Here is a 60,340-nt window from a genome sequence, read left to right on the forward strand (position 1 = left end):
ACCGGATCCTGACACGACTTAGGGGCGCCTGGCATGTAGGGCGCGACTAATGGAATATTAACTACACGCATCAGAAATGTTTCTTTAGTGACAGTTTGATAGTTAATTACGTTGCTCTTCGGCCACACCTCTTCCAATAAATGGCAATGTTTGACAATGTCAAGACTCCTACTTATGTGTTCATAATCAGTCCTATGTATGCTCAATAGCAGGATATATTTGTGGTTCCCTAATAGTTCACAGTGCCTCCATATACATATACATATGTTTTTATATAGTAAGCAATGCATCCATGAATACCTCTACGCGTTAATACGTATACTTCCCAATGCACACTATGTACTCTCCCGAATGCTTCAATACGTAGTCTCTCCAGTGTTTCAATACGTATTCTCTCCAATGCTTCAATACGTATTCTCCCAAAGCTTCAATACGTATCCTCCCAAAGCTTCAATACGTATTCTTCCCAATGGATCAATACGTACACTCCCGAATGTTTCAATACGTAGTCCCCCTAGTGTTTCAATGCGTATTCTCTCCAATGTTTCAGTTCGTATTCTCTCCAATCCTTCAATACGTACTCTTCCGAATGGTCCAATACGTAGTCTCCCCAGTGTTTCAAAGCGTATTCTCTCCAATGCTTCAATACATATTCTCCCCATCTGTATCTATACTTTCTGTAAGGCCAGAAAGCTTTGATAGTCTTCTCACTGTATCAGTGATCTTTACGGTGTTCTTGCAGTACAACATCGTTAATCACTGAGTTAACTCAGAAAAACACTCCATACGTCAAGAAATATCATAAACCTATCTTGTCATGTCGTCAACGACGTTGAGGGTAAGGTTTGTTTGGCCCTCCCGGGTAACCACCCCCTTGGGGACCACCCTGCCCTGGATATCCACCTCCTTGAGGACCACCCTGGCCTGGATATCCACCCCTTTGAGGACCACCCTGCTGCTGTTGCCCTGGGTACCCACCACCCCTGGGTTGTTGCCCTTGGTTTCGACCTTGACCTTGACCGTCCATTGATTCTCTTCCCTGTTTAGCAACGGCGGACCCAAGGATGAATGTGTCCACAGAGAACAATCCGGCTCCAAGGAAACAGAAAAACTGGAAAAAATATGAATATGTATGATTTTCATTACTGGGGCATGAATAGACAACAATGTCATATATCAAGGATAACACGGATCAAATATTGTTAACAAGCAGGCATTGATTCATGTGCAGTGGGAGCATAAGATCATTCTTACCGTTAGTGCAACGATGGAGCTTGCAAGACTAGCTGACAACGTTGACAGGATGGCTGCCACGAACATTAAGATAGCCACAACTAGATGACAGGAAAACTCCTACAAATACAGAGGTCAGTAGGCTGTAATAACCAAAAAAACATATACCCAATTTTTTGGAAGGTATTCATTCAATGCCGCATATTGTTGTATGAATACCGCGTATAGATGTTCTACAGATATACACGGTAGATTCGCATGGGACACGATGACACACAATCAACCAGGTCACCCATTGTGACCACCCGATCCTCAATTTGTTTGTTTGTTGTTAAACGCCGCAGCAATATTCCAACTATATGACGGCGGTATGTAAACAATCGAGTCTGGACCAGATAGTCTAGTGATTGATATCATAAGCATCGATCCACGCAATTTGGATACGATAACAAGCATCAACCAAGTCAGCGACCCTGACCACCGATCCCGTTAGTCGCCTTTTACGGCAAGCATAGTCACCTTTTACGGCAAACATCGGTTGCTGAAGACCTATTCTAACCCGGATCTTCATGGGTCCGACCTTCAATTTAGTGGGTTCTTCAAACAAACTTTTGACAAGAGCTGCTACTATTCTGGAATCCACGGTGAGGAAAACTTACAAGACAGATGAGGGTGTGATCATATGAAATTCGTTATTTCTTCAAGGTATCATTATAACACGACACCCACAGCTATTCAACATTATAAATCGGTTCTTTTGGTATTGAAAATAACATTTGTTCATCTTATCAATAGGGCCTCATGGCACCCATCTTCCCGAGGCAAGGAGTTAACTGCCTTTGAAAGTCCAGTTTCCACCCTTGCCGAACTAGGCTGGAATTCCTGGGCTCGATAGTTGCGCCACCAGTGGTTATTACGAGTTATGTCCCTTTGAAGCCTCTCCTATTGACCAATTAGATTCCACCTCTCGTATCACTTGCATTTGTTTCAAACAAAACGGCGGCGCCCAGTCAGGACGATCTTATCGATAATCAAGATCTATATTGTGATAAAACGGGTCTTACATCGCGAAGTGCATCAAATCAAGTGAGCACCTTGATTAGAAACATGAAAAGACTTGGAAACTATCTGTTGACAACGAGTTGGCGGTGCACATGCTTTGCAAATCCTGCAATCGACCGAAATCTGCATGACAGTTTACAAACCGGATTTCGATTTCGGTGCGCGATTTTGATTGAACTATGCATAGACTCGTTAGTCCAGCCAAAATGTAACTCCATAATTCCTGCCTTGTTCGGCAAGGGTGGAAACTGGACTTTGATAGTCAGTTAACTCCCTTTCCTCGGAAAGATGCATGGCACCCGAAAGGATATTTGATTTTAAATGAACATCAATCCATAACAGTTTTAAAATGAGGCTTTGAGATAATGTCTATTCATTGTTTTGACGAGACTTAGTCGTGGCAAGACTAACTTTCATTGGGTGCAGATCACAACAAGGTATTTTGAAAATACAGTGTTTACTTACGAACCAAAGGCATCCGAGATGTGCAGATTCTTCCCAATGAAACAATCTGAAGATGAATGAGCCTATAGCTAGCACCATTCCACTCACACCCACGAACAAGATGAAGACATCAAACGACCAAACGTCTGGGTCAGCTTGGCTAACTCCACTGATAATGGCGCTTGTGATCTGGAAACAACATATACAAACATATTTTAAGAAGCTTGAGAGAATATTTCAATGTTGCAACGACGTATTTTATAATGTTTGTGAAAAACGAATGTTTTGTCTGCGACAGTCTTAGAGTTTGAGGCTGATTCCCGGCCCTAAAAACCTAGTGAGTGAGTGAGTATGGTTTTACGCCGCTTTTAGCAATATTCCAGCAATATCACGGCGGGGGACACCAGAAATGGGCTTCACACATTGTACCCATGTCGGGAATCGAACCCGGGCCTTAAGCGTGACGAGCGAACGCTTTAACCACTGGGCTACCCGACCGCCCCTCCTAAAAACCTAGCCCGTGGAGATGTCGGATCAGGGTAGGTCCCCGGCACCCCATGCTTGACATAACATCCGACGGAAAGAGAATCTAGTGGTCACAAATGTGTGGCCATGTGGTATGGTGTCATCAATAACTCCTCATGTTATCGCCTGTCGGTGTGACCCGATGCATCTGACAGACCACCGTTGAATATAACACTTGGATTTAATGCATACCGAGGTAGTATTTGATATATAATTATATGATATGTATTTAAGAGAGCAACAATGACGGTTGAGTCGCTAGTACTGCACCATGACTGTGGAATATATATAATTTTAGGTATTTTCTTTTACTAAAAGCCTAGGCAAGTCTAGATCAAACTAACCAAGTCTAGTTTGCTTGATTCCACATGAAAACAGCAGAAGAGGAACGGTTCCTTGGAAGAAGTGTTTTAAATATTATATAAAAGACATGTTTTCGTTGACTAAGTATTAGTCTATGGAGTAGCCTAGTGGTTAAAGCGTTCGCTCACCAAGCCAAAGACCTTGGTTCGATTCCCTATATGGGTACAATGTGTGAAGCTCATTTCTGGCGTCCCCAGGCGTGATCTGGCTGGAATATTTTTAAGGCGGCGGAGAACCTCACTCACTCAGACTAAGGTGCGAAAGAATCTATCATGGCTGAACACTTACAAACTCGGCAAGCTTGAGGACTCCGAGTATCGTGCAAATGTATGTTGGATCGCATTTTCTTGGTCCTCCTTCCTTGTCTCTGCTGATGTTGAACCGGACGGTGCGACCACCCCCTTGCTGATACCCTCCTCCTTGAGTATAGCCTTGCCCGGCCGCACCCCTCTGGTAACCTCCCTGGGAACCCCTCTGATACGGGTTGGGTCGGGTCGGGTCAGGCGAGGCATAGTTCCCGCTACCATTGTATGCCTGACGCTGTTGCTTCCTCGTAGGTTCATGGAAACCACTTTCATCTGACTCCTGCTCCTTCACCGAACCCCTCATGGAAGGACTGGTCAGAGTCGATCCGTGCGTTGGAACCATACTATTTGACAACGACCTCGGGGAGAGAAGGTTCCTGTCTAGTTCCCGTGACCTTGATCTGTAATTAGGATCTAACACCGAACCTTGTCTAGGCAGAACACTCTGACCTGGGCTAGGTGGAGTTTCCGTGTAGTATCCCCAATGTGGCACAAACTCTCCTTGCTTGGGTTCTTTTGCACCCAAGTCAGACCCTTTGAAGTTCTCTACACTATCCACAGAACTGGCTGGTACTCCTGCCACGCTTGGAGGGTCTGACAATCGTCTAGCATAAACCCGAGTTGGTTTGAACTCTCTACGCGGTTTGTACTCCCTCTGCTGCTGCTGATACTCACTACGAAAAGTAGGGTCGTCCACAAAGTCCCACTCCGTAGCAACCGTCCCAGTTCTAGCATTACTATACCGAGGGTGCACAGTAGGTTCTCTTCTGGAAGGTTCTCCAAGGTATTTCCTAGTCCCCCTTTTCGTTTCAACGTAATCCAACCCTGTGTCGGGGTCAAATCCGATATGCTTGACATCATAACTCCGAGACCTCCTGACCTCTGACTCGGGTCCACTTGGTCCTCTGTTGTCCAGCCAATTAGCCGGCGGGACATCTGACCCTCTGCCCGTGGCCCTGCTCCACCTGTCGTCGTCCAGATGCCTGCGACGTGTCTCCTGCAAACGGCGAACTGCAGGGATGCTTTGAGTCGAATACGGACCTGTTTGATTTCGTCTCTCTCGTCTTGATCTGTAAGGAGTTACGCGGTAATCTTCTCGTAAGCTCATTGTTCTAGCGTCTTCTGATATGACACTGGGCTCTCGTTTATCTTGTTCTGGTGTCTGGAGGAGCGTCTCGGGTAGGGAAGCATCTGATCCTAGATCCCCCGCTTTACTCCAGGGAGACTTGGGGCTGGAGATGAGCCCACCACGCACCACAGCCATTAGTTACACGAGTCTTACTGTCAACACAAAAGCTTCTCATCTTCTGATTATTTTAGCTTCTATGTTTTTTTCATAGATTATATTTTTCACTTCATACGGTTACCTACGCTTGAATTGTTTCTCATGGTGTGACATTACACATGTTACATCTTTGTTCTTCAGTCCTGTTCAGAAGTCTGGGTGACAAACGGTGAAGTGTATTTCTCACCCTTGAGGAGTTGAACTGAAGAATGGAATCAAATGAAAACATCAAAGGTCACATGAAAATAATGACATGAAGTGGTTAAATCATAAAATCATAGACAATTACAATTACGAATCAATAACTTACAACGATGACACCAGGCGTTCCCGAAACGGGTGTAATGGTCTACCGGAAGTACCCGTAGCGAGGTCGACCTTGAACCGCGTCATTAGGTCAGTTGTCACCCCCAGTACCGAGTATGAAGCAGCGGCGACGGGCTAGATTTGTGGCGCAAGACTCATTTCACTCACTTATTCACTTATAATAAAAATAATCATTAACTGCTAATAACATACATAACTATTCATTCGGGACACACAGAAATATGCTTTTGAAATGTCATGCATTCCGAAGTTTCATTTTTCTATTGAACGTTAATCAACGTTCATTAAGACATATTTATTTTATCTTGCTATACGACAAATAAATGATGTTATGTATACAGGATTGTGTTATCGATGCAATAAATCAATCCGATAAATATTCAAATGAGGCAACGTAGTAAGAACTACTTTCAAGCTCCATATATCAATGGGATGCATTTTTTCTCAATGAACTATTCACTGACGTTCCCAATATGCTGAGATAGGGGTTTCCCATTGTGTCACCGAAACATGGCGACAAACATGGCTGTAGGTCATTTTTCGCAATATGATATATTGGGCGGTTCACTAAAAAACTGTGTTCATACGCGGTTTCTAAAGCTACTTGATTGAGTGAAATTACGTCTTAAACATCCATTAGTTTAAGATTACACGATAGAGAGATTATTACACTTTTGTAATTTTTTGTACCGAAATATCAAATATATTGTAATAGAAATACAAATATGTATTTATAATATTTGATATTACGATACGGGAATACACAAAGCTAATTATCTCTACCTTTCAAAATACTTAAGGTCTGAATAACGTATTATAACAATTCATATTCAATTAGTTATTACATAAATGTAATATTATCCCAGCAATACTATTTTTAACCGAATGTTGTTTTGTCAAGAAAAGTAGACTTGAAATGTCAAGAGTGAAAACAAGACTTTGATACAGGCTAGTCACGCTTGCCTAAGGGAGATAACCCGGGTAATCTTAACAATATGAGTGAGTTAGTTGAGTTTTATGCTTCGTTCACCATATTACAGCAACATAAAGGCGGGAATACACCAGAAATGGGCTTCAAACGTTGTACCCATGCGGAGAATCGAACCCGGAGCTTTGGCAACCACTTTCCCACCAGACATCGCCTTGAGTTATCATTGCAAACGTAACAGGTGCAGACCTGGACTCCGTGCACGTCATATCCGGTTAGTTACGGGGGTATGCATGAATACATATGCAAGGGTCATTCTACAGCATCCGTGCTTCCTGCGATACCTGATAATGATGTGAGTCAGTGGTATGGCTTTACTTCGTTTCTAGCAATATTCCTGCAATATCGCGGGGGTTGATGTGGTGATGCTGTGGTGACATGAGGTTTAACGTTGTTACGTTGAATGTCAAGTGTTTACTAACACTGATAATTTGTGGAGGACACTGATAATTTCAAACGATGTAGCTAGAGAAAGATTTGAGTACATCTTGAACTGATTATTTTGTACAAACTATTTGTCGAAGTACTCCTTGGGTACCGGGTCGGAATTATCCCAAGTAACCTATATTATCGTTCGAGGCGTCTAAAGTCGACCAGTGACTTGGTGGAACGAGTGTCAACGTGCCCTGACGGCGACGGATGTTGCCCATAATATCACTGCTTTGTCACGTCAAGACAATAGTATTTACAGGACGCAGTGATGTACTAGGACAATTGCTGACTGCGGCGTTAAACAACATTCATATAGTCACATACTAATTTACTTACTGGTGCGCTACAAGGCATTATAGAGTATGTGTGCCGAGTGAATCAACGTTGGAATTATTCACTGGATGCGAGATGAGTGAAAGTTATACTACATAGAACCCATAACTATTTAATAGTAAAGGAAGGGAGGTGGGTTAGCCTATAGATTAATGCTCTCGTCCGTCACGCCGAAGGCCCGGGATCGATTCCCCACAAGGGTAGAGTGTGTGAAGCCCATTTCTGATGTCCCCATTGCTGGATATATCGCTAAAAGCGGCGTAAAACAATTCTCACTCATACAAAAGATAAAGATGACCAACAAAACATGAACACTGATTGATATGGGTTAAACGCAGCTTTTAGCAATATTCCATAAAGAACCCTGGTGCTCGGGGGAGACCACAGTAAAGCGTTCACTACCAGCGCTCACCCCCAGCCCCCGATAAGTCAAGACATTGCATTATGTAACTGATGCATGTATATGTATGTCATATCTTTAGTGTAACCACCGAATGTCCAATTCAAGTGCTGCCTGTCTCACAAGGTGTACGGAAAGAGAAGTCTATTATGACGCATTGAAGTCACTGTTACTTTAGACCTGCCAGCTTTTGGAAATCTGTCGATGGCTTCCTTTATGGATTCTGGTTGATGTCAATATACTACCAAGATCAACTTCCCCTTTGAGACCCAACAACCAATTACATGAACATTTTCAACGAAAACTCGCCTTTTACAAATGCGCGCAGTAAAATTACTAACATTTAACATGTACGTTGTATCAGGTTGCAAAAACATTTTGTCGGAGTATATGACGACATTCACTACAGTATGCCTGTAATCCTCTGTCAGAAAAGGAAATATGTTGTTAATGTACATTGTTAAACTCGTCTAGACTTTGGGAAATATGAGTAGAGTGTTCACGGTGTTGGATTCGTTTAACTTTCCGTACCAGGGTCAAACGTTGAATGTATCATTAAGCCCCTACCGGTATCTTCAGTCACTGGCTTTGATGGCACAACCGTACACACAACAGAACAAATGCATAATATACAAGACGCGTGCCGGTGTATAAATGAGTGAGTGAGTTGGGTTTACGCCGTTTTCAGGATAAATCCTGCTATTTAACGCAACTCAACAATGGCGCGACGAGAGACCACTTACCCCTTGTGATGAAGATCATTAACATCAGTATCATTAACCACTAAAGTGTATTTATTTATTTTGTGTAAGTGATAAATGAAACTCTAAAGTTTCCATCTAAATTCGTTCATATGGTTAACGCAGTTAATTGATTAATATGACGTCTAATTAGGCCACAATAGGGTTTGGGGATCTACCAATAAATACCAACGACCATTAATAAACATGAATATATAATGTGTAGGACATACCAGCGTTCGTTCCAAAGGACAAATCAAACACACATTACAAGAGTAATCCTACTAAATTCACAGTTTAGAGAAAACCGATTCATCCCCAAATATTAATTCAATATTTCACTTTTGAAATAATTTCTACAACCGCTACAAACAAACACAAATTAAAGCGTAAACTCACCTACCCAAGTCCCATGCTTCTCCGCCATATTGATATCTTACAGCGGATCCTCTATTCAAAGTCAAGCGTTTTATGACAACGGATAAATCTGTCTGCTATAGAAAGTAGTGGTATTCATGGTTAAGGTGTAATTGAGTTCGATATCCAACAATGATCGGATCTGTTGACAACGTAGAGACGTCGTTGTACCTGGTTTCTACAGATCGAGAGTGAAAGGACAGTTTAGCTATTGCCTTGGCGTGCAGTGTTAGGCCAGTTCCCCGGTCTTGATATCTAGCCCGCGTTCAAGGATTAGTCATGCTTACGAGGAGCAATCCTTTGAAGTGTATGCGTTCAATATTTACTCAATAAATTTAATAATCACGTATGTTTCACGAGTAAAGCAATAATTGTTATCACTATAATAAAGGCTATCCAGAACATATATAGGTTTTACACCCCGTGTGAAGTTGTGTGCATGATGTTTAACGCCGCACTCAGCAATATTCCAGCTATATGACGGCGGTCTGTAAATAATCGAGTCTGGACCAGGCAATCCAATGATTGACATTATGAGCATCGACTCACCCAAATGGGATACGATGACATGCAACAACCAAGTCAGCTAGCCTGACCACCCGATCCCGTTAGTCTCCTCTTACGACAAGCATAGTCGCCTTTTACGGCAAGCATGGGTTCTTCACGGATAATCCGTGTAAAGAGTGAGTGAGTATGGTTTTACGCTGCTTTTAGCAATATTCCAGCAATATCACGGTGGGGGACACCAGAAATGGGCTTCACAAATTGTACCCATGTCGGGAATCGAACCCGGGTGTTCGGCGTGACGAGCGAACGCTTTAACCACTAGGCTACCCGACAGCCCCCTCCGTGTTAAGAGATAGGGGACTCAACGACACTTTACAACTTATGAACTGCCGGGCAAGACTGAGTGTACACCCATGTGTAATGGTGCATAGAAATGATACAAACAAGAAAGGGCTATCGATGTACAATAAAATACGGTTATAACGAACTCAAAGGGACCACTAATTTAAGTTCGTAATAACCGTAGTTCGTTATAAGCATGTAACAACATATGTACAACAAATGGCCGGGACTACAAAATGAGTTCGTTATATCGGTCAGTTCGTTATAAGCGTGTTCGTTATAAACGTAGTTTACTGTATTTGATATGGGTATCATGGTTGTTTCGACCTGATGTTGGCAGTGTTTCCACGTCTGTTTTCAGAAATCCAAATTTCACGTGTATACTTTCTTTTGCCCGACATTTTCGTTATAAAATACATGTCGAGTTTATTGAGGTCGAGTTAACGAAGTTTTTCAAACTGTAGAAACTGATTTCTTAGAAACTTTATCTTAAATGCATGAGTGAGTGACTGAGTTGGGTTCAACGCCGCTTTTAACAATATTCCAGTTATATCACGGCGTGTCACGTTAATGTGGGAGGAAAGCCCGAAGTGATGCAGGTCTCAGACGTTTACCACTTTGGTATAGTGCTGACAAACCTAGAAACATAATCGGGGCGAACCGGGATTCGAAGCCACAATCATAGGTTTCTGGCGTGCCCAAGGGACGCAACTCTGCATAGCGAATCCCGGCGCCTTAGACAGCTGGGCCAGCCGTGGCCCTTGAATGCATGAGGTGAAGTGAAATAAGGTTCGATATTCAATATCATTCCACTGATGCCGGACTAATGCCGGTTTCATAGTGCTAACCCATTGAGATACCACGCCGCAGTTTAAAATGGGCACCCACTCAGACACAGTACACTGACTCTGACACAGGTACTTTTTTTTAACCTTCAATGCCAAGCTTTGTCCTTCTATTTTTACAGACCATGACCTTCATCTTCAAGATTATCTAAAGAGCCATCGAGTGACGAATCCTGGGCCATAGCACCGAGAGGATACAACCGAGAATATACAGTTACATCGATATATCGAGTTTAGAGATTTCGAGTTTTACAAACTTAAAAACTTCCTGTTCTTTACATGAGAATGGTCGTCGTTATATAACTGAAAAGGGTTTAATGTCGCCTTCAAGATTGGTGCACTCATCGTCCGTCAACCATCATTGTGACACCTGGTTTACACAATTATTATCCGCCATTCCAGAGGTAAGTCACGTGTTTGTTATTCGTATATCCCTCAAGCATTATTTACACCATTCTCAATAAAATCAGATTTACCTCTAAACAAAAGATCTGATTTAAATGAGATTGTTCTTACACTCACGGACTCACTCACTCACTCACTCACTCGAGGACTCACTCACGGACTCACTCACGGACTCACGGACTCACTCACGGTCTCACGGACTCACTCACTCACGGACTCACTCACTCACTCGAGGACTCACTCACGGACTCACGGACTCACTGACTCACTCACTCACGGACTCACGGACTCACTCACTCACGGACTCACTCAATCACGGACTCACGGACTCACTCACGGAATCACTCACGGACTCACTCACTCACTCACTTCCAATAGGGTATACTGCAAAAGATCTGATTTAAATGAGATTGTTCTTACACTCACGGACTCACTCACTCACTCACTCGAGGACTCACTCACTCACTCACTCACGGACTCACGGACTCACTCACGGTCTCACGGACTCACTCACTCACGGACTCACTCACTCACTCGAGGACTCACTCACGGACTCACGGACTCACTCACGGACTCACTCACTCACGGACTCACGGAGAGGTACGTGACAGCAACACCAATATTAATTTATATAAAAAGTTTATTTTAAAATGTAAAACAGATCATTTATGGCACTGGTGTGGTGTTTAAAATTAAACAAGACGAAATGTTGACAATATGCCATGCGACTTCGTGGCGTTGCAAGTATCACATTTGTTCTAAGGAATGTTGAAACAGTAGCTATCTTGTTACACACGTAGACAGGTAAGACATCTCATGACCATCGGAAGCCTTTGATGAGCAGGTTAAGATTAACTTTGCATGGACATTGTTTCAGCCATGAAGTGCAGCTAATGGGTGAGTGAGTGAGTTGGGTTTAACGCCGCTTTTAACATATTCCAGTTATATCACGGCGTGTCAGCTTAATGTAGGAGGAAAGCCCGAAGTGATGCAGGTCTCAGACGTTTACCACTTCGGTGAAACCCACGACAAACCAAGAAACATAATCGGGGTGAACCGGGATTCGAACCCACAATCATAGGTTTCTGGCGTGTCCAGGGAACGCAACTCTGCACAGCGAATCGCGACGCCTTAGACGACTGCGCCACCCGTGCCCCCTGCAGCTAATGGAATGGCCTTGCGCCAAGTCTGTATAGAAGGAAGAACCCCTGTGAATCCGGCTGTCTGGCGTGTCTTGGTAATCTAAACCGAAATTATATCCAAGGACGCAATATATGTCCGATACAATTTACATCGAACTGTTAAATATTAATCAAAGGATACTTTTGTGCTGTTATGCAGGTCTACCCACAGGGCATACGACCGTTTTGCTTTCGGAAACTGATTCTAAGCCATGTCCTGTGTCTTTTGGCATAGCTCATTCTAATCAGAGAGGTAATCAATATATCACACTCTGCAACCATTATAATATAGACTTGTTTCCGTCTTTCTATGCGCTGCAACATCATTATGATTTGTGACTAATTCTTATAGTGAATTATGTGAATCAGCGGATGGCTAGCAATGTCATGTTCTGGATATGACCATGTAATGTTCTCTGATGTTTAACCCCTAGTGTGCGTTGTTTAACCACAACGACAAGAACGCCGTAGCGATGAACAGGAACCGCGGGAGATGACGTGACGCTGTCGATGGGGATGGAAAAGGGGCAACCTCTGTTTCGCCTGAAAAATAAAAATCAGTTAACGACACCACAGAGATGATAAAATAGTTAAAACCTCCCGATCTCCAGAAACTAACACGTTATCAAAACGTATTACAGACGGACATGAATTATTCTCATAAGAAATGTACTTCAGAAATGTACCGTTATTGAATTAAAGTCAAGCTGTACCAATGTTGAAAAGCTGAATAGCATGTAAATGTCACATACATGTTATGTACTTAGCATTTAAATAACAGATGCTTTTGATACTGTAAGAGTAAATGTTAAGGAAGTGCCGCGATCCGGTCGCAGCAGTTGAACGCGACCCGATCGTGGCCAGATCATGACCAGAAGATCCTTTGATCGCGCTCGGATCTAGGTACATATTTCGTCGTCCTTGACGTGTTTGTTTGTTTATTTGTTTGTTAATTAGATTGTTTACTTACTGCAGAGTCCGTCTATACAATACTTGAATCCCTCGGGACAGTTGGAGCAAGCGGAGCCTCCTCTCTTGTAGGGTTGACGTCCAACAATGTTTCCTCTGTAGGGAACACGGAGAGATGGGTTACAGAACTTGCGTTAAAAGAATATCTTGCAACACTTTATCAACACTTGTTTCGAGTAAGTGTGTTAACGAGTATGTCTTTACGCCAGTAATATACCAGCAATGTCACTGCAGGACCTCAAAGTACGGTTTCAGACATTGTACCCATGTGTGGATTCGAACCACTGTCTTGGGTGTGACGAGCTAGCGACTTAACCACTAGGCTATCCTAGCATCCTTGAGCTGTCAAGCCCGCGACCACCTCACTTGTATTGTAATTTCATTTAATTATGACTAACATCTTACGTGTGGGTTTCATGTGCAGGGTCCCATATCGCTTAACGCGCTCTGTTAAGTTGTAAGGCCTTGTTTAACATACATAACAATTGAAATTACTGAATGTGTCGGGGCTACCAACACATTTTCTCATGTCTAGCTTCAACTGCATGACCAACATGGAAAGGGTTATTTATAGGACGCTTCTTTCACCACACACTTACCCAGGCCCGTAGTTGCAGACAACGATATACCCGCCTCCATATTGATCCCAGTCCAGACCTCGTGGGCTAGAGCAATGCCTGATGCCGCATCCCACTGCATAGGACTTCGCCCAAACCACCTGGGAACAACAATTACTTTCACTATCACCTGGATGAAAAGGATAAAATGTAAACAAAGTGAGAGACGGACATGCTTGTTTCTTTGTTTCTCGTAAGAGCCTTGCAATCAAATGGTTTCATGTCATTCCACAACGATATTAACCCGCAACACACTTTATACAAAATTTAACAAGAGAAAGTGATTAATTTTATTTATTTTTTATATTAACAGGTCAGTTACCTACACTAGTAACTGTGCCCTGCCCAGAGTCCAGTGACCTCTGCTATTAACTGTGCCCTGCCCAGTGTCCAGTGACCTCTACTATTAACTTTGTACTGACTCAGTGTCCAGTGACCTCTACTATTAACTTTGTACTGACCCAGTGTCCAGTGACCTCTACTATTAACTTTGTTATGTTCAGTGTTCCATGACTATACTATTAACTTTGTAATGTTCTGTGTTCAGTTATCGATACTATTAACTGTTAACTTACTTGGGCTGCGTAAATGTACATTCATTTCATAAATACATGGGGCGGTCGGGTAGCCTAGTGGTTAAAGTGTTCGCTCGTCACGCCGCAGACCCGGGTTCGATTCCCGACATGGGTACAATGTGTGAAGCCCATTTCTGGTGTCCCCCACCGTGATATTGCTGGAATATTGCTAAAAGCGGCGTTAAAGCATACTCACTCACTCATAAATACATAAACCGCCGGGCACTTGAATATCGGATCAGACCAAATATTTACAAACGTTAAAGAAATGTTACTAGGCCGAAACACTGAACCTTTCGTTAAGGTCCAAAATACAACTATGATACCCGTATCAAATATACCACCATCGAATACCCAGTTATCTGTTCACCAACACTCTGAAACACGGATCCTATTGATTGTAAACAGATCATGTTAATTGCAAAAAGACCCTATTAATTGTAAATAGACCCTATCATTTGTAAACAGACCCTATCAATTGTAAACATATCCTATCAATTGTAAACAGACCCTATTAATTGTAAACAGACCCTGTTAATTGTAAACAGACCCTATCAATTGTAAACATATCCTATTAATTGTAAACAGACCCTATCAATTGTAAACATATCCTATTAATTGTAAACAGACCCTATTAATTGTAAACAGACCCAATCAATTGTAAACAGACCCAATCAATTGTAAACAGACCCTATCAATTGCAATAAGCCTCACATCGTGGTATTGGAACGAACTGGTTCATCGGAGATTTCTTCATGGTTCATTTATCCGGCCTACGTTAGATACAGACATTTTTTGACAGAAAGCGAACAGTGCGTATTATCGAGGTTAATTGTGTACCTGAGTGTAGTGACCACAGACTTTTGAGCAATAACCGCTGGAAAACGTGTAATATTTGGCCTCGTCCGCCCAGTTCCCTATTGCCTTCTCAGCCGAAGGTAGATCTGTAACCATAGCAACGTGGTTGTCATTAATAATTGTATAATTGAGTTGGGTTCAATTAATGCCGTCTTTAAGTTAGGTCACGGCATCAGCTTAATGTGTGAAGAAATCCTGAAGGAGCACAGATCTCAGACGATTACCACTTTGGTGAAACCCACGGGCACAGGTTGAGTGCTGACAAACCATGGCTGATAATCAGGGCGAATCTGAGATGATGATGATGATGATGATGATGACGACGACGATATGGCGCTGTACTCCATGCATAAGCGTGCTCTTAGCGCCTAGACATTATTACACCGGTCAGTGGATCAGTGTGGACTCAACAATCATTCTCAGCTCCCTGGGTTGGGAGATTCCAACCAAACATCGGATTCTGGTAAGATTTCATCTATTGAGAAATCCCTAAGGTTATGCCCATTCTGTGACATTGTTGTCGAAGATGAATACCATTTTCTGTTTATTTGCCCTATATTCGAAAATCTAAGAAACAAGTACTTACCGCGATGGTCTTTATCTCATTTTAATGCTATAACATTGTCTTTATTACTGTCCTGCAAGGATCTTCTAACACAAAACTAACTGGCTTTTTACATACATCGTGCGTTTTTGTTACGAAGTGAATTGTTACCTTGACTTTGTAGCTTATGAAATATGTTATGTAACTCCGTTGTACATGGGCCTGTGGACTTTCATACAATAAAGAATTGAATTGAAATTGAATTACCTGTTGCAGCATATAGGTTCTCTCCTATATAGTTAAACTGAGGTAGAATGTTCTTGCGGGATTTGCTATGTTTCCACAAGCACCTGTCCGCCCATCCCTGGGCCATCTGGGCCAGGCTCTCGTCCCAAACCTGGGGAATACCACAGCTCATGTATAAACCCATACACGCTTGTATATAGGAAACAAAACCAGTATAAGTATAACAAGCTACATCGAGCTCATGCAACAAACCGCATCAATATTGATGAAGCAAGCATCAGTACAGATGCTTGTTTGTTTGTTGTTTAACGCCGCACTCAGCAATATTCCAGCTATATGACGGCGGTCTGTAAATAATCGAGTCTGGACCAGGTAATCCAGTGATTGACATCATGAGCATCGATCCACCCAATTGGGATCGATGACATGCATCAACCAAGTCAGCGAGCCTGACCACCCGATCCCGTTAGTTGCCTTTACAACAAGCATAGTCGCCTCTTACGGCAAGCATGGGTTGATGAAGACCTATTCTGACCCGAATCATCTTCACGGGCCCAGTACAGATGTACCAAACCGCATTAGTATATATGCAGCCAATATCAGTATAGATTTTACAAATTGCATCATAGACAAAACATCTACCTATTCAACAAGCATAGAAACCCGTAAAGAACTACCTTTCACCCAACGTGAAAATATACCCTTGTCAATCCCCATATCTTATTTTAAATAGGCCGTAAGGTATTCATAACCACAGGTGATTTAGTCATCGCCAATGAATGTTATCAACCCCTTCACCTTTAATTAATCTCGTTTAGAAGGAAACCGTTAACCGACCATTGTCCATATTAACCCTTGTAGGCCAATCTATACAAGTACGAGAGCCGCGCGGTTACCTCCCTTCCCTCACCATGAGCGTCATGTCCGTGGCGCGCTCCTTCCTCCTGTAGCGGTTGTGCAGGTCTACAATGGCCATCTTCTCGTCCAAGTTGAACCCACGTTTATCAGGTCTGTTTCTCTTGCTTCTGAATAGTGTGTCCCATCTCTGCTCTGGGACGTCAGCTACATCTCCGACGCACATCACGCCGACTACACACGTCAGGACGACAACGATGAGCACTATTGTTGCCATCCCCCTGCAAATACATACTTTGACTGATTTATGATTATAACATAGTACTGAGAATTTGACCGGAATTGTTTTTCTTTGAGCAAAATATATTTTACCTCTACCAGCTTATGTGAACTTGTTTATTTCCAAATTTCACGCATCAGCGACAAAAATGATTATGTCCGATGCAGTTCCCTATTTTGATGTTTTTTTAGGTGATAAATTGAGTTGCCTTTTCGTGTGTTTGTCCCAACGGTCGGACAGGAAAGTCTCACCTTTTTCAAAACACCTGGTATCATCATTCTGTGATAGTGATTCATAAACATAATCTGCTTTTATTAACATATCGGCATAATCTGTTTCGTGGCGTTCTAGTTTCTGAGAGGAAGTGGACTTTCTTTAAATTGTACATGTGTGTGTATCTTGTCATGACCGAGTAACTTGGTAGAGTGCCCATGACTAAAATACCTATTCCACTTTGATACATTCCCAGCTTTCCCAGCTCCGTTTCTGAAGTGATGTCACCAGCTTCATCTCTCTTGTCACTTTCACAGAATGGTCCTACACGTGAACATGAGATCAGTCGGGTAGCCTAGTGGTTAAAGCGTTCGCTCGTCACGCCGAAGACCCGGTTTCGATTCCGGACATGGGTACAATGTGTGAAGATCATTCCTGATGCCCCCCGCCGTGATATTGCTGGAATATTTCTAAAAGCGGCGTAAAACCATACTTACTTCATCAGTCTCTCACTCACTCAAAAACTTGAAATCAACGACCAATCAAAATGCTGCTTCTGAACGCGAGTACAGATCTACATTCAAAATCACAACTTGATTCCAAGTCCAAGCATGCCCTCGATACAGCTGATCTAATCTGAAGAATGTTGTTAGTATTGAAGTTTTAGCTTTGAAAGATGTTTTCCTGGGTGAATAGTATACGACGACGGCTGGAGGGAAATCCTTTTCCTACAAAAGGTGTCGGGTTTTTTAGACATGGCATGCAAAGGTCGAGTGTTGATGATATCGCCTTTAACTGTGAAAGAGCAGTGTGATTTGATTGGACGGCCGAGTTTAGCCTTGTTTGATTCCAGTCAACATACGAAGCTGCGGTGGAGACTGTTTCCAGGGTTTGTAGTCATAATGGAATGGGGATATAACACACTGGATGGCCGAGGATGTTGGGTATAGTTTAACTCCGTTTTTAACATTATCCGACAGCGTAACGACGATTGACGTTGTATCCGTGTGGGACCAGGGCAAGGGAGGTAACTGACTATAAAAGTCCAGTGGAAAGAGGATGATGTGAGGTAAAGAACCCGGATCTTCGCTGGGGCGCACGAGCGCCTTAACCACCAGACCACCCCCATCCATAATGTAATGAGACAGAGACTAAGTTGGCATGGTCAGCAGACATCGGGGTACGGTGACACACTAGGCCAGCCAACTATATATGGAGTAACTGTTCCTCTCCATTAAGTTGTGCGGAGTTGCGTCCCTTGGACTCTCCAGAAATCTGTGATCGCGGGTTCGCCCCGATTATGTTTCTAGGTTTGTCAGCACAAGGCTCGTGGGATGAATCAAAGTGGTAACCTTCTGAGACCTGCACCTCCAATATTAAACCGACACGTCGTGATATAACTGAAATACTGTTCAAAGCAGTGTAACTCCATCTCACTCACTCACTCACTCCATTAAATCTTGTACACGTTCACTCCGTGGTGATTCCGGGTTAGACTAGGCCCTCAGAAACCTATGCTGGTCCACGTAATGGATAGGGCGGTCAGGCGCGGTGGCGTGTATAATTGCGTGTCATAATATCAGACCGCCTCCGTGGCCTAGTGGTAAAGCGTCCGCCCGGAGAACCGAAGGTCCGGGGTTCGATCCCCAGCCGCGTCATACCAAAAGACGTTAAAAGATGGTACTTGTTGTTACCCTGTCTTGCACTCGGCATTAAGGGGTTAATTCAGTGAGTGGTCAGTATACTGAGTGGTGTATTCATGTTAAACTGCATGGTATCTCAGTGTGCTAGCACTATAATCGGCATCAGACACACACACACACACACACACATACGTGCATGCACGTCGCTATATCAGTGCAATAATCTTGGACGCGCCGTTTCACCTCACCTCATAATATCAATAAATGGCATTGCTTGTCCGGTCGATAATCGAATATTTACAATGCGACGTAAAACAACAAGTCATACATGCTGACCATAGGTCTAGAAGACTGGTATTATCAACGTCGTCAGTGGTTACAGGATGATAATTTGTTTCATTTGTTTCAAACTAAATTCTTGACACACACACCGAGGGATGTATACTCACGTCACTGTCAATCTGTCAACCTGTCAACCTGGGGGTTAAACTCCCTGGTGATGCTCCAAACTATGTTCCGTGTTCCATACGTCACTTGTACATAGCCATTAAGATCTCATGCTAGATCGTATTTGATTATATAAACAGTTCTGTTTATCCCTGCACTCTGGTGAATATATATCCGGGTCTGTATTTGCACACAATGTTTTCGACAACACGCCCAGGCATCTAATTACAAACCCGGAAGTGGCTGAGAGGTGTTCATCACATGAGTTTGACTGCATGTGACTTACATGAAAAAATATCTCTATAATTACACCACAGCTTCTGTTTCTCTAGGATCAATGACTCCGACATGTTGTCAGCTGAGATCTCGTCTTCTCGTCTATATGTGTTTACATGTAGATGTATGTGTGACTAATTAGCTTCCAGTCACCGGAAACCTAGGATACAGGACAATAGTCACAACGCAGTGACGTGTATCAAGTAGAGGTCGGGGGTGTGTGTGTGTGTGTGTGGGGGGGGGGGGGGGGGGGGGGGGTAAATCCATTGTGTATCCTGCTGATTGTGTGACATTGTGCCCTGACAGAAAATCTAGATTCTCGTACAGTTATTCACGGCTTTGTTCTGACACCAAGTTGAAATTTTACAGGCCGCCGTGATAGAGCTGGATTGTGTTGTCAGCGGCGTAAAATCACATTCACTCACTAACCGGGAGATATAGAATACTAAACTCGCTCCCGTGTAAAACCAATTTTATGAAACTCGTGAATAGTTGTGGTATCTGACTCGCTTTCGCTCGTCAGATACCACAACTATTCACGAGTTTCATAAAATCAGTTTTACACGGGAGCGAGTTTAGTATTTTATTTATTACTTGCCATTTGTAACGGGTTTTTTTTAATTATACTGTTGAGTATGAATAGGCTGACACCTACACGATCCATGGCATAGTCCATCTGATATTAACAGAATAATACTTCAAACACGTCAAAAGTTGAAACGTATGAATTTAATACCATACAACGGTCCACCTTTAGAATTCACAAAATTATCGTAAGGATAAGACTATCGCAACTCACATACTTTAACTTAGACTAACGACTGTCGTTGCGCTACAATACGATCGCCTTGTGGAACGGGCCTTGCATCTCCAAGTTTACAATAACGTCACAATACACGATGACGTAATTTGTGGAATTTTGTAGGAAGATCCATCGGCGAAACAATGCCATGTGACGTCAGCCAAGGGATGTTGAGAGCTTTCAATATTTGTTCGTGAAACTTGTTCTGAGAGTACATAAGCACGCGTTTTGGTATTACACAATGTTTAATACAGCTGTATGTTTATCAAACGGGTGATCTCTTCACGGGAAAGTAATAAATTATATATATGCATATCGAGCCTCTACCACCAACCAAAAACACCTACCTGTTCAACACGCATGGGCACCCGTAATGAACTACCTTCCACAGATACCCTTGTCAATCAGGGTGTCATACTTTATGTAGATCGTAACGTATTCATAACCTAGCATGGAATTGATACGGTCCAGTGAGTTTTGTTTATGCTATGAAAATGTCACGTGACCTTGTTGATTTCCACGCTTCGTTGACACTGAAATGTCGAACGGGAGTCCGCCTCAGGTTGATCACGGCGGGCAATATCCGATATTGACATGCGTTACCACATACGCTTTGTCGCGAATTTCAAAAGGTGTCGTGACTGTTTTATGTGACATATAGAAGTAATGATGACTGAGTACGAAAGCTGTATTTGTTAAAGTTGGGTACAAAATTAATGTTATACTGACGCCATGTTTGATATATGTACATCGAGTGTATTATATATACGAGTCGATCTAATTTCAGTTTCACAATACTTGACGACACACAACCCCACACAGGGCCTATTCAGTGACGTGACCTACAGCCATCGTGACTAGGGTTGCTTTTGTCAAAGAACGTAATAATCCACCGCTTTACGCTACGCCCATGCCTCATTATAAAGTTGTCACGTACTAATTAACACGTACTCACCTGCGGTTCAGTCACACAGCCGAATCCGAGCAATGAAGACATATATTAGAGGATGCTTTAAATAATTTTACTCTATATGTTCTTAAGCATTAAGTAAACATCCCAGCGTGGTATCTCCACCTGCCGTGTGAATAGAGTGCTTCTCACAATGCCTGGGTCACCTCGCTCACCATCCCCAGCGCTAGCGCTGTTACTGTCAATGGGATTCCCCCAGTATGTCTCAGCGGGGTATCATGGGGACATTCGACCCCACTAGCAGCGTGTATCACATCTCTGTGTGTAAATCATATATTGGATGTCCCCATAGTGTAATACCATAGGAAATTATGGATTTCTTATTTCATGACAAGGTAGACACAATTTTATGGATAACAACTTCTTTAATACTGTAAAATGCGACGTTTCGGTATAGATCCTTATACCGTTGTCAAGCAAGACTGAATGAGGGACTTAGTACAGAATATATATAGTAGGTGGAGGATTAACAGTAGAGGATTAACAGTAACAACAATTGCATATATGAGTGGGATAACGGTATAAGGATCTATACCGTCGCTTTTTACTGTATTAAAGAAGTTGTTATCCATAAAATTGTGTCTATCATCCGTCAACTTCTAAGTAATGCCTATCAAACAATTCTTTTTTCATATGCATAATACAAATATTTCTCAATATTAATGATATTTTTTTATTTCTTGTGATAAAAGCATGTTCAATGTTCAATGTTCAAAGTTAGGGTATAGATAGATATTAGGTTCGATGTACAATTGCATGACAGTAACAAGATGGACAAACTAATATAACCTTAAACTCGGTTTAAGTGCAGTTAAGTTACAAAGTTTACATTGTCTTAAATTTCTTGGCAGCCTTATATGATTGGTTTATCTGTTGCCAGGTAACCAGCACTGTGTCTCTGTTACTACAGAGATGCGTCATCCAAATGTATCTATCCATCTATCGTCTCTAAGGGACTTGTATAACATGATCGTCTCTACGGGGCTTGTGTAACATGATCGTCACTAAGGGACTTGTATAACATGATCGTCTCTAAGGGACATGTATAACATGATCGTCTCTACGGGACATGTATAACATGATCGTCTCTACGGGGCTTGTATAACATGATCGTCTCTACGGGGCTTGTGTAACATGATCGTCTCTAAGGGACTTCTGTAACATGATCGTCTCTAAGGGACTTTTGTAACATGATCGTCTCTACGGGGCTTGTGAGACATGATCGTCTCTAAGGGACTTGTGTAACATGATAATCTCCACGGGGCTTGTGTAAAAGGATCGTCTCTACGGGGCTTGTGTAACCTGATAATGTCTACGGGGCTTGTGTAACATGATTGTCTCTACGGGGCTTGTGTAACAGGATCGTCTCCACGGGGCTTGTGTAACAGGATCGTCTCTACGGTGCTTGTGTAACATGATCGTCTCTACGGGGCTTGTGTAACATGATCGTCTCTAAGGTTCTTGTGTAACATGATCATGTCCACGGGGCTTGTGTAACATGATCGTCACTACGGTTCTTGTGTAACATGATCGTCTCTACGGGGCTTGTCTAACATGATCGTCTCTACGGAGCTTGTGTAACATGATCGTCTCTACGGTGCTTGTGTAACATGATCGTCTCTACGGGGCTTGTGTAACATGATCGTGTCTACGGGGCTTGTGTAACGTGATCGTCTCTACGGGGCTTGTGTAACATGATCGTCTCTAAGGTTCTTGTGTAACATAATCGTCTCTCTGGTTCTTGTGTAACATAATCGTCTCTACGGGGCTTGTGTAACATGATTGTCTCTACGGGGCTTGTGTAACATGATCGTCTCTACGGGGCTTGTGTAACATGATCGTCTCTACGGGGCTTGTGTAACATGATCGTCTCTACGGTTCTTGTGTAACAGGATCGTCTCTACGGGGATTGTGTAACATGATCGTCTCTACGGGGCTTGTGTAACAGGATCGTGTCTACGGGGCTTGTGTAACATGATCGTCTCTACGGGGCTTGTGTAACATGATCGTCTCTACGGGGCTTGTGTAACAGGATCGTCTCTACGGGGATTGTGTAACATGATCGTCTCTACGGGGCTTGTGTAACAGGATCGTGTCTACGGGGCTTGTGTAACATGATCGTCTCTACGGGGCTTGTGTAACATGATCGTCTCCATGGGGCTTGTGTAACAGGATCGCCTCTACGGGGCTTGTGTAACATGATCGTCTCTACGGTTCTTGTGTAACATGATCGTCTCTACGGGGATTGTGTAACATGATCGTCTCTACGGGGCTTGTGTAACAGGATCGTGTCTACGGGGCTTGTGTAACATGATCGTCTCTACGGGGCTTGTGTAACATGATCGTCTCCACGGGGCTTGTGTAACAGGATCGCCTCTACGGGGCTTGTGTAACATGATCGTCTCTACGGTTCTTGTGTAACATGATCGTCTCTAAGGTTCTTGTGTAACATGATCGTCTCTACGGGGCTTGTGTAACATGATCGTCTCTAAGGGACTTGTGTAACATAATCGTCTCTACGGGGCTTGTGTAACATGATCGTCTCTACGGGGCTTGTGTAACATGATCGTGTCTACGGGGCTTGTGTAACATGATCGTCTCTACGGGGCTTGTGTAACATGATCGTCTCTACGGTTCTTGTGTAACATGATCGTCTCTCAGACGGGGCTTTTGTAACAGGATCGTCTCTACGGTTCTTGAGTACTATAATGGTCTCTACGGAGCTTGTATAACATGATCGTCTCTACGGTTCTTGTGTACTATAATGGTCTCTACGGAGCTTGTGTAACATGATCGTCTCAAAGGTTCTTGTGTAACATGATCGTGTCTACGGGGCTTGTGTAACATGATCGTCTCTACGGGGCTTGTGTAACATGATCGTCTCTACGGTTCTTGTGTAACATGATCGTCTCTCAGACGGGGCTTTTGTAACAGGATCGTCTCTACGGTTCTTGTGTACTATAATGGTCTCTACGGAGCTTGTGTAACATGATCGTCTCTACGGGGCTTGTGTAACATGATCGTCTCTACGGGACTGCTGGTCTTGTAGAACAGGTTCGTCTCTCAGACGGTGCTTGTTTAAAAGCACGTCTCTGTGGTGCTTGTATAACAGGATCTACGGGATCTTTATTACAGGATCGTTTTATCAAAATATCAAGATGAAATATAACAAAAATAATTTATTCAAATCACATCTTTCGGCACATATTTACAGAAACGAATGTTCTCCTACATCCATATTTCTCGTCTAGTTAATTATATAGGTATAATAAATCGATATAATTCGTTTTAAACTAGAGGATGTAAACTACTGCATCTTTTAAGGCAGTCCTCCACGTAGACAAAAGTTCTATAAAAAACTACAAATATTCTCAAAAAGTAAATGCTGCGCAAAAAGAATATAACCTGCCGGGCAAAAGAAAGTAGACATCTATGTTTGATTGTGGTTAAAAAATGAAACAAACAAGAAATAATAATCGATGCTGATGTAATAGTATTGTCATGATCAGTTTACGGAGGTTCACAGATACCTTACATTTAGCCAAGTAACGTTTTGATAACGTTTGTAATATTTGGGCCAACTTTCAAGTGAATATTTACCCAGCAGTTTATATAACAGTTAAAATGTCGTAGTTAAGATTAATATACTTGTGTATGCTCAAACGTATGCAAACAAAGATTTTGTAACCTTACTTATTCTGTCTTCTATAGCGATACTTGGAATCAGAGAACACAACTCTTCGAGTGAAACCTGACGAGTTGCATTGTATCTTTGCATACAAGAAACAAATTGGGCGATAACGTATTTTTCATAACGACAACAAATGTTGTCAAGTCATTGATCAAGCTCCACACTGACAGCGACACCCTGTCCCGGAGCCGTGAATACCTTTAAGGATAACGAGGGTGTCACCGATAGGATTGCTTAGTCATGACGTATGAATAGAGTTACCTGCCCTTGTTGTGTATTAAAATCCGGAAAAGAAATCTTACTCTCGAATGGACACAAAATAACTATGTACCTTGACTTACTAAAGAGGCATATTCATTGCACTGTTGACATTTATTAGGGGGTTGACGGCGTCCTAGAAGAAAATATCTAAAACTTTTCATTCCATGGTAACATAAAACCAACGTTCATTTGTTCCATAGTGACTTTGTCCTTTGGCTGCGGTCACCCAAGAACCCGGGACAGAAGCCGGGCGAGGAGGAACATGAAGACGTAGCCGACAATGAATGGGCGGGTCCGACTGGAAGATCCCACTGTGACCTTTCTTGTAGTTGCTATAGTAACAGAAACAGTAAAAGTGAGACGGGTGAGTTTTGTCACAAGTGTAATCTTGAAAGAACGGATTTCTCACGGAAAGTGAGAAGGATGAGCTTTGTTAGAAATGCAATCTTGAAAGAACGGATTTCGATAATACGTTTTAGCAGTAGTACTGGTGGAAGGGGTATCAATAACAGAAGTAAAATTGAAAATGATAGTGGTGGTTGTAGTAGTAGTAGCAATATCATTAGTAGTAGTAGTAGTAGAAGTAGTAGTAGTAGTAGTAGTAGTAGTAGTAGTAGTAGTAGTAGTAGTAGTAGTAGTAGTAGCAATAACAGTAGCAGTAGCATCAGGAGCAAAAGTAAGAATAGTTAGTAGTAGTAAATTTGTAGTAGTAGTAGTAGTAGTAGTAGTAGTAGTAGTAGTAGTAGTAGTAGTAACCAAGGTAACAACAGAAGTAATATGGATTAACTAAAGAACAGCAACCCTGCAGAGTCCTTCGCTTGGATGAAGTCGTCTGGCCTGAAAAATGAAACAGAAGGCTTTCTGTTTGCTGCTCAGGGCCAGTCACTTCCAACTCGAAACCGTCATTGTGTGATTTTGCATTAAAATGTAAATATGAAAAGTAGATTATGATTTATTGACACTGTCCAACACATTGTCAGCGGATGCCCCGGCGGCACAAACACAGTATCTCAAGCGACATGATGGAATGGCTCGATCCTTTTATTACTGTCTTCGCCATGTTTGTGGTTATGACACAGAGGTCCATCCATGGTACGACCCGGAATATGTAGAGGTCGTCGTGGAAAATGATAAATACAAAATTCTTTGGAATAGGCCCGTATACAGCTTCAGACGTATCCAGTCCAACAAACCTGACCTTGTCCTTTTTTTATAAATCCAATGAAATCATTAATATCATTGAATTTTCTGTTCCTTTTGACACTAATGTGATTGACAAGACTGAGGAAAAATATGGCAAATATGCGGACCTCGCTTTCGAAATGTCACGCTTGCATCCCAAGTACCAAGTTGTCCAACTCCCCATTGGTCTCGGTGTCTTAGGTTTGGTACCTCCCAATCTGTTGACTGACATCGGGAGAGTACCCGGGCTTGCTATCAGGAATACAGCCTTTCTGACAATCTGGGTAATGCAGAAGGCTGCAGTGTTGGGGAGTCTTCACATTCTCCGAAATGTTCTGGGTGGGTTTGACAAGACAGCGCTTCCTGGGAGAAGTCCCATTCCCTGTCTGGGCTGCGTGTAGAGGGGGCAAGGGCTCTGATCTGATGATGAGCCTAACCAGCCTGACTGTGCCAGGATCACCCAAACCCTCTTTGCTGCTTTATTTATTTTTATCTGTAAATACTAATAATAACAATGGGTAGTAGAAAAAAGGTCTATAAATATTAATGAAGGTGGTAATAGCAGTGTTAGTGTCAGTATAAGTAATAACAATAACAACCGCAGTTGTAGTATTAGCAGCAGTAATACTGAAATTCAAACATTCTATCATCTAGTCCTGGTCAGCAAAAAAAAAAGATTTTCTATCAAACTACTTTCAAGCGTTTTCTTTCACACTCACTCCCTTGTGTCGTTGATGTTTTCGTTGTAGTTGTCGGCGTCGTTGTCGTTGTCGAAGTATTAGCTGGATAGAACAGCGACATATAAAATCGGACATATGAAATCACAACAAAACGTGTTTGAAGACACGCATTTGAAGAAATATCTCACACCTGTGTTTCGACTAATACTGACATAGTAACAACGACAAAACAATTTGATTATTCGTGTCTCTGAATCATCAATGATTTTATGGTGCTTTTATAATGAAATTCCAATGATCGCAGTGTATCACAAGCGTAAATCTAGACCTCAAGACCAAGGATCCGCGAAGCATCTTTCAACCCTGTAGTTTCATTCAATGGTAACCCATTGTTAAATTCCTCATCGATACCATACGCATCGTCAACTGGCTTAAATACTGACTTAAATTCTGTGTTTTTGAACCATGCACATAAGATGCACACGTCAACTGGCTTAAATACCGATTATAGAATTCTGTTTTTATTATGAACCGTACACATAAGATGCACACGTCAACTGGCTTAAATACCGATTAGAGAATTCTGTTTTTATTATGAACCGTACACATATGATGTACACGTCAACTGGCTTAAATACCGATTAGAGAAATCTGTTTTTATTATGAACCGTACACATAAGATGCACGCGTCAACTGGCTTAAATACCGATTATAGAATTCTGTTTTTATTATGAACCGTACACATAAGATGCACACGTCAACTGGCTTAAATACCGATTATAGAATTCTGTTTTTATTATGAACCGTACACATAAGATGTACAGGTCAACTGGCTTAAATATCTATTATAGAATTCTGTTTTTATTATGAACCGTACACATAAGATGTACACGTCAACTGGCTTAAATACCGATTAGAGAATTCTGTTTTTATTATGAACCGTACACATAAGATGTACACGTCAACTGGCTTAAATACCGATTATAGAATTCTGTTTTTATTATGAACCGTACACATAAGATGTACACGTCAACTGGCTTAAATACCGATTATAGAATTCTGTTTTTATTATGAACCGTACACATAAGATGCACACGTCAACTGGCTTAAATACCGATTAGAGAATTCTGTTTTTATTATGAACCGTACACATAAGATGTACACGCCAACTGGCTTAAATATCGATTATAGAATTCTGTTTTTATTATGAACCGTACACATATGATGTACACGTCAACTGGCTTAAATACCGATTAGAGAATTCTGTTTTTATTATGAACCGTACACATAAGATGTACACGTCAACTGGCTTAAATACCGATTATAGAATTCTGTTTTTATTATGAACCGTACACATAAGATGTACACGTCAACTGGCTTAAATACCGATTAGAGAATTCTGTTTTTATTATGAACCGTACACATAAGATGTACACGTCAACTGGCTTAAATATCGATTATAGAATTCTGTTTTTATTATGAACCGTACACATAAGATGTACACGTCAACTGGCTTAAATACCGATTAGAGAATTCTGTTTTAATTATGAACCGTACACATAAGATGCACACGTCAACTGGCTTAAATACCGATTATAGAATTCGGTTTTTATTATGAACCGTACACATAAGATGCACACGTCAACTGGCTTAAATACCGATTATAGAATTCTGTTTTTATTATGAACCGTACACATAAGATGCACACGTCAACTGGCTTAAATACCGATTATAGAATTCTGTTTTTATTATGAACCGTACACATAAGATGTACACGTCAACTGGCTTAAATACCGATTATAGAATTCTGTTTTTATTATGAACCCTACACATAAGATGCACACGTCAACTGGCTTAAATACCGATTATAGAATTCTGTTTTTATTATGAACCGTACACATAAGATGCACACGTCAACTGGCTTAAATACCGATTATAGAATTCTGTTAAAATCATGATCCATACACATAAAAGATGTACACGTCAACTGGCTTAAATACCGATTATAGAAATCTGTTTTTATTATGAACCGTACACATAAGATGCACACGTCAACTGGCTTAAATACCGACTATAAAATTTCGTTTTCATGAACATTTCTTTTTTTCTTGAAAAAAATAACAGTTACTGCATCAACTCAACACTGTGGACAAATGACATCCGGAGAACCAATAATGAAGTTGTTGCTGCCTAACGTTATTGACTGTGTTTACTTACTTTCGGGGGGTGGCTCAACCTTACCTGTAAACAACAACATTCTTTCAGTTAACCATTCAATGAAATTCAACATGGTGAAAACATTTAAACAGTACATAAATATAAAACTATGACTTTGAAATAGTAATTAAATGGTATACATCAAGAGGGTGATATAGAACTTGTACATAACACTATATGCTTTATATCACACACCCTTTCTCCCTATCCCCGCTATATGGAAATACTTCACGGGATAATAGCGGAAATACTACACGGAATAGGGTGTGCATACTCACTGCAGAGGCCGTCGTAGCAGTACGGGAAGTCGCTGGTGCAGTTGTTGCAGGGGACGTCCCCGTGAGTGTAAGGCCTTCTGTTTCCTATGTTGCCACTGTTATGGAACAGAATGGGTAGAACAACAACCAGGTGATTATGTGTAAAGGAACGGGATATGCATTTGTATATTTGTAACAGTGAAACATACACTGAACTGTGTCATATGGACTTTATTCGAAATAATTACAATTTATCAAGGTTCACAGGAAAGATTTTCAGAACCCGGTCGCCGTAACACATTATTTAATATATAAACATATACCAAAAATAACATTGATGATGGACAGTCAGCGTCTGTCAAAGTTCAAGGTCGGGTACTTACGCTGGGCCGTACAGACAGGCAATGAGGTAACCCCCCTGTTTAGGTTGTACGTTCTGGAGGTCGGAGCAGTACCGGATGCCGCACCCCAGGGAATGTGTCTTTGCCCAGACTACCTACAACAGAAAGTGGAGTGATTATTTTTTACGCCGCTTTTAGCAGTGTTCCAGGAATATCACAACGGGGGACACCAGAAATGGGCTTAACACACTGAACCCATTACCTTAGTGAGTGGGTATGGTTTTACGCCACTTTTAGCAATATTCCAGCAATTTCACAACGGGGGACACCGGAAATTGCCTTCACACATTGTACCCATTATGCGAGTGGGTGAGTATGTTTTTACGCCGCTTTCAGCAATATTCCAGCAATTTCACAACGGGGGACACCAGAAATAGGCTTAACACACTGAACCTATTACCTTAGTGAGTGGATATGGTTTTACGCCACTTTTAGCAATATTCCAGCAATATCACAACGGGGGACACCAGAAATGGGCTTAACACACTGTACACATTACGAGCGAACACCTTAACCATTAGGCTAACCCTCTGCCAGGCAATCCAGTGATTGATATCATGAACAACAACACACGCCGTCGGGGTACGATGACACGTGCTGAGTCAACTTGGTCACCGAGCCCGACTACCCGATCTATTACCATTCGGTCGCCTTTTCGGGCAATCATTGGTTGCTAGGGAACAATAATACTCAAACCCGGAAATACAACTGGACTTCAACCAGCGGATGAGGTATAAACCTGACCATGCGTCTGTGTCAAGGTGTATGGAACTCGGGATAGTGAGGTTAAAATTCATGCATCGTCCCATGAAATCTAACTAGAGCACCGGATGCCTATAGTTCGAATTCACTATCTTCGAATTCGTATATAAATGCATAAAATTTTGGTTCGTTTTATCTGTTGTCCGACTTTAATAAAACAGTGAGTATGGGTTTTCGCAGATTGAAGCAGGATTCCAGCTATATTACAGCTGCACACGCCATCTGTAGACTTCTCACATTAGACGAGAGAACGTTTTAACCACGTGCACTCTCCTAGCCAGCCGTTCACAGTGGACTCGAGAACTCTGTACAAAAGAAACTGTCAGCGCCATACCCATGCTTGTGGGTTTCACCAAAATGGTCAACGTCTGAGACCTGTATCAATTCGGGCTTTCCCCTAACCTTAAGCTGACACTGGAATACGTCAAAGCGACGTTAAACTCATCTCACTCACTCACTCACTCACTCACTCACTCACTCACCCAACCACTCACTCAACCACTCACTCAACCACTCACTCACTCAACCACTCACTCAACTACTCACTCAACCACTCACTCAACCACTCACTCACTCAACCACTCACTCAACTACTCACTCAACCACTCACTCACTCAACCACCCACTCAACCACTCACTCAACCACTCACTCACTCAACCACTCACTCACTCAACCACTCACTCAACCACCCACTCAACCACTCACTCACTCAACCACTCACTCAACCATTCAACCACTCACTCAACCACTCAACCACTCACTCAACCACTCACTCAACCACCCACTCAGCCACTCACTCACCCAACCACTCACTCACTCACTCACTCTACAGGGGAAGACGTACCTGTTTGTAGTTCCAGCACATCTTGTTGCATAGCCCCGTCTGGTACTGGTAATGGTGTTTCTCCCCGGCCCACGTGGCTGCTACAGCCTCCATGCTGGTCAGGTCTGAAGTAAAGATGGTAGAATAGGGGGAGCTATAGAAACCAAGGGCGGATCCAGAATTTTTAATTACGCTGTTATAGTTAATTGTATAAATAAGCTATAGGGATCTCAATTTAGAAACTCATTCAGAATGAGGAATAGGCAATAGGAAGGTTGAGGTACAATCGAGGTCATGTATGACCACTGGGAATTCTTGAGTTCGAATCCCAGATAACGATGCCTGGTTTGTCAGCACCATTCTGGTGCTTGTGGGTTTCACTGAAATTGTAAACGTCTGAGAGCTGGGTCAGTTTAAGCTTTCCTTCCACCTCAGACCGCCTCAGTGGTCTAGTGGTAGAGCGTCCACCCGGAGAGCGGAAGGTCCGGGGTTCAATACCCGGCCGCGTCATACCAAAAGACGTTAAAAGATGGTACTTGTTGTTACCCTGACTGGCGCCCTTTATCAAGGGGCTAAAACAAGGACTGGTCGGCTCGGAGTCAGTATACTGTGTCTGAATGGGGTATTCATGTTAAACTGCGGCATGGTATCTCAGTGAGCTAGCACTATAAATCGGCATCAGTCCAGACTAGAACAAGCAGACACACACACACGTACATGCACGTCGCTATATAAGTGCAATAATCCTGGATGCGACGCTCAACCCAATTTCACATCACCTCCTTTCACCCCAAGCCTACACGCCGTGATATAGCTGAAACACTGCTCAAAGTGGAGCTGCTCAAAGTGGAGTTCAGTAAACTAACGCACACACTCATTCGACTGGGAATGTAATTATACTTGGAGACATGTAGATATTCTGGGCAACCCGAGTAAACCCTTCCACCGAGTTCTTCAGCTCTGACCGGGTCCTCTGCGCCCAAACACATTCCTTCACCATCTCCTGTGCCTCCGCTGCCATCCCAGTGTGCCATGTCTGAAATAATCATTCGGGAACCTTCGTCACTTTCCGTGCTCTATATACTGCCCCCGAATACACCCACGTATTCATTCGTACCCATTCGCATCTTTCCGTTGCCTAAAAAGAATTAGGCTTGTCCCCCAAAAGCACGAGTTGCTCAGGAATGTCACGTATTGTCTAATCCTAAAGTACTTAATAAATCTACACAATGGCCTGTGAGTTCTTGCCTCGGATTCAACAGCATTGACAACGAATAATGTATAATTCGGCATCAAACCAATCTCACTATCAAAAGCTATCAGAGTGAGTGAGTGTTAAACGCCACAGTCAGTAATACAGCTTATACAGCCAATAATTGTGTCTCGGTTGCACAAACCAGTGACTGAAAGCATGAGTAACAGTCATGATCACCGAGCCCCACCACCCGATCCCATTCCCCTACCCCCATTCGTGACCAACTCATGTCATTCCGGGACAAGCCGAATAGTGACTCGTGCCCTACTCGTAGCCATTGTTGCGACTGGGTTCCGTCTAAGCGCAAACGGGCATAGCTAAATGGATTGTCAACCCGTTGCACAATGATTCACGTATATTTCCCCATATGTCATAAGTATTCCAGATGCTATTAAAATATATGGGGACTTACGGCATTATACAGTATGATTGAACACATATACCTATATCTTGGATATGTTTTTAGATGCAAGCACATATGCAAAATTAAAAAATTATTTCTGATGGATTCTTTGATCGAAGTACTTTAAGTCATACGCGCATTCTGATTGGTTTGTCGTATTTTCGCACATACCATTCATTGGCAGGGGGACTCTTCTTTTTCAGGTTACGGAAAGGGAAGAGCGGTGACGAATGCCCTTACACCAGACATTCATTACTCGCGATCTATCACGCCCCAGAACCCCACGTTCTTACAGGCTGTCTAAGCTCCCACCAGCATGTTCATGTCTGAGCACCCACCAGCATGTTCATGTCTGAGCACCCACCAGCATGTTCATGTCTGAGCACCCGCCAGCATGTTCATGTCTGAGCACCCACCAGCATGTTTGTGTCTGAGCACCCACCAGCATGTTCATGTCTGAGCACCCGCCAGCATGTTCGTGTCTGAGCACCCGCCAGCATGTTTATGTCTAAGCACCCACCAGCATGTTTATGTCTGAGCACCCACCAGCATGTTTATGTCTGAGCACCCACCAGCATGTTCATGTCTGAGCTCCCACCAGCATGTTCATGTCTAAGCACCCACCAGCATGTTTATGTCTGAGCACCCACCAGCATGTTCATGTCTGAGCTCCCACCAGCATGTTCATGTCTGAGCACCCACCAGCATGTTCATGTCTGAGCACCCACCAGCATGTTTATGTCTGAGCACCCACCAGCATGTTTATGTCTAAGCACCCACCGGCATGTTCATGTCTGAGCACCCACCAGCATGTTCATGTCTGAGCACCCACCAGCATGTTCATGTCTGTGGAAATCTCCATCCTCCGTAGTTTGTTGTGAGCATCTAGGATGTTCTGTATCCGCATAGCTGTAACCTCAAGGTCCTGCTGCTGCTGCTGCTGCTGTCGTTTCTCTCTGCCATGCTGCTGACGTCTGAAGCTGACGCTGTCAACCACGGTCAGGAGAACCAGCATAAAACACAACGCTGTCTCAGTCCGCATGGTCCTGCTCTGTTCCTGATTGTGATAACAATAGTAATAAGCATGCAACTGATGTGCATAACGTCATCATCATCATAATCAACGTCCTCCTCCTCCTCCTCATCATCATCATCATCATCATTATAATTATCATTATCATTATTATTATGCGCCTCAGTGGTCCACTGGTAGAACGTCCGCCCGGAGAGCGGAAGGTCCGGGGTTCGATGCCCGGCCACGTCAAACCGAAATATGTTAAAATGTGGTACTTGTTTTAACCCTGTCTGGCGCTCAGCATAAGGGGGCTAAAAACAAGAATTGGTCGGCTCGGAGTATCTATGTCTGAAGGGGGTCTTCAAGTTAAACTGCGGCCTGGTATCTCTGTGCTAGTACTATAAAATCGACATTAGACCGGACTATTACAAGCAGCCAGCATGCACACACGCACGTCGTTATGTAAATACTATAACCTTGGATGCGACGTTAAACCTCGTTAAAACCCATTTCACCTCACCTCACCGCTTATTTGCCATGTTTTTCCCGAATCTTGTCAATCACATTAGTATCAAAAGCGAGAATAATATGATATATATGATTTCGCATGTTCAGAGCGCTGGATAATACATGATTATTCTGGATCAGTACGCATTCCAACTGCGTTCTGAGCTCCCTGGGGAGTATACAACCAAATGCTTATTCCGCGTCCACGTGATGGTAGGGGGAGACAATTCTAGCTATGATACTGATAAAACCATACGTAAAATCACAGCGCTAATTCTGTTAAGTTTGTTTAGACTGGAATTAGTTTGTGACAAGCTTCAATATGTCACATACATCACAATCAAACCTAATCACACGATGATACAATAATTATCCCAGCAGAAACACACCTTTGCTTGGCATCATCACTGGCTTTAAGTATTAGATCAACATGACAGTGTTGTAGGTCTCATCAGATACCATCGTTATATGAATCAGACGTCTCTCTATGACTGCAATGCAAACACTTAGAGATTTGAATAATGTAATTCCGATACAGCTCTGAACTAGACAGTAACACCATGTACATCATCAACTATTCATTGTACTCAAAACAACATACCTTGATCTATCCAGAGTTCACTCAAAACAATCTCCCTTCAAGGAAATGTCATCCCACCCTGAAACCAGCTCCTGACATCACCGAAAGGTAAACTCCTTACAGTTCAACCACAATATGCGAGTCGCGAACGGGGTGTCAGTCTTTCACAGATCCTTCAAATTGAAATCAAAACCTGTTCGGGGACAAAAAACTTAAATATATCATTCAACAGGATCTCTCAGACCAAACCAAAATGTACTTGTGCTGATGAATAGGCCGTGACTGTAGTAGTACCGCAGTGAAAGCTAATGTCCCCGTACAAAGGAAGTGTTTGTGCGGGCCGGGCCGAGTGTGAGTCGGTGACTAACCAGTTTGTCTGTCCCTGGCTGGTGTTATTACCGCCGTATTCACAATATTTGTAAATGGGTCAGTCGTGTCAGGGTGTAAGCCTTTTTTAATATATATTTTAGAACGCCGATAGCGTGGGAAAGGATTACCTGCGGTATATTGGGTTTTAAATAAGTACCCGGAATATTTCGAATTGACAGAAATGAATATTATTTACCGATTAATTTCGGTTTGATATATTTTTGTGATTAAATGAGTCAAATAAGAAATATCTTATCGCCTAAGTCTCTAATCTCTTGAATGTGTTGACAAGTTTAAATACAGTCGTAACATGCTGCGTGAAGATGTTTCGCAATGAAACGTAAATCATTCATCATACCTTGTCGCCACTGGCCATGACGGCTCTGTATAATTAGGCCTAGACTACGTCATAGAGTGCATGTCGACAACAACGCATGGGTCACACACGGTGAGTCGCCACGGGGGTAGGTGTGGTTGGTGCAGTATATGCAGGCGCTTAAAATAGATGTGAGAAGTGTGTGCATGTGTTTGTGTCAACATGTGATGTGTGTGTTAGAGGTGTGGTGTGGTGTGGTGTGTGTGTGTGTGTGTGTGTGTGTGTGTGTGTGTGTGTGTGTGTGTGTGTGTGTGTGTGTGTGTGTGTGTGTGTGTGTGTGTGTGTGTGTGTGTGTGTGTGTGTGAGATGTTGTGGGTCTGTGTGTGTAAAGTGTGTGTGGTCGAGTGTGTTGTGTCAGTGTGATGTGTGTGTTAGATGTGTGGTGTTGTGTGCATGTGTGTGAGTGAGTGAGTGAGAGAGAGAGTGGTGTGTTGTGTCTGTGTGATGTGTGTGTTAGTGGTGTTGTGCTGTGGGTCTATGTGGTGCGTGTGTGTATTGTGTGTGTGTGTAATGTGTATGTGTGGTTGGGATGTAGTGTGGTATGTATGTAGTGGGGTGTGTGTGTGTGTAAGTGGTGTAGTGTTTTGCGTCTGTGTTGTGTCTGTGTAATGTGTGCGTTACTGGTGTGGTGTTGTGTCTGTGTGGTGCGTGTGTTAGTGGTGTTGTGCTGTGGGTCTATGTGGTGCGTGTGTGTATTGTGTGTGTGTGTAATGTGTATGTGTGGTTGGGATGTAGTGTGGTATGTATGTAGTGGGGTGTGTGTGTGTAAGTGGTGTAGTGTTTTGCGTCTGTGTTGTGTCTGTGTAATGTGTGCGTTACTGGTGTGGTGTTGTGTCTGTGTGGTGTGTGTGTTAGTGGTGTTGTGCTGTGGGTCAGTGTGGTGCGTGTGTGTATTGTGTGTGTGTGGGGGGGGGGGGTGTAGTGTGTGGGGGTGGGGGGTGGATGTCGTGTGTAACATTGTGTGTAGCGTGTGTTGTGTGTGTATGTGTGGTATGGATATGTGTTTGTGTGGTGTGCGTGGTCGAGTGTGTTGTGTTTGTGTGATGTGTGTTAGAGGTGTGGTGCTGTGTGTTGTGTGTGTTGTGTGCACGCGTGTGTGTGAGAGAGAGAGAGAGAGAGGTTTGGCGTGTTGTGTCTGTGTGATGTGTGTGTTAGTGGTGTGGTCTTGTGGGTCTATGTGGTGCGTGTGTGTGTGTGTGTGTGTGTGAGAGAGAGAGAGAGAGAGAGAGAGAGAGAGAGTGGTGTGGCGTGCTGTGTCTGTGTGATGTGTGCGTCACTGATGTGGTGTTGTGGGTCTGTGTGGTGTGTGTGTGCAGTGAGTGTGTGTGTGTGTGAGAGAGAGTAAGCGAGAGAGAGACATGTACACAACACGTGTATACTTGAGCCTACCTGAACACAACACGTGTATACTTGCATCTTCTTGAACACAACACGTGTATACTTGAGTCTACCTGAACACAATACGTGTAAACTTGTCTCTACCTGGACACAACATGTGTATACTTGCATCTACCTAAACACAGCACATGTATACTTGCATCTACGTGAACACAACACGTGTATACTTGCATCTACCTGTACACAACACGTGTACACTTGCATATACCTGAACACAACACGTGTATACTTGTGTGTACCTGTACACAACACGTGTATACTTGTGTCTACCTGAACACAGCACGTGTATATTTGCATCTACCTGTACACAACATGTGTATACTTGCATCTACCTTAACACAACATGTGTATACCTGTGTCTACCTGAACACAGCACGTGTATACCTGTGTCTACCTGAACACAGCACGTGTATACCTGTGTCTACCTGAACACAGCACGTGTGTACTTGCATCTACCTGAACACAACATGTGTATACCTGTGTCTACCTGAACACAACACGTGTATACCTGTGTCTACCTGAACACAGCACGTGTGTACTTGCATCTACCTAAACACAACACGTGTATACCTGTGTCTACCTGTACACAACACGTGTATACTTGCATCTACCTGTACACAACACGTGTACACTTGCATCTACCTGAACACAACACGTGTATATTTGCATCTACCTGAACACAACACGTGTATACTTGTGTCTACCTGAACACAGCACGTGTATATTTGCATCTACCTGAACACAGCACGTGTATATTTGTATCTACCTGAACTCATCGCTATACAAGTATACACGCATTGTGTGAACAGAATCATATAAATCATCAATAAAGATGATCATATTCTTTTACAATATTTCCTCCACCTCCTTCTGCAACAAGATCGAGTAGTTTAGTCGTTATCAAAATATAAAAAATCGCGTCACCTTATTTATGACTGCGGGGTGATGTTTACATGTTGAAGAAGTCATCCCGACTCTGTTGTACATTACTCCGTGGGGGGTATGTTTGAAATATGCAAGTCTGCCCCGTAATGACGCTAAACCAGGGACGCATTAGATTCTTAAGCGATCATCAGATTTTGCAAAATGCTCACTAGTTCCAAAAAACCTAACCTCCATGAACCAGTGATGTCTACTCATGGGAAATACATCGTTAAATGCAGTACATAACATTAGCTTTAGCGTTTATACGCATCAAAGAGAAAGTGCTTTTAAGAATTTGATAATGAAGAATTCCGTGTTCACTAATTACCCCCTTTGACGAGAACTTCTGACGAATAGAATTTGATTTATGGTTTAAATAGAGTGCCAAGGGTTAACCTATTAGAGGGGGGGGGGGCACGGGTGGCCCAGTCGTCTAAGGCGCCGCGATTCGCTGTGCAGAGTTGCGTCCCTTGGGCACGCCAGAAACCTATGATTGTGGGTTCGAATCCCGGTTCGCCACGATTATGTTTCTAGGTTTGTCAGCACCATACCCGTGCTCGTGGGTTTCACCGAAGTGGTAAACGTCTGAGACCTGCATCACTTCGGGCTTTCCTCCCACATTAAGCTGACACGCCGTGATATAACTGGAATACTGTTAAAAGCAGCGTTAAACCCAACTCACTCACTCACTCACTATTAAAGGCGTACGCATATAGAAACGAAAGTAATCCATCTTCTCTGAAACAAAAAGGGGAGATAATTGTACCGGTGGCCCGCTGCGCTGCAACTCGCTGTGCAGAGTTACGCCCCTTAGCTTTATCAGGATCAACTGTTATTCGTTTTAAATTCCAGATTTACTGGTATTATGACCCCTGGTATGTCAGCATCATACCTGTGCTCGTTGGTTTCACCAAAATAATAAGTACCATCACCTACGTAGTTGCTCTTCCCATATTAAAGGTAATCGCCGAGCGTTCATTTCACGAATTGCTTTGGCGTCGGCTTCGGATAACTAAATCACAAGGCGGTCTAATGTTTAATCGAATATATTTTGTTCCTCAAGGTACATTCTATCAACGTGTTGAAACGATGATTTGTCCAGAAAGGCAATTCCAATGTGACATATTGGGGTCACGTTGTCTTCCAATCTTTTAGCATGACTTGATGGCTTCCTCTAAGTAGACATAAATGAAATACGGTTCAAAGCGGCGTTAAACCCAACTCTTTAATAGAAGCCTATTTTACCAGTTTAAATCTGGCATATTACCCCAAAATAAAAATCATCTTTTTCTACTACCTTCATTATTACATAACAGTCTTAAAAATTACATCTTTCTCTACCATATCGCCTACCTATATTTTTCAATTATTGTCAATACAAACATAATAAACGTCTATATTCCCTTCATGTTAGTGTACATAAATATTATGCCACGGTTAACAGGGTTTATATTCTTTATCCGTGACTAATTTGGATTTACGATTACAAACCTGCTTATTACAATATTCAACTCTTTGGACAAACTCTGTTATAAATGACTTCTTTGATAGGCATTTAGAAGTTGGAGTACTAATTAAGGATAAGAATTTATGGATTGTAATAAAGAAGTTGTTCATCCATAAATTCTTATCCTTACTTATCTATTATAAATGTTTCGTGTCGAACTTCGTGTGAAATCCATAAGGAAAAACAGTAAACTACGTTTATACCAAACCGTCGGATATATTACGAACTTGTTTTGGACCCGGACATTTGCTATATGTAGGCTGTACTTGTGCTTAAAACGAACTACGGTTATAACGAGATAATATTAGTTGTCCCTTGAGTTCGTTATAACCGTAGTTTACTGCAGTGGTTAGGGCATTCGGGTAACAGTTCGAATTCCAAGCTGAAAAAAAGTGTCAAAAGGTGTTCAGTTAATATGCCACATAGACCAGCATTTCAATGAAAACTATCCTCGTCAGCGTTTAATTTCACGTAAACATTTGGCAACAGTGCATAAAAACCACCCAAAATCAACCTGAGTAAAGTGAGATGTTTGATCCGATTCGACACGATTCTTCATCAAGAGGGGCGGTCAAGTAGCCAAGTAGTTAAAGAGTTCGCTCGTCATGCCTAAGACCTGGGTTCGATTCCCGACATGGGTACAATGTGTGAAACCCATTTCTGGTGTCCCCCGCCGTGATATTGCTGGAATATTGCTAAAAGCGGCGTAAAACCATACTCACTCACTCACTCACTCACTCACTCTTCATCAAGAGACAGAAAGGGGTGATCTATCTCACTCAAAATGCAACTGCTCAGTATTCGGGTACAGTGAATATTAGTGAATGAAGGGACATAAAATCTCTGTTGTGCTTAGGGGATCTTTCCAAGGCCACACGAGCCTCTACAACGTGTGCAGGGGCGAGCATGCCGTCAGTGTCAGGTGAATTAGCGTAGTTAACATCCGTATACACTGAAAAACACATGATCGACCACATTTAGTAGTAACAGGTGGCACACTCATTGCCACTTTGACGTTTTTGGTACATGCATTTCTGTTATTATTAGAGAGTTGCAACTTGCTTTGATAAATAAGTGACAGCAAATAATTTGTCTCGCTGAATACTTGAGTGAGTGAGTGAGTGAGTGTGCGTGCGTGCGTGCGTGCGTGCGTGCGTGCGTGCGTGCGTGCGTGTGGTTTTACGCCGCTTTTAGCAATATTCCAGCAATATCACGGCGGGGGACACCAGAAATAGGTTTCACACATTGTACCCATTTCGGGAATGGAACCCAGGTCTTCGGCGTGACGAGCGAACGCATTAATCAATAGGCTACCCGACCGCTCCCTGATTACTTGAGAAGTATATTAAAAAATAGCAACACCGAAGCTAACTGTTTGTTTGTTCATTATGTAACGCCGCACCCACCAACTTTCCAGCTAAATGATGCCGGCCTGTAAATAGTCGAGTCTGGACCAGACAAGCCGGTGATTGATATTATCGGGGTGGATTACAGGCAATCATCGAGCCTGACCATCTGGTCAGTTCAGTATGACAAGCATGGGTTAAATGCTTGGTGTCTACTCTTTCCCTGAATCCCCACAGGGCGGTAGACGGTACTACTACTATGTGGTTCCTGAACTGTGGATAAAGACCAGAATTCACTACCATAAATGATCAGAGAACTATAATACTCCTGTAGAAATCCTTATATAAATGTGGAACAAAGAAACAAAGCAGTTATTCAATCAATGTTCTCTTAAGGTGAGATGAAATGGGATTTAACGTCGTGTCCAAGATTATTGCACTTATATAGCGACATGCATGTACGTGTGTGTGTTTTCTGTGGCTGCTTGTACTGGTCCGGACTAATGCCGATTTATAGCTCACTGAGATACCATGCCGCAGTTTAACATGAATACCCCACTCAGGAACAGTATACTGACTCCGAGCCGACCAGTCCTTGTTTTAGCCCCTTAATGTCGGGTAAGAACAAGTACCATCTTTTAACGTCTTTTGGTATGACGCGGTCGGGGATCGAAACCCGCTCTCCGGGCGGACGCTCTACCACTAAACCACGGAGGCGGTCAATGTTCTCTTGAAGCGATTTGATAAATAAACAATCTCACAAACTAAGATTCTGCATAGAATCGGACATTGCTCCATTGTAACACATGCACATTAACAATATGTATCGCTTGCTCGTTTCTAAAATATTAGAAAGCAAAAACGTGTATTGTAAATATTTATTTCATTTCTTCAGAAAAACATTTTTGTCTGTATATTTCTTTGAAAAATGCAAACTGATACATAAATGCTTCTTCCTGCATCAAGAAATAATAAACGCTGAGGTAATATGTTTCCTTGCCGTACACCAGTTTATTTACGAATGCGACAATATCCATCCTATATGCATCTGGGACAGAGCTGGAGAGGGAGGTGAACAAGCCGGTGGCAAGACACAGGAGCTGATGATGCTGTTTGTGTGGAGAGTCAATATTATCTACAACATACATCTAGCTGAGAAAACAATGCCGTGTAACCGTTAAAACAAACCTTGAAAAGGTAGATAGGCATGTGTTGTGATTTCCCCAGCGTTGTCACGACGATCGGGTTCGCCAGGATTCATCAACGCAAGGGCGGTACAACTGAAATTGATTCCAGTAAAAATAATTGGATTTCACATGGGGCCGTGCATTGTATTTTGTTTCAAAGCCAACATTTACCATTTTATGATTATTTCGTTTAGGTATTATAAAATATATGTGACAGAAACGATTCTTTTGGTAGGGTATGCAGTGACAGTCAATGCATGATGTTTTACGCAGGCGGATATAACATTATAATTATCATATATACAAAATTAGTGTATAATCTGTGGGTAGTTATCAATCAATCTCTCTCTCTCTCTCTCTCTCTCTCTCTCTCTCTCTCTCTCTCTCTCTCTCTCTCTCTCTCTCTCTCTCTCTCTCTATAGGAGCAGGAATAAAAAGGCACATCTCTCTCTGTCATTCTCTCTCTGTCTCTAAGAGCAGGAATAAAAAGGCATCTCTCTGTCATTCTCTCTCTTTCTCTAAGAGCAGGAATAAAAAGGCATCTCTCTCTCTCTCTCTATCTCGCTCTCTCTCTCTCTCTCTCTCTTATTCTCTCTATTTAGTGTAAAATTGTGGAATTGTACATATTTTGCATATATTTCATGTAAATATACACGGGCGCAGACACACTCACAACCTAACAACCTACACACACCTAACACAATACTCCATACAGTGTCTCTGTTGTGATGGATCGTAACTAAAGTACAGACGTTTGATAAAATGCAAGACATGAATTACCAGAAAGGGCACACTTAACCTGACTTAGAAATACGAGAGAAACGCGTCTAAGCTCATGCTCTCGGCTTCACATCAAACAAGACAAATACCACACGTTCGGCGAGATAATTACTTTAAATGAAGCAAATGTGACAAAAATGCCCCTCATTTCGACCTTCCGCCGGCACCTGTCCGACCGGAAGTTGAACAGGAAGGTGTCGTCTACTCTTCTCGCCAATGGCGGTAATAAGCGAGACTTTGAGACCAGCTGTTTCACAGGCTTGTGACCCTGTCTTCTATCTCATGGATGTGTTAAATCAGTCTCAAGGATCAACAGAACAATAGCAAGCATAGGTCATCAAGACAGTAGAACAACTTTTCAGTCACGTGACTACATGTACGTATAAAATATAGTATTAAGCTGCAAAATGTTTTTTGAAGATCCGCAGTAGATCATTTTAACATTTTGATTTTTGTCGTTTAAGAACACACCTGCTCATCATTTATATAGTCGATTTTAGTTGTATCGAACTATTTCATATACATTTAGATGCAAAAGATTCAGAGTGACAAAACACTCTCTACAAGACAAGAGGGATGACGTCAACTTTCCAATAGTCAACTTTCCCTTTATGTCGAGTAATATTCCAGCAGCTCCAGCCTTATGTGTCTACATTTTAAAACTTTTGCGATACAATCGAACATGCTCTTTCTACCAACATTTCAAAGAGCGTCACACAACTCTTGCTCAGAAGTTGTTTCAACAAGGTTACAACATTCGAGGCCTCAGTAATCTTTCATGAAGTTTCATGGTAGACATGTGGAGCACATATCCAAATTTGAGGCATCAGTGACAAAAATTATGTCCGAAGCAATTCCTCATTTTGACTTTCACCATATGTTCCCGTGTTTTCCCAGGTGAACAATGCACTTGCCTTTTCATGTGTTTGTTCGAGTGCTACCGGTGGGACAGGATACACGCACTTTTTCGCGAACACCTGGTATCATCGCCATTTAATAGTGATTCATAAAGACATGTTCATCATCATATCGGAATCGTACAATCGACTCTTCTATTCGCAGTTATTTTTTTGTGAATATGGAAAGGGTTTCGCCCCTTCTTTTTAACATTTAAATGGAAAACAATGGATTCTTTTGAATTATTGAAATCTAGTAACCACTTTCAAAATTACAATTCTTCTACAAAAATTCGTAAATCGACTCTATTTTGGTAAACGTTTCTTATAAATATGGAAACTTAAAGGGTTTTTGCACCTTTTATTAAATATTTAAATGGAAAACAATAGAATCTTTTGAATTATTGAAATCTGGTCACTACTGACACAAGCACAATACTTCGACAAACATTCGTACAGTCGACTCTCTTTTTGGCAGAGAATTCCCATGAATATTGAAACCTTTATTTGTCGCTTCTATTTGGTTGTCTCGAAGTGGTTGCCCGGTCCAGCACCTACCGTACAATACGGCAAGGTTCTCATTCTCTGTCAGCTTTGTTAATGCCTTGGCGACCAACAAACAGCCAAACAGCAAAAAACGCTCAATTCTTTTTTTATTTTCGTGACTTTCTGCGCCAAAACCGAGATCGGCACCTGACGCTGTAGTTTAGACATGGCATTTAAATGTGTGTTTAGTGTAACTTACCAAGACGGAAATCTTAGTGAGTGAGTGAGTGAGTGGGTATGATTTGTGTCCGCTTAAACAATATTCAAAAATATGACGGAGGGCATGCGCATCTGAAATAGGCTTCACACATTGTACCCGTCTGTGGAATCGAACCCGTGAAGAACGAACGCTTTAAATAACCACAGGATCACCCCAGATAATTTTAGAGACGGCATGTCTTATTACATGAAGGCGTTATGTTTATACATATTTGAAACACTTGATGATTAATATGGTGGTTATGTACATTAAGTCACGAACCATACCTATAAAGACTGTACATCGTCGCCTTTGTCCTATCTGAAAATAGGTAACGCCAGCAAGCGAAATTTCGTATATTACTCCATAAATCAGGACCCATCACCTTCAGCTAATAACATATAGAGTAGGTGACTGTATGCCACGATATATGAAATTTTATATGTTGAAAACAAATGTTTCCATGCATTGTAAACAGTAAAATATTAAAGTACAGTAGGCCTGAAAAAGTACCTTCAATATCAATGCGAGGTCAGGCCTACATAAACTAACAATACCTATACATGTAGGATATACAATACGCGAACGTATTTAACGAGGAACCAATTTTTTTTGTATGACTATATTTAATCTGTCATGCCATGATAGATTAACTACGGAAATTATGAAATAATCGGATGTTCTTTTACTTCTTTTGAGTAGTATATATTGCTGAATACAAAGACACATCCTTTGTTAAAGTTCCAGTCTTAGTTTCTGGTGTTTTTTCGTCGGCCGTTATAAGAGCCGTTTATCGCGTCGACCAACGTTTTCTTTAATTCAAATATTAATATTAAAATAATTTCGTTTCAGATTTGTTTACTATTTAAGAAAAATGCGACATGTAAAATATCGCTGATTTGTTCACTACGTGTAGAGTTATATATTAACGTGATCTACATACCATGAGTGAAAATTTGCTTATTTTGTAGTCACGCATCGTTATTTATTATACGGCACTGAATACCAGCTCAAATGTATCATTTAACAGATGAATGAACATTTGTAATACAATCATATTTTGACGTGCTCTAAATAACACTAAAACCAGAAAACAATATGTGCCAATTATGAGACCCGCCTGGCTAAACAACGCTACGGCGGTCTGCCGTGTTCTCACACACAAGACCACAAGATCGCGTGACAGGTGCGATCTCGCGTGGCTACAACTACACGTTGGAGCCGCGAGAATTGAACATGCTGATAATTTGCTAACTAGGGACAACGCAAGTGATGTCATTATGATTTGTAAATAATTAAAATTCATCATGTCTTCCGAAGTTGAATTAAGATTGAAGACAAATATCAATTTATAATGGATAAGGGAAAATTTGTTTGTATCGATTTGATGTCTGGTTAAGATTGAGCAGTGAATACGAAAAACACTATGCTGCGACGTCGTTACAGTGTAGACAGGCAAGGAGACGACGCCGTGGCGGCTAAAACAGACACTTCCATCGTGAGGGCCCGTCCTTTTGTCCATTTGTCAAGAAGTGGCTCACCACAATAATGAATAGCCATAAAAACAAAAGGTTTTGTTCGTCATTTTTTCATTACAAGCAATTTGTTTCAGCAAACGTAAGACATTTAGATTCCATCATTAATTCATTATATTCCAAAGGCGGAGCAACATTATTTTCTGTGTGAGAAGACGACCCATTATAAACTGTCTGACGGGATATCGTTCGGAAGAACACTATCGTAGAGTTCCAGTTTGGTCACATATTTTCAAATTCAGTTCAAACGCACAGTGGTAAATATTTTAGGGTTGTATTGTTAAAGTGATTTCAGAGTTTGTTTTAGCATTCACAGTGTAACTCGAACCCCCGTGTATTCCCCCATGCTTTAATTGTAATGATCATCTTGAAGATGAAAAACCTGTTTTATTCGAATGTCTACAATCCGATGATCGAAGATCTTCATTATTGACGGGTATAACGGCTAAAATGTCCAACTTTTAAAACCTATCAAACAATTAGAAATTGTGTGTCTTTTTTAAACATTGAGGTATTTGTCTCTGCCCAAACCTGCTTTTTAATATTACAACGCAGAAAGCTCTTGTTGTATGGGTAAAACGTTTTTTTATCAGTATATATCATCGAGTTCTGTGTATCGTGTCTCATAACTTTTTATGAGTGGCACTGTATTGTTATTTTTAAGCATAAACGTCAATTTCATGCATGTTTTTTTGTTTTTGTTTTTTTTATGAACAGCGGTGAGACGAAAATAGAATATATGTCTCTCTGTATTCTCACGAGAGTTTCTGAGTTCATTGCGATATTTACGATGCAGCCAAGTGTTACTGACTAAAGCCAAATCATGAAGAGACAGCGTTTGATCTGAAAAATACAATAGTATTACATAATTACATTTTCTGTCTGTCCCAGTCACCTATATCGGAGGCCAAGGTGGAATATGGGACGTCTACAACAACCGCTTTTAATAAGTATAAATCTTTGCTCAACATTAATGGCGACATAGTGTAATAAAAAGAAATTATAAATGCGCATAGTTTTATCCATTTTTGGCTTAGAACATCGATGTATTATTTCTTATTTGTAACTGTAGCTTGAGATTCACGAGAAGAAATAGTTTATTGTTTTGCAATGCAAATTACTTGGGGCGTTTCATAACAGCTGTAGCAGCTTCGTATAACATTGTATAAAGATGACATAGTGACTCTTCATGCAGAGTTGATCTAAATCCTAGCCTAGTGATGTAAATAGATGTCATCTTTTACAAATAAAGAATCTTCAGGTCTATTATCATTATCATCATCATCATCATCATCATTAGTAGTATTATTGTTGTTATTGTTGTTATTGTTTCTTGTTCTTGTTATTGTTGTTATTGCATATATTAGAATCCCCTTGCAAGCTTAATTATCAACAATTATGTTCAGTATATCATACAGAACCAAACGTGTCCTTTCTAAAAATAAAACTTAAATGCATTTGCAGTTTACGACAAAACAATATTAATATTTTGAAAATATTACTTTCAGTTAGGGGGGAACACTGCTATTTGTCTTTCACAGAGAGAGGCCCGCAAAAGAAAACAAAGCATTAACATAAGATAAGAAACAAGCTTTGGGTTGACATACAACTAATGTCTGCTATTTGTGAAGTGATCGAGAATTGTTCACACTTTGGCCGTAGTTGTACTATATTCGTTATTGTACTACATTCGAAATACAACGGTCGTTGTATCGGCGTTGAGGTATTTCCGAGAGCGGACAAAACATAGCTCTGGACAGTGTTACTTCCCGCCTTTGAATATATAGTTATTATGATATAAAACGCCAAATGCAATCAAATGGTGCCTGGAGTTTGGCGCTATATAAATTGTTATTTATTAATATTTTTTATGTGAAGTTTTACACGATATACGCCTTTTCCATCAGACGAGAGGTCAGTGTAGTGGGTGCGCCAATTGACGTTCATATGTGTATGAACGTCATATTTTTACTTTCATTACTTTTTTCACGAGACTGTATTCTTGAAATGACGTAAACACTGAAGGACTACTCCCACATGTCTTGGGGAACACCTGGGAATTCCCTAGCACGAATACATACAGAAACGTTGTTTCTGATTATTTCGACCCTATAATATTGAACACAGCGTTATAGCATACTATGGGATAAGTCAGAGAGTTTAACCGTATGTCCGTTCAAGAAAATCATCCCGACGACCAATCCTAGTGAACAAAATGATTCTAACTATCGTAGTATCGACTCGAACCATGTTTTGAGTGACAGTGACAGTCTACAGCAATCTATGAATTTAATTTAGTATGTATTTGACACATCTCTTTAATAACTTTTCAATGATCGGCCAATGAATCAATGATGTAACCGCCACAGGTTCATAAAATCTCTCCCGTCATGTTTATCGTGTCGGCCATTTTGACGTCTTGTACTTGAAGGGAATTTATTACGTCGCGCTGTCTTTGTCACTACCTTTCTGAGGTAGTCCTTAACACATCGTTCTCACCCAATCATGATATTATTTGAATTCATTTGTTGCAAAGAAACTACAACAGACTTGTTGAGCAAGTCGAGCATACATACGCCCACATTACCTCTCTTTTCCATGAACTATTTTTTTCCGCGATACAGCTGGTTGTTAAATGACTGTCAGACCTACATCCTAACAAAGTAAAAAAAAGTGACATAAAACATTATAAGAACTGACTCTCACTTCGTGTGAGTTCATTTGAGTAACTATGAACCTTAATACATGGAGGGCCAAATATTTCATGATTAACTTATTTTTTATCATAACAGACAGGTGTTTTGTTTTGTTTTATACGGGTAATTCGTTACTTTTTCCGGGACGCGAGGGTCACATTCAAACGGGCAAATGGGATAATACAAAAACGTACTTGTTTATCTTTTAGGGGGATGTTAATTTCAAACCGATTGAAAATGAGAACATAAACTAAAATACAGATGCCCTATCATATAGGGGACCAGTGACAGTATCGGGATGTAAGATACTTTCGTTGAAAACAGCGGGAGATCTAGACAAAGTGGGCTATCCTTTTTTACGGTCGTGCATCTATACCCAGATACTGTCACAAATTATGTACCCTTCATACAGCACATCCAAAATGATATTTCAATGTGCATGAAATGCATTACATTGTGAAATTCGTGTGAGGTTTTGCACGGGTATAAGGATATGTATGTACCACACGTGATGAAATGAAGATCTACCATTGGATGAAAAGCCTTGACAGACAAGACAGGTGGAGCATCTTGAGAAGACAAGCATGAGCGCTGAGCATGAAAGGAATAGCAAGGGGCATATAACTGTGAATAGATAACTCGCGTTAGCCAGGGGCACATCCAGATACATTGTCTAACGATGCTAATAACATGCAATACATGCTAATGTTAAACACAGGGGTTTTGTTGAATTTAATGACCAGCACATGCGTTAAATGTCATTGTTGCTATCAGATAGGTTCCATGTGGATGAACTGATCAATGACGTCGGCGAACTGCGTATGATATTTTTTTCAAAGTAAGAATGTTGGAAATCAGATTTAAGACTTTTTGAGGTTGTTTTTGTGTACTTTTAAACAACTTATGTCGCGAAGGTGGATGTTTGAGATATTTTGTTCCTGTTTAAAAAGTCGCAATATGTCCCAGTGGTATTTTTTTTAAAAAACCTTGCGTTTGTGTTTCATTAGATATTTCTTAACGGACGTATATAGCCACGACTGTGGAACATATTAGACGTAAGACCTTTACAAATCCGCGGCTCAGACCCTTTGACTGCAACTGTGCATTGTGCTCTGTGTTGTGTAGGTGTGAAGCTTTCTTAAAGTTTGTTTGTTTGTTGTGTAACACCGCACTCAGCAATACGTCAGCTATATGACGGCGGTATGTGAATAAACGAGTCAAATTTCAGGTTTTGACACATTTTCGATATTCACGGTAAGTAGACACCAAATTCGAGGTATACTAGTCAAAGGAATTTCAAGAACATCCGATTTTTTCAGATGACTATAATTAATATGTCATGGCCGCCGTAGCTCCTCCTTTTCTTTAACATTTTTGAAGTAGTAGAACATTTCCGTTTGTCGTGTTTGGTTCCTTCTATGTGAATATTCATATATTTAGCAGTATGTTTGAATATTTCATATCTCTTAAAGTTATTTATTAAGTGATGTCAGAGTTAGAACATTTTATTACAGTAGAAATAGCAGAATCTTGTCAAAGCGTGAGTTCCCATATGACGACACATCTGACACACCGGGCAGCCTCCGTGGTCTAACGGATAGAGTGTCTGCCCGGAGAGCGGAAAGTCGGTAGTTCGATCCCCTGGCAAAGTCATACCAAAAGACGTTAAAAGATGGTACTTGTTGTTACCCTGTCTGGCGCTCGGCATAAACGGAATAAAACAAGGACTGGTCGACTCGGAGTCAGTATACTGTGTCTGAGTGGGGTATTCATGTTAAACTGCGACATGGTATCTCAGTGGGCAAGCACTATAACGCCAGCATAAGTCCGAACAAGTACAAGCAGCTACACACGCACGCACGCACGCACGCACGATCGCGCGCACGCACACGTCCATATATAAGTGCAACGATCTTGAACGCGACGTCAAACCCAATCTCACCTCACCTCACCTCACCTCACCTCACCTCACCTCACACAACTTAGAAGTATTGTACACATGGACTCCAAACTGGCTGACTAAATGTAACGTTGTTGGGCGTCTTGATAAGATAAACAATCGTTTGAAACCAGAAACATCTTGCATATTATTATTATCTTTAAGATTAACAGGAAAGAAAGCTCTCATATATTGATAAAGGACAACCAATTTCAAATATAATTCATATACAGTGAAACCTCGTTAACTCGAATTCTACAAACTCGAAATACTGTTTAAGATGATGTGACATAATGGTCCTACAGAATCGTTATCAGCATCATGGTCTATGTCGAACTATGGACAACTCGATATAGGTCCCTGCACTTCGTATAAACACTGTTTTGCTGTATAGTTGATAGATTCGTCATATATGGACTGCATTGGGTGATGAAAACAATATATTCATGTATTTACCGAACACATTCCTTCCAGTTCGAGTGCGCGTTGAATGCAGTCACAACACAACTAGCGCGAGACAGGTGTCGGGGAAGCCTCTTGCCCACAGGGGACTACTTTTTGTTGAGTGTTGTGCACTGATCTGCGGATCGATTTCCTGGCCGGGAGCCGCTTTGCAACTCTGTAGCGTTGATGAGATTTTTAGCATCCATCAACGAGGCTCTATCGCTGGAACACAAATAACGCTCACAACCTGTCTTGTTGGTGTACAACTTTGATGAAAGCTTCTGTTACCGCGGAATAATATTTAAGAAAGAAACAATCTCCGGTGGAAGAGAGATCGCAACGTTTTGAGGTTGTGATACGGCGGGACTAGGGGTGAAGGGGCACCTGCATTGAGGTGTGATGATATGTCGGACTGATCAGCCTGTAGATGGGAGAGACCTGCACAAAGTGCAAGCCAAACACTTACAACAGCTACGAGTGCATTGAAACTGGAAACCAGTCCAAGATAGCATAACTGGCGATCCTTCCTTTGTGAAAGCAATGTTGTCATGCTTAAAGCGCCACAATGTACATTGACTTTAGAATGCAGTAATTTGGAAATAATTCGTGATATCCAAAATTTGTTAAAGTTGTTTAATCGACTAAACATCATTATTTTAAGTACTGTTTGATATTCTTATATCCTCCATTAAAGGTACCCACAATGTACATGCAGTAATTTGGAAATAATTCGTGATATCCAAAACTTATCAACGTTGTTTAATCGACTAAACACCATTATTTTAAGAACTGTCGGATCTTCTCATATCCTCCATTAAATGTACCACTGCTATTTTTCAGTGGGGGTGATATAGTTTTGTGGTTAATGCTCGCCGAGTCGAAAATCCAGGTTTGAATCTCACCATGGTATCTTTGCACACATGAAGCCGTGATGTGGCGAAAAGCGGCTTCATCAATACTCACTCACTTACTCAGTCACCCAGTGACAAGTGAGGATGTGGTTAGAAGAGGTGTTGTGATTTCTCCGGTACTCAAGATCTGACTGCAAGTAACGGACAACAAACATCAACATTTAGAGAAACTGATACATTTCTAATTTGTTGATGTTATAGATTACAAGTCATTATCCATGCTAGATACTTTCAGGACCAACGGCCTTTGGTATGTCGATATTCGCTGTTCTGAGTTGCGTCCCTTACTTGGCCAGGATCCACTAGTCTGTCCAAAGCTTTATTTGAGCCGATAATGAGTGAGTTTGGTTTAACGTCCCTCAGTACTGGGTTGAACGCCACTTTGAACAGAATGTCAGTTATATCACGGCATGTCAGCTTAATGTGGGAGGAAAGCCCGAAGTGATGCAGGTCTCAGACGTTTACCATTTTGGTGAAACCCACGAGCACGGGTATGGTGCTGACAAACCTAGGAACATAACTTGTACAAATCAGTACAAATCTGAAATTCATAAAATCATAAAATTCTGACACGTCTGAGGGAAGCAACTCTTCGCAGTGAACAATCAATGGCAATTTTAATGAACCAGCACATGACATATTTGACAATGAGTCCAACAAACCTACTTGTAAGATCGGGGAGAAAATGGGTAATACTACAGGGGTGTACTATCCTTTCCTAATTAACGCCATGAATAACAGCGGACCGTCGATGAAACTTTTGATAGTATTTTTCCATTCAATTCGGGTAAAAACTCGGCAGATAAAACTAAGGTTCTCTTAAAGTATTTGATGTTTTGAGAATGGCACAAACAATTTTCACTTTGGGTCGATATAATACATTTTTAAAACACTGCGAAATATATAACTGTCGACCAATACTCTGTAGAGTGTCTATGTCGGTTTTAATGTCATACGTTTCTTTGACGACGGCCGTCAACAGCTTTGATCAATTTTGAAAACTTGGATCAAATGTTCATCGATTTTTTCAGTTTCTGTTCTTCTCTGTCAGATTATAACGCCATAACGAAGGGTAATTGCTGAATCTAAGGCAGTTCAAAATTGTTTTCGCCGCATTTAGATATATTCAAACTGAACCAGTAAATAACTGAGTCTGGATCAGAATAAAACCAGACGTCATATTATGAGAAAGATACGATGATACGCAGTCAGTCAAGTCACCGAATCTTATCCTCCGATCCAGAATAGTCACCTTTTACGACAAGCAGTAGAGTAAAACGTCAACGCTGAGAATATTCAGACTCGATTATACGCCCCAAAACTACTCCATTCGGCGTAAAAGGCAAAGTGGTGACGCAAAATATGCATGTATCACCGAAAATCAATGATGACACCAGGTGTTCGCGACAAGGGTATCATATATTTTTCTAACGGTAGCACCCGCTACTGATATATCCTGTGAACAAAAGTAAGTATTAGTGTTGCCTAGCGCCCGACGGAGCAATAATCCAAGGACGTTTAGATACTGTCGACTCTATATTTCCAGGTTATATCGGATGCATTGTAAGACTGGAAGTTATGTATAGCTTTCGATGCCTCGAAAATCTTCTTGAATTCGAGATAAACGGAGTACCCTCGATGTACTGATGCCCTATTTCACAAAGCAACCTTCCACTACTTACTCCGGCCTGTACAAACAGGAGCCTGGGTCAAAAACAAAAAGTGGTTGATATTATGAGTAATGACCCATGTCATCGGGTAAGATATCACGCGATCGGCAAAGTCAGCGACCTTGACCCCAGAATCCAATTTACTCGTCTCCTACAAGTAAGGAGTGTACAGGACCCACTTTAACCAATACTGCCAACTATAGCCTTAGGTATTACAACATCTGTACTTTTTTTTCGAAGCATCCCTTTAAATCGAAACATGGATCTTAATTCCACCATACTGTTTACAAAATTGTGCACTTTTCATTGCCCTTTTTGTTTTAATGCCTAACAAAATATGTTAATATAAATAATCATTTCATTTCTGACGAAGACTGCCTATTTATGAATGACCGGCGACCTATTATGCGTTTGTTTAATATGAGAAATCGATCCGTGTTCAAAAGCAAGAGTCTAGAGGCTACAGTGGAACGAAATACAACCAACTGGCATTGTTTACACGTTGTCTTAATTCAGGAAAATGAGACTTATACAAATCCATATTACGACCGCGAAACCGGAAGTCTAGAAGAGGTCACGTGATCACCGTTTCCGCTGTTCGGAAGCCATGCGCGTGGCTGTTTCATTCAGGTGGTCTCTATGTTAGTAGCCGCCTGGAAATGTTGAAAAAATCTGGAAATAAACGGAACGCGCGATTTCTTTTCATTCATACACACAAATGTAATCATATGGGAGGCTCCAGGGAGAAAATCGTATGTGTCGGATAGTTTATGACTTTGATATCGGCATTGCTTATTTACTCAGAGAAACACCGATAGATTTCCCATGCGAATGGGTGGGCCAAGTTATTACATGTGTGATGCACATCACCACCAATAAACAATAGAGCGATACATTGGGTATTAACTTTCATCGGCTAAAGCTCCATAAAAACAAAACTGCTTGTCAATTTCAGGAACCGAATTAATACGGTAGAAGCAGCTGGTAGCGAATTATCATAAAATATAAAATGTCTTCACATGCGCAGCCAAATCTGAAGATAATGATAACTTCAAGCTTAAAACAACTTGAAATGATGCATAATTGGGTATTAATTGCAGCGTTTATACAACGATGTAGCGAAATAAACAAGTTCTTGACTGTGTACATTTCGCGAAGTAATCCAATAGCAAATTTTATCGGGCTACGTTTGAAGACCCCCCGCAGATGTGTGGTATACAACTGGCGGACAAATAAGCACAGGTCCAGATGAGAACTAAATAGCTACATCATTGCCGCGTCCGAGATGTCGCCTTGTTGCAACCAAAGAAGATGAAACAGGTTCTGCTGATACACACATCTTAAGCATTCTCATCAACGAAACATCCACAAATTCCGGGTTTTTATTTTTAATATTTATATTTGAAAATAGAATATATTTACTATTTGTATTATGTCTATCAACACTGTGTGGAATGAATATGAAAAGGGTTTAAATTTATGTAAAATGTAGTTTATCATTTTTCAGTTACTACTTACTCTGTCATGTAGGCTTTTATTGTTTATCATAATTGTAATCACGTATTTCGGCGACCACAGTACACGTGTATCAATAATTTTGATATGATGTGTTATATTACTGTCTTCTTAAATATAAAACGTCAGAGAATAATCAGTCTGATTTATCTGCTGAAACAGAGTCAATTGGGCGTAAAAGGCAAAATAGTGATGAAAATTATTTTAATGGATCACTGAAAATCAGTAATGACAAATGACATGATAAATTGTATTGTTGACTCTAACAAAGGGGCAGGGTCGTCAAATGATGTATTATATATTATTTCCTTCTACAAATAATGAGACAATAACGACAATTGACATGCGGACATATTATTCTCTTTTTCAAACAATGATATGACAGCGACAAATGACATGCGTTGTAATAGTTATACCACTATCGCTCTGCGACCACTTATTATTAATTACGACATTAGTGTTTAAACTGCATGCATGTATATGAATACATGGGCATCTCTGCCTCTGTCTTTAAGCATAATGTATACGTGTATGTATATGTTGCTGTATGTGTGTAAATATGTGTATGTGTTATATGTAAGTGTAATCATGCTTGTGTATATGTGTGTATGTGCGTGTGTATGTATGTGCGTGTGTATATGTGTATGTGTGTGTATGTGTATGTATATATTTGCATGTGTATACAAAGGGTATTTGTGTATGTATGAAGTGTGTGTATGTGTGCATATAAGTACATGTATATAAGTGTATGTATTTTTGTGTATATTATTATGTATATATATTCAAATGTGTGTGTATGTATATATGTATATGTGTATTATGTGTGTATGTATATGTATATGTATATGTATACGTATATGTATATGTATAATCAATGTCTGTACAAACACATCACGGAAAGGGCCACCTAAGTTGGATAACTTTTGCTCAATCCCTTGACCATATATGTCAATAAAATATGTTAAAAACAAACTACTGTCTTCTTCTAACAATAGGATAACATCGACAACTGAAATGTTATGTAATATTGTTCTCTTCACAAAATGAGAATACATGATATTCTGTGTTATTTATACAATTTGTCTTTCTTTCTTTTTTACACATACTATCAAACATCACCTTCATACACACCTAGTTTCCAGTTATGAATTGAGCACATGGAGCATCATGTACATTTGTGTTAAACCATAGGCAGGAATCAATGTAAAGATATCGTAGGAAAATCTCACCTTCAGAAGAAAAAACCGTTCATAAATACTCAAACACAAAACAAAACCAAAATAAATGTCGAGAAAAACACTGTTTGTTTGGCGGTGTGCAGTAGCTCTGTTATAAAGATGTAGACAACGTTTCCCTGGGAGACAAAAGCATCAGAGTTATATCAAAATACTTCACCGACATCCGACTGTGTTACTCTATTTTGCGTTTAACGCCTAATGGTATCTGTTTCTGCAGATTATCGAGATTGATTTTTCTCTTAAGTTGACGTTTTATAATTTGCGTTCAATTTCATTTATTTTCATCTGCAGTCGGGATTATTCAATTAACTGTTTCAACACCAACATAGAACACCAGCCACATCTGGCCTATACTGAAACGTCTTCAAAACTTACATATCTAAAACATATATAATATACTACCCGAAAGATGTACCATGGCAGATTAAGTATAGTAATATCAAGAAAGATATTCTTTCACTAAATTTGAAAAGTCGACATTTAACAAAAATCATAGACATTTTAAGTACTAAAAATACTAAAATCACGTACAAAATCCACGATATATCGACTTTTATAAACGCCTTTGATATTTGATATATATTCGGCTGACCGGAAAGTCGATATGCCTAAATTCAATCCAACAGTACTCTCCAACTCAGCCCCTAATTCTCACCTCGACCCTCAATTCGGCTTTAGGCATTGACCACGTGTCTCTATCCCAATACATGGCATCATTTAAAGAGATAACAACGTGACCCGGGTCTATTAGAAAGTAGTTAAATATTGATAGATCGATCTGTGAGAAGAGCAGGTGTTTGAGCTCTGTAGCTTCGATAAAGACGAACACTTTAATTACAGAGTGTGTCCCGCACTCGGCTCAGCGGTGCCCGGCGTTATTGAAGACGTCCGTCGCAATTGAATGTCATCGCGGCATGTTGGAGTAATGAGAGCATCACTTTAGTGTCTCTAACAATCTTATTAAGTGATTATTTGTAACTGTTTAGTTGATATGTTTGTATTGGGGTTGTTGAGATTGTCAGTTAGATAATATGAGGGGAGATTAACGTATTGGAGCTGTTAGTTCTTCTTAGCTCGTGTAATCTAAACGATACATTTAGATTTATATCTGGCAGCATGTTTATTTTGCTTATGATAATGTTATGACAGAAATAATTATTTTATGATTTTTGTTATTCGAACGTTGTTGTGTCAGTATATAAAATTTAAAATAATAATTAAATGAAAAATATTTTTTACAAATTCAAGCTGTTATAAACCTTTGAAAATTAGGAATAAGAACTGCGCAGGATCATTTATATAACACATGTAATAAATATTATTTTGCAGAATTTGATTCATTCTATAATTTAAATTTCATGCAACATTTTACAAATATATCCAGGGCGTAAGTCAAACTGCAACCAGTTATGCAGTATAAGAATAGAAACTGGTATATTTGGATGCTGAATTTGATGCCTGCACAACTGCCGTGTATGGTGTTCTAATGATTCGGCGATGCTGTAGATCCAAGACACAGTGTTTTATATTAAAAAAACGGCAATTAATTCCTAGGTTCCGACATGTAGGGTATTTGTTTTAAATTGAGTGTATTCCCGCAACATTCTCTAAACTACGACTTCACTGCATGGACGTGATGTCCTCAATAGAATGTCACAAAATACGTGAAGAGGCACGTTTTCTTAACGATGTGCGAAACTGTAGCACACTAACACTTCCATTTATTATGATTTTTCATGTAGATAATCCTTTATCCATATGTGGTTGCATATTATAAACCTACTTTTATACGTGACTGTGAACACTGAATGATTTCCCTAGTTTATATAAGTGTGAATTTGTCGTGATAATTAGCAAGTGCGCCTATTTCAATAAAATCCAAATTAATCCCTTCAAGTTTACCCTGAAAGTTAAATTAGTAATACAAATCTCAGAAAATACTCTCAACAAAGATAAGCAGATTGACTTCTTCGAGGAACATTCTGCAAGGACAATTTCAATTTTTAATCCTTTTTGACAATTTCACACCTTGTTTTCTTCCCAGTTTATCGACAGCATTAAGTTTTCATTTTAACGGGTATAGGAGGGAGCGCCAGAAAGTCGGGGCAGTCAGTCTCACCAAATGAAAAGAGTTTACTTGACCTGACATAAAAATACTACACCCCTAATGTAAAATACACCCCGTGTGATGTAAACACTAAATATACAACTCAAAAGAAGTTAAACACCCGATTGTTTCACATTGTTAGAGTTAATTTGTCACGTAATGGCAGATTAACTACAGAAATATAAAAGAATCGGGTGTTTTTGAACTTCTTTTGAGTTGTACAATAATTATAATTGTAATGTCAGTACCAAACATCTGTGGAACCCACGTACGTTTAAAGTAACATTTCCGTAATAAATAATAAACAAATGTCCCTAATTACTGGTCAGTATACTTCCAGTGTCTCGCTTTAACTCACTTTTTACGTGCTGCAAACACATCAAATTACGATGACAATTAAACCACAAATTTACTAAATTAGCACATAAAGCATCATGTTTGGTGCATTCACTGCAATGGTACTTTTATATTAACCATAGATACACTTACATATCTGTCTGAAGGCCAGTTTGTCAAAGCAAATGCTATCTGACGTTATCTGAGAAAACAGTATGTGAAATGCTAGACTTCCAAATTTATAACATCTATATATAATTTTGGGGTAAAAATTTAGGGAAGAAGTACAGTAAAGTACGGTTATAACGAACGCCAAGGGACTACTAATTTTAGTTCGTTATAACCGTAGTTCGTTAAAAGCATATATACAGCATAACTACAGCAAATAGTCGGGACCAAAAAAGTAAGTTCGTTATATCCGTCAGTTCGTTATAAGCGTGTTCGTTATAACCGTAGTTTACTGTAGGTACACGGTGTGCTCCCCTTCCGGCTGATCTTCTTCTTTTTGCTTATAAATCGGAATTTCTGTTCGGTTTGGCAAAGTCAAAAGAATGTAATTTGGCCAAGAAGTTTAACCTAGGTTTCAGGTATATCGATGATCTGATAACGATGGTTCAATAACATTCAAATAGCCAATTCCCTTCCACTGATTTACCCACCTAAACTGGACATACAGGAGATCACTGAGACCACCTCTTTTGTTTCATTAGTTAGATGTATGCATAGAGATTTTGAGTGACAAAACACTCTCCCCAAGACTGCATGACAAGAGGGATGACTTCAACTTTCCAATAGTCAACTTTCCCTTCATGTCGAGCAATATTCCAGCAGCTCCAGCCTTTGGTGTTTGCGTCTCACAACGTTTGAGGTACAATCGAGCATACTCTTTCTACCAAGATTTCAAAGAGCGTCGTTTACGACTCTTGCTAAGTTGTTCGATGAAGGTTACAACATTCA

At 41.0% G+C, this 60,340-nt stretch overlaps 3 protein-coding genes across 7 annotated transcripts; all 3 read right to left on the reverse strand.

Annotated features, from left to right (window-relative positions):
- Positions 1 to 786: 786 nt before the first annotated feature.
- LOC139451991 (uncharacterized) lies at positions 787 to 8,918 on the reverse strand. Of its 2 annotated transcripts, none has more exons than XM_071233274.1 (5): positions 8,841 to 8,918; positions 3,916 to 5,419; positions 2,761 to 2,928; positions 1,255 to 1,353; positions 787 to 1,111 (listed from the first exon to the last, which is right to left on the reverse strand). In XM_071233274.1, the coding sequence occupies exons 2-5, from the start codon at positions 5,194 to 5,196 to the stop codon at positions 824 to 826; spliced, it is 1,836 nt and encodes a 611-aa protein (XP_071089375.1). In that variant the 5' UTR covers positions 5,197 to 5,419; positions 8,841 to 8,918; the 3' UTR covers positions 787 to 823. The 2 variants fall into 2 exon arrangements, with proteins under 2 accessions (XP_071089375.1, XP_071089382.1); XM_071233281.1 differs by having other exon boundaries at positions 8,837 to 8,912.
- A 2,668-nt stretch (positions 8,919 to 11,586) lies between these two features.
- Positions 11,587 to 21,547, reverse strand: LOC139452008 (GLIPR1-like protein 1). 3 transcript variants are annotated; one of them, XM_071233305.1, is made up of 7 exons: positions 21,415 to 21,547; positions 16,854 to 17,079; positions 15,965 to 16,094; positions 15,136 to 15,239; positions 13,703 to 13,821; positions 13,105 to 13,199; positions 11,587 to 12,677 (listed from the first exon to the last, which is right to left on the reverse strand). In XM_071233305.1, the coding sequence occupies exons 2-7, from the start codon at positions 17,073 to 17,075 to the stop codon at positions 12,565 to 12,567; spliced, it is 783 nt and encodes a 260-aa protein (XP_071089406.1). In that variant the 5' UTR covers positions 17,076 to 17,079; positions 21,415 to 21,547; the 3' UTR covers positions 11,587 to 12,564. The 3 variants fall into 3 exon arrangements, with proteins under 3 accessions (XP_071089406.1, XP_071089398.1, XP_071089391.1); XM_071233297.1 differs by lacking the exon at positions 21,415 to 21,547 and adding an exon at positions 20,807 to 20,890; XM_071233290.1 differs by lacking the exon at positions 21,415 to 21,547 and adding an exon at positions 19,384 to 19,764.
- Positions 21,548 to 24,593: 3,046 nt separating this feature from the next.
- LOC139454492 (GLIPR1-like protein 1) lies at positions 24,594 to 35,837 on the reverse strand. 2 transcript variants are annotated; one of them, XM_071236238.1, is made up of 9 exons: positions 35,486 to 35,834; positions 34,195 to 34,419; positions 32,605 to 32,740; positions 31,726 to 31,829; positions 30,101 to 30,213; positions 29,739 to 29,833; positions 29,461 to 29,484; positions 27,283 to 27,345; positions 24,594 to 25,713 (listed from the first exon to the last, which is right to left on the reverse strand). In XM_071236238.1, the coding sequence occupies exons 2-9, from the start codon at positions 34,402 to 34,404 to the stop codon at positions 25,604 to 25,606; spliced, it is 855 nt and encodes a 284-aa protein (XP_071092339.1). In that variant the 5' UTR covers positions 34,405 to 34,419; positions 35,486 to 35,834; the 3' UTR covers positions 24,594 to 25,603. The 2 variants fall into 2 exon arrangements, with proteins under 2 accessions (XP_071092339.1, XP_071092340.1); XM_071236239.1 differs by lacking the exon at positions 27,283 to 27,345 and having other exon boundaries at positions 35,486 to 35,837.
- Positions 35,838 to 60,340: the final 24,503 nt, after the last annotated feature.

The sequence above is a fragment of the Haliotis cracherodii genome, unplaced genomic scaffold (genome assembly GCF_022045235.1).
Source record: "Haliotis cracherodii isolate W230 unplaced genomic scaffold, xgHalCrac1.p SCAF_10, whole genome shotgun sequence".
NCBI lineage: Eukaryota > Metazoa > Mollusca > Gastropoda > Lepetellida > Haliotidae > Haliotis > Haliotis cracherodii.

Coding starts and splice junctions, on each gene's coding strand:
- LOC139451991 (XM_071233274.1), bottom strand. CDS start 5,196: ATGGCTGTGGTGCGTGGTGGGCTCATCTCCAGCCCCAAGTCTCCCTGG. Junction 2,929..3,915: donor TCCTCAAGCTTGCCGAGTTT/GTAAGTGTTCAG, acceptor TGTTGTTTCCAG/ATCACAAGCGCCATTATCAG. Junction 1,112..1,254: donor GCTCCATCGTTGCACTAACG/GTAAGAATGATC, acceptor TATTTTTTCCAG/TTTTTCTGTTTCCTTGGAGC.
- LOC139452008 (XM_071233305.1), bottom strand. CDS start 17,075: ATGGCAACAATAGTGCTCATCGTTGTCGTCCTGACGTGTGTAGTCGGC. Junction 16,095..16,853: donor CCACGGACATGACGCTCATG/GTGAGGGAAGGG, acceptor GGTATTCCCCAG/GTTTGGGACGAGAGCCTGGC. Junction 12,678..13,104: donor TTGTATAGACGGACTCTGCA/GTAAGTAAACAA, acceptor TTTATTTTTCAG/GCGAAACAGAGGTTGCCCCT.
- LOC139454492 (XM_071236238.1), bottom strand. CDS start 34,404: ATGCGGACTGAGACAGCGTTGTGTTTTATGCTGGTTCTCCTGACCGTG. Junction 31,830..32,604: donor GAATATCTACATGTCTCCAA/GTATAATTACAT, acceptor TCTTTACTTCAG/ACCTGACCAGCATGGAGGCT. Junction 25,714..27,282: donor AACATCAACGACACAAGGGA/GTGAGTGTGAAA, acceptor CTGTTACTATAG/CAACTACAAGAAAGGTCACA.